The sequence below is a fragment of the Microtus oregoni genome, unplaced genomic scaffold, assembly GCF_018167655.1.
Source record: "Microtus oregoni isolate MIOR12 unplaced genomic scaffold, Mior012 000036F_ref0000092, whole genome shotgun sequence".
In the NCBI taxonomy this organism is placed as follows: Eukaryota; Metazoa; Chordata; class Mammalia; order Rodentia; family Cricetidae; genus Microtus; species Microtus oregoni.
The window spans coordinates 2,497,397-2,556,747 of NW_024543095.1; the positions used below are offsets into that span (position 1 = coordinate 2,497,397).

Here is a 59,351-nt window from a genome sequence, read left to right on the forward strand (position 1 = left end):
GCGCAGAGGGCTGTTGTCTGGGACGGTGATCTGTAAGTTTTTCCCCCTTAAATAAATAACCATATAATTCAAAACTGGTATGGTATTGTTTGTGACTTATGCCTTCATTCCTCCTCCTCTTCTTCTCCTCCTCCTCCTCCTCCTTCTTCTTTTTTGACAGGGTCTCTCTGTGTAGCTGTCCTGGAATTCTCTATGTGGACCAGGCAGGCCTCAAATTCACAGAGATCCATCCATCTCTGCTGGAATTAAAGATATGTGCCTTCATACCTGGTTTTGCCTGTCTTTGTGTGGCCATCCTTGTTATGTGTATCTCTCTCTATCTTCCAGGTTTTTCTTAGAAGCATGCTAGTCACTGGATTTAGAGTCTACTTCAGGATAATGTCATCTTGAGATCCTTAACCAGGTTACATAGGCAAAGTCTTATTTCCAAATAAGGCAACATCTACAGTGAACAGAATTGGAACTCAGACACAGCCTTTTTGGTGACACCCAATTCACCACGATATCCACGGGAAGATGGTGGATAGGGAATTGAATATACAAGTTTTAAGTTCAGGGGAAGGACGAATGTTGGAGCACACATTTGTGGCCATCAGAACACGGATGGTGGCTAAGCTTTATAGAGAAAGAAGAGCCCCAAGGAACCATGTCAGAGAGTGGGGGAAAATGAGGAAGATGAAAGACAAAGACACAAAATTAGAAAGCAGGGGGCATGTGAGGTTATGGAGGATGGTAATGATGATACACATTTACATTGTATGGGGGTTCTGGTATCCTCTCTAGTATCAGAGGAGTATGTGTGAAAGCTCCTTTGCCTGGAAAGAAAGTAACAACGGTTAGTTTCTAAAAAATACTTTTGTTTTGAAAGGAAAATTAGAAACTATCTATCTAATATCTATCTATCTATCTATCTATCTATCTATCTATCTATCTATCTATCTAACCTAAATGCCCCTCGATCAAAGAATGGATAAGGAAAATGTGGTACATTTACACAATGGAGTACTACACAGCAGAAACAAATACGACAGATTGAATTTTGCAGGAAAATAGATGGAGCTAGAAAACATTATTTTGAGTGAGGTAACCCAGAAAGACAATTATCACATGTACTCACTCATAGGTGGTTTTTAAACATAAAGCAAAGAAAGTCAGCCTACAAATCACAATCCCAGAGAACTTAGACAACAATGAGGACACTAAGAGACTTACATAGATCTAATCTACATGGGAAGTAGAAAGTAGAAAAAGACAAGATCTCCTGAGTAAACTGGGAGCATGGGGACCTTGGGGGAGGACTGAAGGGAGAGGGGAGAGGCAGGGAGAGGAGCAGAGAAAAATGTAGAGCTCAATAAATATCATGGGTAGAGGGGGATGACGCTGGACACCTAAGCGGAGATCATTTGTTTGATGAGAACAGCCTTTAACAATCTTTCTTGGTTTTGATCATATTATTGAGAGAGTTAATGTTTGTAAGCTTCACTTGCCCAACGACAGATATCTTCCTGGAATGCTGGGGCTGTTGTGTTTTCGCTTCAGTAAACAAAATTGGTCGCCCCAACTGCTCAGGATGTGCTTGATCACAAGGCCGGCAGGAGTTGCACCTGCAGGAAGTGCTCAGGAGGTGTTCTTTCCCCTGATTGGACGTAATAACCATGTGGATTTTGCCTTTATGAGCACCGGATTAACCTAATTCATCACCATTCTCTGGGAATTCTGGTTATGGACCTGGCCAGTGTCCATCTTTCTGGCCAATATTTATTAAACTTTGCTTTAATTAGATAATTGTGGATTTGGCCTTTCTCCTCACAATTTTCAGGTATAACAGTCTACTTTATTTTTTTAATCTATTTACTTGTATTTTTAACATGTATGGGTACTTTGCTTACATGTGTCTCTGTGTACCACATGTATGCAGTGAACTTAGGGGCCAGAAGAGGGCATCCAATCCTCTGGAACTGGAGCTACTGACAGTTGTTATCTGCCGTGTGGGTGCTGCCAATGAACCTGGGTTCTCTGGAAGAGCAAACAGGTGTTCTTTGAAGGAGACTGAACAGTAGGGTCTTCCTCTGGGACCCCAGATTAGGCCCAAACCACATCCAAACACCTGTTTGACCTTGCAGGTGTAAGTTTTGAGAGGAGGAAAAGGGGAGGTCTGTGTTAGAGTGGGCTAGGATGTAGTGGGATATCTTGACTGGACATGTTCATTAGGTGAACCAAAGGGGGCTTTTGATTGCTGGACTTTGGAACTCATCCTCAGCCAGGCATAGGAAAGTATCCGAATAAAGGAAAGGACCTTCATGGTTTTGTTTTAGGAATGTAATCTAATGGTTTTTTAGCAAGACAGAGGGAACCGGGGAGAAAGGCAAGGCCTGTCAGAGTCACATGCTCTAGTGGGCCAAGTATCCCTTTGCTCTTAACTGCTGCAGCATCTCTCCAGCCTCCAAGGTTTTTTTTTTTTTTTTTTACAATTCTTTTTGTTTTGTTTTTCAAGACAAGGTTTCTCTTCTCTGTAGCTTGGGAGCCTGTCCTGGAACTAGCTCTTGTAGACCAGGTTGGCCTAGGAACTCACAGAGATCTGCCTGCCTCTGCCTCCCAAGTGCTGGGATTAAAGGCGTGCGCCAACACCACCCAGCTGCCTCCAAGTTTTTTATTTGACCCTTGAGGGATCCATAAAGCCATAGATCCCATACATGTGGGAGGAGCTAAGTACTGGGACTCATCCACCAGCTACAGTCTTGCTGAAGGCAGGGGTGGTGTCCAATTCTGCTCCAGGGTCTCTGTCCTTCTAAGGTATGAGATTGTCACACACACGCTTGGAAGAGTGTATACAAGAAACTTTTTGTCCACTTTTTAAAGGGTTTCCCTTTATCACTAGTGTGTGAGTGATGGGGATGGAGAGTAAGCCGAGCGGGCCATGGGGAGCCATCCAGGGAGCCACGTTCTCTATGGTTTCTGCTTCAGTTGTCGCCCTGACCTCCCTCAGTGATGGAGGAAATAAATACTTCTCTTGCCATGCTACTTTTGGTTATGGTGTTTTATCACGGCAACAGAAAGTCTGAGACAGATGCTATATGCCATTTATCACATTGCCTGTAGGAAAGAAGCCAATTAAATCTGAGTTATATTATTAGCTATTTATCCCATTAAGTATCACTAACAAAGTTATTTTGAAGTTTACATGATTGACTTTTAAGTTCCAATGAAGAAATAAATCCATATTTATAGCTTAGGAAAGCCCTTAATATTTAATGAATGGAGGACTAATCCTTCCAAATATTAAACATGCCATAAATCCTCTATCATTAAGTTCATGGAACCAGTGCATCAAGAAGCAGGCCAGTGGAAAAAATAGGAAATCCAGACTGCTTCTACATTAAAAAAATATACATGTAAACTCACTATTGTTATTGGACCAGTGCACATGGAGCTTGAATATATGGCACATGTAATATCCTTCATCACTCAAGACAAGCTATACTTCAAAATTAAACTGAGACAATTGGTGTGGTAGTTTGGGTGAGAATGGCCCCAATAGGCTCACGTTATTTGAATGCTTGTTCCACAGTTAGTGGGACAGTTTGGAAAGAATTACGAGAGCCCTGTTGGAGGAGGCATCTCACTGGTGGTAGACTTTGAATCAGTTTCAAAAGTCCATGCCATTCCCAGTTAATACTCTCTGTTTCATGGTTGCTGTCTCAAGATGTAAGCTCTCAGCTGGCTGGTGTTAGTGCAAGTCTTTAATCCTAGCACTCAGGAAAGCAGAGGCAGGTGGATCTCTGTGAGTTCGAGGTCAGCCTAGTCTACAGAGAGTTCCAGGACAGCCAGGGCTACACAGAGAAACTCTGTCTCAAAATAATAATAATAATAATAATAATAATAATAATGATAATGATAATAATGATAATAAAAAGATGTAAGCTCTCAGCTACTGCTCCAGCACCATGCCCAACTTCCCAGTCAAATACCATTGTCCCTGCTCTGGTGGCCATGGATGCCCTCTCTGAAACTGTAACCAGGCCTCCAATTAAATGCTTTCTTTTAGAAGTCGCCTTGGTCCTGGTGCTTAGCCACAGCAATAGAAAAGCAACTCAGACAATTATAGGTAATTGCCTGGAAAAATATAAACGAGTTCATGCCTTGCTGCTTTCACAAGAATAAACAAAGTTCCTAAGAACTGCAAGAAGCAGAGGTGCCATACCAGCATGAGTGTGGGAGGAGCTTTCTGTGCTTCAAGCCCCAGATGGCAATGGAGAGACTGACACATTCAACCTCGGAAAAACTGAAGCAGACTTCTTGCAAGCTAAAGCCAAGAGAAAATATTTACAACATGCATCAGAAATAGAACACTAATGGCTTTGTAAAGAACTCAAGGCCAAAGGAGTCAGCGGAGATTTCAAAGCCTGGTGGAAAAAGAAGTAAACGCTGGGCATGGTGGCAGAAGTCTGCAATCCAAGCATGCTTGGAGGCAGGAAGGAAGGGGCCATTATGAATTTGAGGCTAGTCGATTGTCATGGGGAGGTCCAGGACAACTGAAAGAAGGCGTAAGGGGGCAAGTAGAGAGGGGAGGGAGATGGAGGAGAGAGAAAGATGCTCCTCTATCTCACATCATAGAGATACAGGCTGGGGAGTGCCTCGGGGGCAGAACACTTGCCTAGCATGTGTGAAGCCCTGGGTACCATCCCACTTCTTCAAAATCAATAACTAATATAATATAAAAGAAAATTACACAGAAATTGAATGAAGCTAGAAAAAACTCTCTGGGGGGGGGGCTGGATGGAGCCACATCAATTCAAACTTCAATTGTGAAAAGCAAAGAGTGCAAAACCTATGGAAGAAAAGTTTACAACATAGAGCAAAATAATATTTGTATTTAACCTTTGACCAAGATCTAAATTTCTACATATTTATCAAAAGAAACACTCAGATAATGTGCATAATCATTGCTTCGTTATTGGCAATGGCAAAATATTCTTATTTGATGCTCCAAATAAGAAATTGGTCAGGTCAGTTATCATACATGTGCACGCACAGCTGTCAGTGAAGACGAGATTTGTACATTGCAGTTGAGTAATATTCATAAAATATTAAGCAAAGCACATGAGATGTAAATTGTGTGCCACCCTTTGCCCAAACATAAGAGGGTGGTTTTTTTGGTTTGTTTGTTTTTCATTTTCTTTTTTTTCCAAAAAGAAACATACAAATTATGTTTAAATATGGATGTGAATAGGATCGAGGAAGCCACCTTGAATATGATCTCATTCTGAGGATTAAAATGAAAAATTAATACTATAGAAAGTATTAAGGGAATACAAGCATGACACACACCTCTAATTCCAGCACTCAGGACGCAGAGACAGGTGGATCTCTGTGAGTTTGAGGACAGCCTGGTCTACAGAGTGAGATCCAGGACAGTCAGGGTTGTTACACAAAGAAGCCCTATTTTGATAAATGAGAGAGAGAGAGAGAGAGAGAGAGACAGAGACAGAGAGATAGAGACAGAGACAGAGAGAGAAAGTATTAAGGGGCTGGAGAGAAGGCTCAGGGTAAAGAGCACTTGCTGCTCTTGCATAAGATTGAGTGAGACTCCCAGCAGCTACAGTTTATGATCACCTGTAACTCCAGTTCCAGGAGATCCAATGCCCTCTTCTGGCCCATGGCACTGCACACACATGGTACACATACAGACAAGCAAACACACACACATAGAAATAAAAATAAAATAAAATGCATTAAAATACATCTAAGCCAAGCATGGTGGTAGATGTCTATAATCCCAGAGTTCAGGAGGCTGAGGTAGGAGGGTTATAGGTTCAAGGCCAGTCTGGGGTATATAATGAGTTCTAGTCCAGCTTTGGCTACATAAAAACCCTGTCTTTAAAAGAAAAAATATCTAAACATTTAAAAACAACAGAAAATTAATGAGTCCATAATGACATTAAACAAATACAGATGGGGTGGGGAGCGAATAGGAAGTTCCTCGGAGAAGAAAGCCAATTAATGAATATAGATAAAAGGAAGAAGGCTAGAAATAGAAAATCGCCATTTGAGAGTCACCACGGGAATAATTGAGTCAGGCAGAAATCAGCAGCAGATGGGAACACAGTGGGTACGGACAGCTGGGTGACAGGATGCAAAGAAACATAGCAGCCGTCACCACCACTGAAGAAGCCACCTGATGAGCCCGCTCAAATGTCCTCAGGATGTCCAGAAGGCATCTGGAAGAAAATTCACTAGCTCCTGAGAAGGGCATGGTGCCCCCCCCCCCCCCCCCCCGCAAAAGAGCTAGGTACTCCTACCCACACCTGGGGGATGTCACAATTCCCATTTTTAAAAAAGTTTTGCTAGTCCATTCTGGAGGAAAGCAGGGGAAGGAGGAGGGAGAAAGATCCCCGTTAATAAGAGCAGAAAGGATTCTATTTTTAAAAAAGGGCTGCAGTGGGAAAAACAAAAGCCAAGAGGAAGGTGGACTGGAGCATTCTAGAAGCTGGGCCAGAGACTCTGGTAAGGAAAGGAAGTCACAGCAGGCTGGGTTCTAGCCTATGTGAGTCTTAGGAGCTAGGACCTCCCATCTCTTCCCCCGTGTCACCACGGTGTGGATCTGATGCCCAGCTTGTCTGCTTCCTCCATACCTTTGAGAGGCCACCACACCCTGGTCCACAGTCCTATGGGCCGCTAGCAGCAGGGTTTCCAGCAGAATCTTGGTGGCGCTCCTGCCTTTCATCCAGGAAGAGCCACTGAGCCCCTCGGGCTAAGGAGGCAATGACACTCACTGGGAGAAAGAACAACCCAGGAGTCTACCAGTTCTCCAGTTCATGACCCCTGAGCATGGAGAGGTGTTGGTGATCCTTCGGATGGAGTGTGGTTGGTGATCCCTGGGCACGAGCGTGTTTGGGGGTCCCTATTAGACACTCACTCTGATTAGTGAGCCATGAGCGTATCTTTTCCTGGTGGCCTTGACTGTGTTTATAAGGATGGGTGCTGTCTCTTGTCAGTTGGGTCAAGGGTTTTCAGAGAATACTTTTCGTTCTTTTTCTTTTGTTTTCTTTCTTTCTTTCTTTCTTTCTTTCTTTCTTTCTTTCTTTTTTTCAAGGCAGAGTTTCTCTGTGTAATAGCCTTCACTGTCCTAGAACTCTTTATAGACCAGGCTGGCCTTGAACTCAAAGAGAGTCCCTCTATTTCTGCCTCCTGAGTGCTGGGACTACAGGTGTTAGCCACCACTGCCCAGACAGAGAATATTTTTATTTCTGAGAACCTTCCCCACCATGTTTTATGGTAGTCTGCCATTCCTTAGTATCAGATCTCCCATGCTCTGGACAGACACGTGGAACAGACACTCGGTGGTACAGATTTATAACATAGTACCTCACAAAGACTGCAGCAGAGAAAATGACATGACCAGTGATTAAAAGAGAAGACTAAGGGCTGGAGAGATGGCTCAGGGCTTAACAGTGCTCACTGCTCTTGCAGAAGACCTGAGTTCAGTTCCCAGTACCTACAACTGGGAAGCTCACAGCTGCCTGTAACTCAGCTTCATGGAAAGTAATACCCTCTTCTGGCCTCCATGGTCACCTGCACGCGCACACACACACACACACACACACACACACACACACACACACAGAGAGAGAGAGAGAGAGAGAGAGAGAGAGAGAGAGAGAGAGAGGCATACCTAAAAAATAATTTTAAAAATAAAGCTCGGAAGAAACAAACACCAGCCGGTAGAGTCAGGATGAGACAGGAGATGTGGGACAAGAACAAACTACATACACCATGGAATTTCCCTTCCTATCTCACATGAGGATCAAGGGGAAGGGCTCAGATGTGCCCACTACTGGCAAAGGGAGGTAGGAAGCAAAAATTTTGGTTAAGGAAGAAGTAGGGAGTCAGGCAGTGGTGGCGCACACCTTTAATTCCAGCACTCAGGAGGCAGAGGCAGGTGAATCTCTGGCCTATAGAGCAAGTTCTGGAACAGCTCGAGCTACACAGAGAAGCCACTTCTGCCAAAAACAAAAACAAAAAACACCCCCCCCCCAAATGAATAAAATCGCATTCTGGTTTTTAAAGCCATATTTGACATTTGAATCTGTAAGGGACTAGATGAGAACTAACAGCGATTAGTTAGCCGAGGCTGTCTATTCATAGATAGCAAAAGGCCCTTTTGAAAGCGTTCTAGACTCTCTGACCTGTTCTAGCTCTTTTAGACTGTTCTAGTTCTTCTAGACTATTCTAGAGTCTAGAAGTGCTTACTGCTTACAAATCTGAGAAACAGGGTTGAAATAAGATTAAAAAAACATTTTGAGTTAAGAAAAAAAATAGGACTTCATTGGAAACATGTGAGCTGACATGAAATGCCTTGGGGATTTGTGAACAGGAGCCGTAAGATCAAAGATTCCCAGCAAGTGACAAGCAATTCTCATCTGCTTGAAGAGGGGCATGGAGCAAAGAAAGTCTGGCCTACCCCAATGGCAGGATTGAGCACAAAAGCTTCCTGTTTCTCTTGCATCTTCTGCATCCACTCTACTACTGGCCGGAATGTTGATCTCCAGTCTTCAATGGGGTCATTTCTGAGGTCCAGAGAAACACGGAAGAGGAAGGACTGCCTGTGAGGATCTGAAGGAAAGGCCTCAGCTGGCAGTTCAGCTCAGTGAGGGAGTGGGGTCAGAGGTCAGCTACTTCACAGAGAAATATTTGGAGCATCTGGGGTGGGGTGTCCCTGAACCCCAAGGATTGGGTTAATAATACCTCCAGCAATGAAGCCAACATTCAAGTTTAAAGTTCCAGCCAGAAGTCAAGGGTCAACACTATCACCTTATATTCCATCTTAGACTCCTTTGAAACCCTTCCCATCCTTTGAATACATCTAGAATCTCCCCGAGGAGTGAACCCCTGCTACCTGATGGAGGAATGCTGGTCCCTAGTGAGATATAAAGTCACGCTATTAACTGTAGCATCTGTTGGTGACTAATCAGGAACAAAGCAATGTGTTAAGGAGACAAGAGAGCTAGTACAGTCTATGTGCTTAGCTACAGACTGTGGAATCTCGAAAGCGTGAGGGTCTTCTGAAGTGGGGGATGATTTGTGATTTGCTCAATGTGGCATGGCCTCAAAGACTGAGCCCACCCTGCACACAGCATCCCTGGTTGTACCTTATCACATCTGACAAGAGTCCATCCCTTTTCAAACTGTTTCTTTTATTGTGTGTATGTGTGTGTGTGGTGTGGGGTGTGTGTTGGGGTGTGGGGATGTGGGTGTGTGTGTGTTCAAGTATATGTAGGCACTTGTGTGCGGCTCTACACACACCTGTGTGTGGAGGTCAGAGTTCAACCTTAGCTACCTTCTCCAACTATTCTCCATCTTATTTTTTTGTTTTTTGTTTTTGTTTTGTTTTGCTTTTTTGAGACAGGGTTACTTTGTGTTGCTTTGGAGCCTGCTCTGGAACTCGCTCTGTAGACCAGGCTGGCCTCGAACTCATAGAGATCCACCTGCTTCTACCTTCCAAGTGCTGGGATTAAAGGTATGTGCCACCACCGCCTGGCTCCATCTTATCTTTTTTTTGAGACAGGGTCACTCACTAGACTAGACCTACAAGCCAGCACAGCCAGGAATCCTCCTGCCTCTGCTTCCCTGGCACAGGGATGGCAGGCACACAATAACCCCTTCTGGAACGATTTTACAGATTTTTCTCCTGTGTGAATCCTGAGGCAGACAAGATTCCCCTATTTTATACCCTTTGTGTAAAGTACCTTCTATTGCTGCCCTCAAGTTCATTTCTAACACTTCCTAGAGACCCTAGAGAGAGGAGACCTAAGGAGGGAATAGAGAAAGTACCAACATTGTGCAATAAAAATTAGGATTCCCAGACTTCATTGAACATCAACACCCCGGGATGAGGGGCAAAGAGAATTACGTTTTGCTGTAAACATCCAGTTCTGGACACCACACTTACCCAGAGGTTCAGCCTCAGCAGGTATGCACAGAGCCCTAAACTGTATTTTTTAGTTTCAGAGACAGCTCTGAAGATGAGCCAAGACAGGGAGCCACCGCTTTAAGGAACAACTGGAAGATCTCCATGCCTATATTGTTTGAAATTCTTAATTTCACTTAGTCACAGGGCCTGAAATTAGCACCCGCTGCTGCAGATATATTTTGGGTGAAGAGTCCTCCATGAAAGGGATCCGGGTTAAGAGTATCACAAACTCATTTACACCTTAGTACGAGTCACACTACAAGCCTGGAATCTGGGACTGGGAAGAGAAAGAACCAGGCTCTCCCACTGCAGTCCCCCATGGACAGGAAGCCCTCAGGGCCATCAGGTGATCCAATCCAATGGCCTATTCAGCAGAATTGCCCAAACTTGGCTGTGCATTGGAATCAATCACCACAGATATGTCATGGCCTTACCCTAAATCAATAAAGAATGACATCTGCACTATATTGGTTAGCCACATGGAGTATCAGATCAGACCTAGTGGCCATTTGGATAGGACAGCCTGGGCTACATAGCAAAATCTTGTCCGCCCTCTCCCCAGCCCAAAGAAGGTGGTTCTGCAGCACAGGGCTTCAAGCGGGGAGGGGCAGATATGAGCAGTCAGAGAGGAGCAGAAACATGCCTGGATTGATGAAAGAAAGAGCTTGAAACAAAGGAGATGGAAAGAGGAGTGCGTGACCATGGGGCACCCACTGCTACACTGAAAAGATGCTTGGGGGTCACCCTAGATGGAAGCATAGACTTTTGGGGTATACATGTTCCTGACCCTGTTTTTTCCTTCTAGCTCTTGTCTTTTTTACCTCTTCAATTCCTGCTCTAAATCTGTGGTTTATATAGCTTTTGCTTTTTTGGTTTGTTTTTTCTTTTGTTTTTTGGTGTTTTTTTTGGGGGGGGGGTATTTGTTTGTCTGATTGTTTCGACACAGAGTTTCTATGTGTAGCCCTGGCTGTCCTGGAACTCCCTCTGTAGTCCAGGTTGGCCTCAAACTCAGAGATGCACCTGCTTCTGCCTCCTGAGTGCTGGGATTAAAGGAATGGGCCACCATTTTGTAAGTGCCTTCCACCCTTTCTGAAACAGGAGAGACCATTTAAAGTGGAGCAGCCAACAACTTCAAAAGCTTAGGGATCACTGCATATTTACTTTTACATTCTGAGACTTGGCAAGCAAGACCATAGATCCATCTTCTTGCTGATGATACTCTGGACTATTGACAGAGATTTCTGTCCCCCTCTCTCGCCCCCATCCCACAGCCATTCAGCCCTGAAGAAACACACAGAAGTTTACATTAATTATAAACTGGCTGGCCTAGTAGCCCAGGCTTCTTATTAACTAATTCTTACATCCTACATCTTAACCCACACTACTTGTCTGTGTTAGCCACGTGGCTTGGTACCTTTATCAGCGAGGCTTGTCCCTTTGACACGTCCCTTCCCCAGGCTCCCCCAAGCCTTGCCAGTCCCAACAGAAACCTTACCTGGCCATGCTCACCGGATTGAAGCCAACCAGGACTGGCAAGAAGACTGCTGTGTTATCCGTGCAATAGTCCATCTGGCCTGCCACAAAGGGTGCCTGGTGGTTGCAAGAGAGGCAGGCACAATGAAGGGAACGGCTCTGAGTGTTCCCCAAGGTCCACAAGGAACCTGCCCCAGCAGGCTTGCTAGAAATACTAAAGCCTCAGCCAAGACTCGCTGAATCCACATTTGATATGGGGAAGCATACGCCTTACAAGTACCCCAAAAGTTGCAGAACTATCCTTTCTCTGGGCTATGATTTCCTTGTATAGTCCAGGCTGGCCTTGAACACACAATCATCCTTCTGCCCCTCCCTCCCGAGTGCTGGGATTACAAGCAAGAATCGCCCAGCTAGGGCTACATTTTTCTTATGTTCCTCCACAGAAATCTTCCAGATGGTGAAGTTCGGAAATGACTGATCACAGTTGTAATGGCAACGGCCTCCTTTAGGTCAACGTCCTGTTGAGATCACCGTCCAACAGCTGGGATCTAACTCTCTGCACCCTGAACTCTTAGAATCAAAACTGTTGTGGGGTTGACAGGAAATCAAACCCGGTGTTTCTCATACAAAACATCCTGAGAATCTTGTTAAAATGCAGACTGACCCTTCTGTAGCCTAAGATCTAACAAGTCTCCCCTTGATGCTGATGGTGGGATGAAACCAGAAGCCAGATTCTTCTGTGAAGACTCAGACAGTAAATACGTCAGGCTCTGTGGGCCCTATGATCTCTGTCCAACTACTTAAGCCTAGCACAAAAGAGGCCATGAATTCTAAGTAAACACGAAGACTGTGTGCCAGTAAAACGATCCACAATTTCAGGCGGCTGGCTGTGCTGACTGCCAGCAATGCTTGCTGACCCCTGGACTAGTCTGTCCATCTTGGCTCAATACACAGTTATTCTGAGATAGAATTCCCTCCCTCTCTTTTCATATTCATAAAAATAGATCAAATCAGTGAAAATTGAAATCAAATTCCTTGCGTAGGTTTTCTATTTCCTGGTACCCACCTCAACATTCTCCTTTTCTTTCTAGTCCCACCCCTTCCTCATAAAGTTGTCCCAACAGCCTGCATTCATACTTACAGAGAGTCCAACAGAAATGCCTATGACAGTGACTCTTTTCTTCCCAGCAGCCACCTTGGAATGGAGGAGGTGTGAGTTAGGATGACGGGGAGCAGGGGGTCTCCTGGAGGAGGTATGAGTTAGGATGACGGGGAGCAGGGGGTCTCCTGGAGGAGGTGTGAGTTAGGATGACGAGGAGCAGGGGGTCTCCTGGAGGAGGTATGAGTTAGGGTGACAGGGAGCAGGGAGTCTCCTGGAGGAGGTGTGAGTTAGAGCTACAGGTTGTGGGGAGGACACCAGGGTACAAATCTATTGTGTGAGAAAAATCAGGACCAGAGGAGGGGCCAGGCCTTGGTTGAGGTTGGGGTTTTCTAACCCTATGAAAAGGGGCCTCTCTAGTTGAGTAGTATTGGAAAACACAGACCTTCTTCAGCTCATCAATCCCGTATAGGGCACTGTCTTCTGTCCGTTCCTGAGAGGCCACGGTAGACCTAAAGACGCAGACACAATCAAGGTCAGTCGCACTGGCCGAGAAGCAGAACCCTACAGCTCGTTAGAAAGGGGCACACGGAAAGAACAGAACAGAGAAAAGATACTATTGAAAGGGCACCTACTGTTTAATTGAGACCAAGATAGATACACCAAGGAGTTAAAAACAAAACAAACAACAACAACAAAAAAAAAAAAACAAAGGAAAAACAAACTTCAAATACCTACAAGGCCAGGTAGGTAATAAAAGTCTGTAAAGGAACCAGATATAAGGCAATGTGGAATGGTGGAGACTGAGGTAGGTTCAATATAATCTTTGACAGTTACATTCAAATGCAGTTTCTAAAATAAATAAATAAATAAATTGGGGCCACATGCGTAGGTCACTTAACCTGTCACCACCTGCAATGAGGTATGTGTAAAGAGGCTTTTGTCCCAAGCCTTTTATCAGGTGGTTAAAAGAGACCTGGCCAGGAGGAGAGAGGGTAGGAAGAAAAAATGAGAGAGAGGATGCGCTGTGGAGTCTCAGTTTCTAGAGGACTGGGGATGCAGAATGGTCTTTTTAGACCAATACTTCTCCCTAACTTATTTGCAATCTGCCACTTAAAGATGCAGCTTGATTAGTGCTGCGTGCGATGTGGGAATGCTAGGCAGAGGAGGGCGGCGATCTAGTGAGGTCAGAGAAACCGGACTTGCTCCCGGGCTCAGCTTTTGGAAAGGTGGTGGGGAGAGAATATATCTGCGGAGAGAACGTACCTCTAATTAGCTTTATGGTTCTGGGTGACGTCCCCAGAAGGAAAGGAGAAAACAGGGAATTAGCATTCTCACAGACATGAGGAATGCCATGCGGCCAGAGGTTCCTCCTCCACTCAGTACTACCAGGCCTCCATCTGGCTCCTGAGGAAGGAAAGAGGCCCAGGTCAGGAAGAATCATACTTTCCTTTCTCCTTTGTCAATGACAGAGGAAGACAGAACTCCTCAATCTTCTCTTCATCAGAAAACTGAGCAGGTCATAGGCTGTGCGAGGTAGCAAAAAAGAACAATGATTTGGAGAAAGAACTCCTCTTGGCTCGCCTCTCAGACTAAGCTATTCATTAAAATTCTTACTTATTCCAGCAGGGACTTGAGAGCAGTCTGTCAATTAAATAAAAATAAACAACCAAAGCAGACGCATCCAGCTGTTATTAGCTGGGTACATTCAAGCTAGCTACTGTGAGCATCCTTTCTTTGTTTTCTGGTCTGAGAAGAGAAAAGTGGGGGAAAAAAAAAGACAATAATGCCAGCGTCACAGGTTTCTGTGCAGGCACTGAGTGAGTGTGAAAGCGCATTGCCAGGGATGGAGAGGTGGCTCAGCGATTAAGACACTGGCTGCCCTTCCAGAGGGGCTAGATTTGATCGCCAGCACCCACATGGCAGCCTCCAGACACCAGCAGCTCAAGTTCCTGATGATCCAACACTTTCTTTGGCCTTCCATGGGCACCAGGTACTCATGTAGTACACAGACATACATACAGGCAAAACAACCATCCTCGTTTAAAAAATAATAACAATAGTAATAATTTTTAAAAGAAAATGTATGCTGGTGCTGGATGGTGGTGGCGCACGCCTTTAATCCCAGCCCTTGGGAGGCAGAGGCAGGCAGAGCTCTGTGAGTTCAAGGCCAGCCTGTGAAACTCTGTGAGTTTCAGGACAGTCTGGGCTACACAGAGAAGCCCTGTCTTGAAAAACCAAAAACAAAGCAAAATTAGAACATGTATTGCTTATGATAAAGTATTCATCTAGCAATTATCATAACTACTATTGATGACCAAGATAATAATAAACATCCAAAGGGAAGACCAAGATAATAAAGAGTTGAGATTTATAAAAAATCAGAAACGGAGACCCAAGAAAGAAGACATTAGAGGGAACAGCAGTGTCTGGATGGGAAGCAGGCGGAGAGTTAGTACCGTCAAGACCTCCTGGACTTTTCCAGCCACTTGCAACATGGTGGTCAGAACTGACTCACTGTACAGTCGCTGGAGAGTGGACAGGGATCAGTAGGAAGAAATGGGAGCTAGGAGGGGAGCATGCGATGGCTCTGTGAGTAAGGGGATTGCTGCCAAGACTGATGATCTGATTTCGTTCCTGTGACCCACATGATGAAAGAACAGACTGATTCCCAAAAGTTGTCCTCTGGCCTCCATACATTTCCCCATGGAATAAATCCTCCCACCTCACAAAATAAATACATAAATAAACAAAAAAATGGGGGATGAGACAAAAAGGAAAGAAACAGAGAACAGCGGATTGGAATGGAGGAGGGGGCTCAGGATTTCCAAAATTAGAAACCGTAGTCTGGGAGGGTAGAAGTTGAGATGTGGTTGGCTTAGCATCTCTTTGGCAGTGTCTGAGGTTTGACTGTAGGTCACCTGGTAGGTGGGCACGATTTGCCCCTCCTCCTGGAAGATCTCAGCATCACACTGCCCCAGCAGCTAAACAATTTTCTCTGCATCTGCTTTGTCCAAGTTCCGGGTCAGGGGATTGGACTTCTCTGTGATTGGCACAGCTGTTTCACACCCTGACAACTAGAGAGAAGGGGGCACAAAGTCAGGAACAGGAAGCCTTATGCTTGCTGGGCTGGAGGCGGGAATGGAAGTAGGCACAGTATCGGGCTTGGATTCACATACTTCACACACGCACACACACACACACACATACATGCGCGTGCCATTCACATACCAAGAACAGTCTTCATGTGATGTTCTGAGCCTATTAGGGACGATAGGAAAAGGATGCCTATCATGGGGTGTGTGCCTTTGATTCCAGTATTTGCACAGTGGCAGCAGGGGGATCAGGAGTTTAAGGCTATCCTCAGATACGTAGCAGTTGGAGGCCGGCTTGGGCTATTCCCTATCTTAAAAGCCAAAAAAGAAGAGGAGAAAGAGGAAAGGAGCAGAAGGCCACGCTTGAGGCGAGTCCAAATCAGGACTGTTCTAGGCATCAGTGCAGAAGGCTGAAATTGAGAAAGGGCCTCACCTCCCATTCGCCAGGCTCAGGGGTCTCAATCACATGCTGATACCGTTTCGTGCCTGGCATGGCCCTGTACTGCAGACACTCTGTTCTGCCTGCCTCTGCAGTCACACAAACCTTTCTGGTGACAATAGCTTTGCTTCCAGCTGGCAGGGTCTTATCTGAGCCGTGGAGATGATTAACCTGCAGGCTCTGTGTCTCTGAGCACCACCTCTGCACTCCTTTCTTCAACACCCGCTCCTGTCACTAGTTCCCAGCCCTCCGCGGGAGCTCCGGAGGGTCCTCTTTGCACACCCTCTGTCTTGCCAGCCTCTGCTTTGCTCTTGAAGAAGAGGACCAGAAGGGCATTGTGCTTGCCCTTCAGACACAGGACCCTCTGGAAGGCTGGGAGCCTGGATGGGCAGAACAACACCCAGGTCAGAGCAAAAAGAATTCTGGGGCACAAATGCCTCTGAAGGCCAGAGATCGGGGTCAGTAGGAGTCAGAGGACCAGGGCCATGGCTTGATCACATGTCAGCATGCAGCCTTTCTCTGCCCCACTGGCCCATTTTATCCTCTCCTTGTAGAAAGAAAAGCAACAGAAGCTGCTGGGCCCCAGGTGTACATGCACTGAACTGGATATCACAGAGGAAAACTCACGGAAATAGAAATACTGTAAGAAGAATGAAAACCAAAGAACCTGCCCTAAATACAGCCAGTCTCTTTCCCCCAAATGGTAGGCATCCCCGGATACGTGGACACTTAGGGTCATTGCTGACAGCCTTGTGTTTAGATGGGCTCAGAGGAGTGGTCAGTTGTTTAGTATTACACAGATTTCACACTCAGCTAAACTATGAAATAATTTAAGGACTTACATGCTTCCTGAATGAATTTTGCAACAACTAGCAAGTTGGCGCAAAGGAACAGCACTTCATACACTAGCAGAGGCTTTTAAAGGCCTTTGTCCAGCACTGTCACATTTGATAGTCTAAGCTCTGTTTCAGGATTCTATGCTTTACAGGTGGGAAACCTGAGGCGCAGGTTAATGGATTTCTCTAAAAACGAATGAATTACTTCTCTCTCTCTCTCTCTCTCTCTCTCTCTCTCTCTCTCTCACACACACACACACACACACACACACACGAGAGAGAGAAACAGAGACAGAGACACAGAAAGACAGAGAGAGATAGAGACAGAGACAGAGAGGTCTGTTTTTTAATTGTTCCTATATGCCCAGCATTTTTTTTAAGTCATCTCCAGCTCTTCTAAAGGAAGGCACATTGAAGATGCTCAGTAAATATTTGCTGAAAAAAATGAAAGAATGACTGAGAAAGCGAATGGAATCCAATCAGATCATGAATGGGAAAGAGACTTAAAGGCTGACGCAGTCTCCAAGAGATTGTTAAAACAATTATCATCTCCACCACTCTGTCTCCTCTCCTCTCAGCCCCCTTCTGCTTTCGGAGATGGAATGCCTCCTCTCAACTTGGCTAATTTCATGCCAGGAAGGAGGGGCTTTTTCAGGTGCCCTAGACCCTCGCATCTGCACCTGTCCGGGTACCCCAGTCAGTTCATCTACTAGAGCAGGGAGGATGAAGGAATAGGGGCCCAGTAGGCCGCCATTGGGAGGGTCATGAGAGGAGCCCCGAGAGAACAAGGCTGGCGGGTAGGTAATGGGGGGGGGGGGGCAGGATGACGGCGACGCGGGTCCCAGCCGGGCTGCAGCGGAGCGCGCGGGGCCAGCTCTGCAGAAAGCGGCGGCTGGCTGGCTCGGACGGTCACATCCCGCTGCAGGGGACCAGCCTCGGCCGCCGCACTGTCCTCTGCACCGGGGACGCAGGCCAGTTGCCAGGCTTCGCCGGCAACGCCCCCTGCTCCGAGACAGACTACGCGCGGCCCTCGGGAACGCTGGGGGCCCCCGCAGACCCGAGGCCGGCGGCCACTCCGCCTCTGCCCTCTCTGCCCGCAGCTCGGCCGGCGCTGCCCGCCTAGGCGGGCCCGCGTCGGGATGGGGTAGGGCCAGCGCCAGTCCGGCGATGGGCCGCCCCCTGGGCACCGAACAACCCCCCGAGGCCTGACCGACCACGAGGACCCGGCAGGTGGGGTGTGAGCTGATCCGACTGCGCGGGTGGGGGCTGGGGTGGGCACCAGGGTTATGCGGAGGAGGGAAAGGCGCGGGGAAAATGGGCTATGGGCCGTGGGAAGCCTGGGAGAGCTGCTGCATCCCGATTGCGTTCTGGGCAGCTCCTGACCCCCACTACTCCTGCCTTTTCCAGGATCCCCGCCTGGATGTTAAGCGGATGCCTCCTGGCCCCTCGGCAAACTCGGTGGAAACCATGGCTTCTTTGATGCCTCTTTCCCCATATCTGAGTCCCACTGTCCTCCTGCTGGTCAGCTGTGACCTGGGCTTTGTGCGAGCAGGTGAGTGAAGAGGACGCCCGCAGTGGGGGTCCGTCAGAGCTAGTGTGGAAGTGAAACCTCTTAACCTGTCAACATTCTGGCACCCCCAGACCGACCTCCCTCTCCTGTGAATGTGACGGTCACTCATCTCAGAGCCAACTCGGCCACTGTGTCCTGGGACGTCCCAGAAGGCAACATCGTCATTGGCTACTCCATTTCCCAGCAAGTACCAATCACCCTGTTTCCCCAACCTGTGCCCTTGGTTCTCTGAACACCCCTGCACATTACTCCTTTGGAGTGCTTGGATGTTACAGAATCCCGCGTTAAGCCTCATGGTCAGGGACCGGGCCTAGGTTGTTCTCCTTTCTCTACATCTTCTTGCAGCGACAGAATGGCCCTGGGCAGCATGTAATCAGGGAGTGAACACCACCACTAGGGCCTGTGCTCTTTGGGGCCTGGCTGAAGACAGTGACTACACCGTGCAGGTCAGGAGCATTGGCCTCCGGGGAGAGAGTCCTCCTGGGCCCCGTGTGCACTTCCGTACTCTCAAGGGTTCTGACAGGCTGCCCTCCAACAGCTCCAGCCCAGGTGAGAGCCTGTGTTAGAAGAGTCTCCAGCTTTTGAACCGAGTTTTAACCTCTCATTGACTTGCTTAACGCTAACAGCATTCTAGCTCAGATGAATAGAAAGATGATATAATTTGTTCTACTGCCAGGGACAGAAAGCAAAACAGGTGGGCAGGGGACCAGCTACAGAGACACTGCTAATGAATCCTTGGGGGGGGGGGGGAGGGCTTCCTGCTTCCTTTCACCCAAGCTCACATCACACCTGCCACGGCCTGCATGAGCAATTTCTGTGATCACCCTGGTATCTAAACATTGCCCACCATGGGCTTCTTCCTGAGAAGGGCGATGATGGGTCCCGCTGACTCTAACCCCCAGCATCCCCCTTCTGTACATAACAGAGCTGTCCAGTGGGTCCTCTGTAACCCAGAGGATGGTTCTCTCCTTAGGAGACATCACAGTGAAGGGTCTGGATGGAGAGCGGCCATTGCAGAGCGGGGAAGTGGTCATCATCGTGGTGGTGTTGCTCATGTGGGCTGGTGAGTACCGGATGGGGAGCCAGGGACTTGGGTCCATGATAGTGGGAAGTGGTGAAGGTTACCCGTCGGGAGAAAAAGGAGAGAAAGGAGTGTGTGTGGGGGGGAATGGCTGGTGGAGGGAGGTAATCAGGACAAGTTTGGGGAGAAAGAGAGAAGGCTATTGCATGGCCAGGGATGACGGTTGTATGGGCCCCAGGAATTCCAGGATTTTCTAGAAGTCGTGCGGCTGTTACAGCCTCAAGGCTGTGAATGAGAGGTCAAGATCAAGGCTCAGATGGTATTGTTGTGTTTCAGCTGTGATCGGGCTATTCTGCGGTCAGTATGACATCATCAAGGACAACGACTCCAACAACAACCCCAAGGAGAAGGGGAAGGGTCCTGAACAGAGTCCTCAGGGAAGGCCAGTGGGGACAAGACAGGTGACATGGGGACAGTGAGTGTGAGAAGGGTGATCTGGGTGCCCAGGAGTATTCAGTGAAAAGCAGAATAGGCAGCGAAGGGGGGTGGGGCGGGAATGGGATGTCCAGAAGGTGGGAGCAGCACCTTTACCTGTCTGAAATTTGAGATTTGGGTAATCTTCTCTCATAGAAAAAGTCTCCTTCTATCAACACCATCGACGTTTGAGTGAACTGAGTGACTGAAGAACCAGAACCAGAAGAGAGATGCACTGATAATGGGGGGTGGGGTCAGGGAAGCTAAGTTGGTGATCTCTCTGAGACTCCCACAAGGCTGTGCACTCCCAGAATCCCAGGCTGGTGCCCATCCTCTTTCCACTATGAGCAGGGCCAGAAGGTAGGTCTGTTAGAATCTGTACCCCTGGACCTGGGAGTGGATATCAAATGAACATCTCCTATCCCCCAGGTCCAGGGGAGTCATTTATTCGACCCTATCCCACTAGGTCCCAAATGGGGCCCCATCTCACCTGCATCAGGACCATTGGCATCCACTAGCTGCCCCTACAGCTTGCCTCTGGGCCTCAGAGAGGGCTGTTTCTGTCTGTATTGCCCTCTTCCACGGAGGAAGAGGAAGCAAACATCTGGGCCTCGAGGCAGATGCCACACTGCACTACTCCAATGTCTTCCATGGAGCCTCAGGTGCTCCCCCGTCACCTGGCAGCCCCTCCCGCTGCTGGTGATCTCACCCCTGGGACATTTTTCCAATAAAGGTTCTTGGACAAACCGGAACTGACTGTATGGTATGCTGAAGGCATCTCTACACCTTCTCAGCTCTCCAAGGGCCCCTCACGCCACCACCAACTTAAAGGAACAGACCCATTATAGGATGTTTGTGTCCGTGTTTTCGTCTAAGACGGGTGGAGAAAAGACAAGGAAAGGGTACAGAAGCTAGAAGCCTCCTTTCTTTGGCTTTGTTGAAATGTGGGGGAGGGGTGCAATGAGAAGACACAGAAGTTTTTGCACCAATGGAAACCAGGCCATGTCACCATAAAAGGGCCAGTAGATTTTCTTTCTTTTATCTTTGTAAAGGATAACAGGCAAATGCTCTACCACTGGGTTACATAACCGACCCCCTCCCCATTCTTTCAACTCCACCATTCCCTCTGGGAAAATGGTCAGAAGGACTGAGCAGGGTCATGGGGGGGCTAGCCAAAGAGCAGCTATCACGGATGTGTCCCTTGGTGCCATGTATCCTCACCCTGTGCACACCAGTGCCTCCTCTCTGTTTTCTCTTTCATCTATGTCTCTGTTCGTTTAACGTTAATAATTGTAATCCATAAAGGCATTTATATTTATACTCTGTAACATATCCAGAGCATTCTAGAAATAAAACAAAGGGGTTTGGGTGCCCCTATAGAAAAAAATTATAATCTGGGTTCTGGGACCTATTTGTGTTATCTGTGAAAAATGGGAACTGCCCTCTACTTGTTCTTAGTTTTTCAAGAGGGAGGTAGTGGTGGGGAGAGAAATATTCGTTGCCATTGGCAACCACTGTGCATGCAAGGTTTTGGGACTCAGCTTCGGTCTGGAGATCATACGCTATGCTTTTGGGGGGGCAGGTATAGGACTTGCCAACCTGGGACCGTTTAGAGAGAGAAGGCCTTCTTTTCTGAATTTCAGTCAATCTGTCTGATACACTGCAAAAAATCAGAACAAAAATTCTTGAGAGCATTCCAATCAAACAAAATAAAGACAATAGTATCTTTTCTTAGTCAAGCCCCAACCCCAGGTGTCACACAGCTCTAAGCTAGGAGGCCAGCCCAGCTCTGTCCGCTGCACTGACCCATAAAGACATCTGGATTTCGGCAAGCAGCCTTGAACTCACTGTTTACCCAATGACCAAACCGGGTGCCTTGCCTTTCCCTAGCCAGTGCTACCAAACCCCGATCATTTCCTGAGACCGTGTTACAGGTTAGAGAAGCTGAACAAAGGGACAACGAGTTGAGAAGACTTGAATCGTCTCACGGGAATTAAAAGGTTATCAGCTCTGGGTTGAATCCCGGTTCCACCGTTTATTAGCTGTTTCAACTTTGGCGTGTGACCCCCTCCTGTTGTGTAAAATGGGACTGTACCTCTGCCCACTTCAAACAGGTATATCCTTGAGCATTCACTGGTCCCTATCAGTATTGAGTGGCCTCGCGCAAGTCACAGAACTTTTGGCGGGGAAAGCGGAGGCTGCAGTTCTGCGAACTGGCTTTCGCTCTCATAGCACCTGCCTTGCGCTTCTCCAGAGTTAAAGCAACTAAAGCGCACTTGACCGGTTACAGCAATGAGAAAAGCTGGGGTTAAAGAGATATAGGATCTAGGGGCGGGGCTGGGGAGGGTGGGGACAGACGAAGACTTGCGGGTGGGGCTTTGCGTTGAGTTTGCATGCAAGTACAGGATTGGTCGAGGATAGACTTCGACGACCTACTCTTATGTGCCCGCCCTAGGATTCACTGCGCTTGCGCACGGCCCGTTTGCCCGGTCACGAACCCACTACGTGACCTTGTGACGTGTGTCGCACTCACGTTGCCTGTGCGTCAGTGGCTCGCCATAGCTGCTTGGCGGGTTGTCCAGGTAACCGCGGGAGTTGTCTCGGTCAGCGAGCATCCGAGACCTGTGTGCGTCATGCAGTTGAAGCACCTGAGGACCCTGCTGAGCCCTCAGGTGAGGAATCGCTTGACTCCCATTCCCCGGCTACCGGGCGTTCCAAAAGAAAAAAAAGTGGGGTAGCAGAAGTTTATAATGTTGAGCGCCTGCTGTGTGCAGAAGATTGTGAAAGATCTTTCAGTAGGCGACGTGAATTGTTAAAGACCGCAAACTTTGATGGCACCGCATACAGCATTTGAGTGCCAGGCCCCAAGCTCTGGCTCTAGGGGTCGAGTTACGTCACAGGCTATGAGGGAGAGGCGCATATCTAGACAACGAGCATAAATCTACACCGGATGAAATAAGCGCAAGGCTGACGCTTCATTTGAATTGTGAAAGTGTGTCTCAGATTCAGAAGCGGCTGGGCTCTAGGAGAGGAGCCCAAAAACATGAAGGATAGGTTTGGGAGTGAAAGGATCTGAGTTCAGGTTTAGCACCGATTTGACCAAATGGTATCTCTGGCTTTAACCCCTCATCATACGTGGCCTTTCTGTCATTAACTTCGTCATTTGGGAAAGAAAAGCCGTAGTGAGAGCAACTCCAAGAACCTTAGGAGAGAGTTAAGTGAAGTTCAACACACACACACACACACACACACACATACAACCCCCCCCCCCCCACACACATACACATACTATAAACAGGGTTTGGTGGCGCCAGAGGCCGGAATCCCAGCAATTGGGAAGTGAAGACAAGAGGGTCAGGAGTGCATTCTTGGCTATATAGACAATTCAAGGCCAGCCTGGGCTGCATGAGACTATCTTGAAAAAAGAAAAGAAAAATTGGGCCAGTGAGATGGTTCAGTGGATAAAGGCACTTACCACTAAGCCTGACTCTCTGAGTGAGCCCTGAGACCCACACACGGGAAGGAATGAGTCAATTCATGCAAGTTGTTCTCTGACCGCCACACAGGCACCGTCCCACCACTCACAATCAATAAATGTAAGGAGAAATTCTTTTAACTTTCTTTTTTTTTATTTATGCTTTGTGTCTTTCACATCATTCATCCCGATCTCACCCATTTCCCGTTCCCTTGAATCCAGCCTCTGCCCCTGCAATCCCCCCCCCAAATAAAATTTAAGATAAAAAAGGAAAAACAGAAAAAAGGACGAAAGGGGAAATCTCGTCTTAGAAGCTGCAGTGTGGCACAGAGAGTCACACGGTATACTCCTTTGTCCATACATCTTTACATGTGTGGGTTCATCGCAGAGAATCATTGGTCTCGGCTACACTACCAACACTGGGGCCTCACCGGGACTCTTCCTGGACCTCCTGTTGCTGCCTTGTGTCGTGGAGGTGTAAAGGACTAATGGAAAGGGCATTATGAATTGGACAGCTGTATGAAGAATGATAGACCACAGGGAAGGACATGGAAATGGAGAGGACAGGCTAACAACACAAATAAGGCTGGCTGTGGGGGAGACGGCTCTTCATAAGCACGAGCTCTCCGGCATCCACTTGAAAGCTAGGCACACCTGTAATTGCAGTGCTGGGGAGGCAGAGGCAAGGAAGTCCCTAGAGCTCGCTGGCCAGATTCATGAGCCCAGGTTCAGTGAGAGGAGAGACCCTGTCTCAAAAGAACAAGGTGAAGAGCAATTGAGGAAGACCCTTGATGTTGACCTCTGGCCTCTGCATGCACACCCAAACAGGCACATTGGCCCCCAACATATAAAAAGAATATGCTACTTGCAGAGGATGTTGCTGAGTACTAGAGCATGTGCTTGGCATGCGTGAGCCTCTGCATGCGTCCCGAGTACTACAAAAAGAAATCTGTTACCTGATCATGGTGCTGCCTGCCTGTAATCACAGAATTTGGGAGGCTTGCTGTGTGCTCAAAGCCAGCCTGACTACAGAGCCAAGACCTCCTTTTAAAACATAAGAATAATGTGTGACTTTTAGAGTTTCCTGGAGAAGTAGGGTGTAGTCCTACCTCAACAAGATATGCCGTGCTTTGTTGCCGCCCATGGGAGGCCCGCCCGTGTCTGAATAGAAATAGAAGAGGAGTGGATTGTGTGTGTGTGTGGGGGGGGGTGAATGGAAGGATAGTGAGGAGGGAAAAGTGCAATCAGGATGCAAAATAAATAACTGTAATTAATTAAAAAAAAGAATAGCCAGGTATGGTGTCTGCAAAACGAGATAGAGGACTACATAGAGAGACCCTGTCTCAATAATAATAATAATAATAATAATAATAATAATAATAATAATGGCAACAGTAAATAAAAGTATATGGCAGAGCTCTTTCTCTCGGGCCTGTGGCATCGGCAAGATGAGCAAGTGTCGTGGTCACCATACTGCCAGGAAGCTCCGCAGCCACCACCGGGACCAGAAGTGGCATGAAAAACAATACATGAAAGCCCACTTGGGCACAGCCCTGAAGGCCAATCCTTTTGGAGGTGCCTCTCATGCCAAGAGAATCGTGCTGGAAAAAGTAGGAGTTGAAACCAAGCAGCCAAATTCTGCTATCTAGAAGTGTGTCAGGGTGCAGCTCATCAAGAACACCAAGAAGATCACAGCTTTCGTCCCCAATGATGGTTGCTTGAACTTCATTGAGGAAAACGATGACGTTCTGGTTGCTGGATTTGGTAGAAAGGGTCATGCTGTAGGTGATATTCTTTGGAGTCTACTTTAAGGTTGTTAAAGTAGCCAACATGTCCCTTTTGGCCCTGTACAAAGGCAAGAAGGAAATACCAAGATCCTAAATTTTGACAGTGGAAGCACAGTAATAAATTTTCCTATTCTGGAAAAAAAAGTATATGGCAGAATTAAGTCATTAATACATATGCCACAACAGCATAAAGACAGAGTTATAGCTTGTGGAATCAAACATACATGGATTCAAATATTGCATCTGTCATCTAAAAACTGTATGTGTGACTGAGCAGCTTTCTTAATTTTCAGTGCCTCAATTTCCCCATATGTAAAATGGGAATCATAATAGCTTCTGCCTCAGAGATACAAGGTAGGTACCAACTGGGTTTCAAGCAGTTATGAAAATGCCTGTTCTACTTTCCATTCCACTCAACCCCCAGGCAGTCCAGTCAGGCACGTATTGCAGAGAAACGCGTCCCCATCGATTGTGGGTCTTGGGGATGTTTGCACTGTGTAAGGAGAGCAGAAGTCGGTTAGAAGAAAGGAAAGCTGAAGGGATCGAGCCCTCACTCGGTGGTAGAACAATAAAAAGTTGTACTCCTTGCTCAGTAAACTGGTACTGTTATCTGTCACTTCAAAATACCCTATTGGAAAAATTGGAAATAGAACCCTTTGGTCTCTAAAAAAAGATGATGTCATGGTGCAGCTGGACCAGATGCCCAGGATGGACAGCCTTGAAGGAGGATGAGCAGCCAAAGCTGATGAGGCGCCTGCACCCCCTTCTAGCCGATGGTAGTGAATGGTTGGCTCATGACCATGGTGGTGGTGCCGCTATTTTCTGGTTGTAGTTTGAGGATTTGGGGGCAGTGATTCCCCTGCTGGCTCTGGACGTATTTGGGTTAGGTGTAGAAAGTAAAGGTGTTGTAAGTCAGACCTCTAGTAGCCCAAGTTGTGAATCCAACATTTGGCGTAGGAGCCAAATTTCATTTCAGGAGCCTGAGAGGACAGCTGGCAAGGGACACGCAGAGTAATTCACTGTGTGGTGATCACGTATTTTCTTTTTTGGTTTTTCTTTTTTAAGTCAGGGTCTCATATAGCTCAGTCTGACTTCAAACTCGCTGTGTAATTGTGGTGGACTTTGAATGTCTGACCGTCCTGCCTTCCCCTCCCAGGTGTTGAGATTGCAGGCATGTGCCGTCTTTCCTGCCATTCCCATATTCCTTTTATTTCTTTGCTTACTCTTGTGCAGTGTGAAGGCTCACACCTGGGGACTGATGAATGCCAGACAAGCGCCCCATTATCTGGGTTGTAACCGTTTTTGCAGTGGTCACTTTCACCACGAACCTTTAGTGGACACTTAACAGGGGAAAGTGACATTGTTTATCCCAAGTCTCAATTCTAATTCTGTTGCTCCTTGTTTCCAAACTTACACTGTCTCTGTATTCCTGCCCAATAAATCCAAATCATTAGTGGCCTCCAGAGGCCCTTCCTGAGCTAGCCCAGTCTACGCTTCCTGCCCTGACTCCTCTCTTGTTGCCAGTCTCAACTTCCTTAAATTGCTGGTCCTTGGCCAGAGCTTGACTTTATTCATGCTACTCATTACATCTGAAGTAATTTACCATTCGATGGCATTCCTTCTTCAAAGTTTAATCTTGACCATTTAAGCATAAAATTGTCTTGGGCTTCTCTAAATTATTACTACACTCAGAACATATTTTTCTTATGGGACATTTCCAATTTCTCAGTGTCCAATTAGAACCTAGGGTAGGATCTGTGCTTTGCTCTTTGTCTCTCTGTCGTCTTCCAGCCAAGTGTCTTTGACAGTAAAGTACTGGAAAACATTAATTGAATGAGTAGGTATAAAGGCTAAAATTTATCAGATTAATTGATTTTTTTTTTCAGTCGCAGACCTGAAAGATGAAGGAACAAGGAGGCCATTGCTTTTGGAACGGTTGATGCGTTACATTTGTATCATGAGTCTCAGAAAAACACATTAGGGGACAAGGAGATGTGGCCTGGTAGTACAGTGTTTGCTTGTCTCGAGTGAAGCCCTGAGTCCTGTCCCCGGCATGGTATAAACTAGACAGGGTGGTGTACGCCTGGAATCCTAGCACTCAGGAGGTAGAGACAGGAGGATCAGAAGTTCAAGTCATCCCTACCGTACAGTGAATCTGAGGTCCGTCTGGGCCACGTGAGGCCCTGGAGACTATTATTCTTACAGTTCAGGTATCCGAGCAATTTGTCTCATTTTGTTTAGTTTTGAGAGAAAACCTGTGACGTAGATGTAGAACAAAGGCACACGAAGACTGATGGACCTGGAGACGCTCTGTACTCTGGAGACCAGCGCTGTGTTTACAGTACCCCTTTGCCTCTGCAGGATGGAGCTGCGAAGGTGACTTGTATGGCCTGGTCCCAGAACAACGCTAAATATGCTGTCTGCACAGTGGACCGAGTGGTATTGCTGTACGATGAGCATGGGGAGCGGAGAGACAAGTTCTCCACCAAGCCAGCTGACATGAAGGTAGAGAGGACTCGCATGTGCTCCAACACGTTATCCGAGAAAGCTGTGTGATCTGCCTTCTAGCCGTAGACATGGGCAATAGTCTACTCTATTTCTCGCTATAAACTTTCTGGTCTTTTGGGAAATGTGTGTGTTTTCTTTTCTCCTTCATTTCTACTCATTATCTTTGTTTTTACTCCTAGTGTGGCTGGAAGAGCTACATGGTAAAGGGCATGACTTTCTCCCCTGATTCCACTAAAATTGCCATCTGACAGACTGACAACATCATCTATGCCTACAAGATTGGAGAAGATTGGTGAGGACAGGATGGGGGTTAGGCGGGTTGTGGCCACTAAAGAAGAGTTGGGCATGGGAAATACCTCGCTGGGATAATGATGACATCAGGCATGGAAGGCAGGGACTCTCTAGAGCCTGATTCTATTGTGTCCACCTCTGCCTGCCCCACCTGTCCTGCAGTCCCATCCCTGGAGGGATGAGTGTAAGCCAGCAGAAGGTCCCGAGAGCCAGTGATATGCTGTGTCATTGGCATAGCTCCAGGGCTCCTTGGGGACCCACTCACTTCTCCATCAGACCTCCCACAGAGGGCCATGTTGGGCAGTTCATTGGGAAGTGATTTTTAAGGTTACTTCCTTGCCTTTTGTCTGACAGGGGTGACAAGAAGGTCATCTGTAACAAGTTCATCCAGACGGTAAAGTTCAGAGGTGAGCCGCACCTGCTTCCCTCCTTGTAAATGTAACAGGAGTTGCCTTTTTCAATGTCTGACCCCGACTTGACCTGCTAAAGGATGGTGTTGTCACCTGCTTGAGAGCCTTGTTGTGTCCGCTGCCTGCCTTTTCCCCCTGGAGAGGACTAGAATGACAGTGTGTGGTGGGTGGCGGTTGTTCTGAGTGTGCCAGTCCACACAGGCGGGTCACCCTTTCACCCCTTCTCATACAGAGTGCAGTCACCTGTCTACAGTGGCCTGCAGAGTACATTATTGTCTTTGGACTGGCTGAAGGCAAGGTAACGGAGGAGAGGGAGACACAGGTTAGGTATTGGGGGGGATAGTGTCCTGGGGTGCCGGGCAATATGGTTCATCTTTCCCCTGGAGCTCAAGTGCGTACTTGAGAAAAATGCATGAGGACAAATTTTGTCTTTTGGCATTTTTACTTCTGTTTCTCTGTGCCTGGCTGACACTGTAAGTAGCCTAGCCAGACTTGTTTGGTTTTCAGGTTCGCTTAGCAAACACTAAAACTAACAAGTCGTCTACCATCTATGGGACGGACTCGTATGTGGTGGCGCTGACAACCAAGTGAGTAACAGAAGTAGACTGGGACTGTCAGGACAAAGCTGCATTTGATGGAAAGGGGACTGTCACGGGGCGGAAGTCCCTCCCTCTGTGCCCACCTCTCTGCCTCTGCCCTTCAGTTGCTCTGGGAAAGGCATCCTCTCAGGTCACGCAGACAGCACCATCGTCAGGTATTTGTTCGATGATGAAGGCTCCGGAGGGTCACAGGTACGAAGGGCGCACACTCACCCTGGGGTGGGGTGGACATTCCAGGAGCCCTCCCGGGGAAGCTGCAGGTTTAAGCACCATCACTGGAAAAGGGCGATCTTGGAGAGAAACGTTTGGTGCCATCACAGAGACTGGTGTTCAGGAGGCTAGAACTCACTATTTATAGGGAGGAGTGGGCGGAAGGGACCTTGAAAGAAGGGAAATAAAGACTATAAGGGGGACAAAAAGTGAAAATTATTTCCATTTATGTAAATACATACATATACACAAATGTATGTATATATGTATATATATATACATGTTTGTGTAATGTATATACATCCAAATGCATAGGAGAAAGAAGTTAACAGCCCATCAAGATACCTCAGCAGGTAAAGGTGCCCAGTGCCAAACCTGACAGGACCCTTGCCATGCAAGGACAGAAGTGACTTCCGCAAGTCATCCTCTGCCCTTCGACCATGTGTGCACATATGCAAATGTGCGCACAAAAACACACACAAATAAATAAGATGTTAAAGAATTAACTATTTTTTTGGAAAAAGAAAAGATAGACATACAGGGAAACTTTGCTGTTTTTCTCTGTATAATTTAGTACTGTGGAATCGTTTACATTGTGAGTTACCCACATAATTCAATTTAGCCCTTCTTGAAGCCATGTACTCTCTTGGACCTAGACAGTGTTGGTTACTGTGTGTCGTCTCTCTTTGGGTGGCTTTACTAGTACGTACCAGAGGTCTCAACACACCACTGTGAGTACACGGCCCGTGTACACATGGCATGCGTGTGCTCATGATACAGAGACAGGCTGTGAAGCCTTCAGAATTCGGGCGTGTTGATGTGGGAAATGCTGGCAGGAAGGCTCACTTTCTCTCCGGGGTGGGATGATCAGGAGTGTGTGGAACAGCTGCTAGCCTAGCATTCGCAACGAACAATTGAAATATTCTGTCTGTCCCAGGGGAAGGTGGTTAACCACCCATGCCCACCGTATGCCTTGGCTTGGGCAACCAACAGCATCGTGGCAGCAGGCTGTGATCGGAGGATTGTGGCCTATGGAAAGGAAGGCCACGTGCTACAGACTTTTGACTACAGCCGTAATCCTCAGGAGCATGAATTCACCACAGCTTCAGCAAGTCCTGGAGGCCAGTCTGTCGTGCTAGGAAGCTACGACAGGTAGGTCCCCCGGCCAGTTGCATCTTTTTTTTTTTTTTTTTTTTTTTTTTGATTTTCGAGACAGGGTTTCTCCGTAGCTTTTGGTTCCTGTCCTAGAACTAGCTCTTGTAGACCAGGCTGGCTTCAAACTCACAGAGATCCGCCTGCCTCTGCCTCCTGAGTGCTGGGATTAAAGGCGTGCACCACCATCGCCCGGCCCAGTTGCATCTTCTACCTTTCTCTGTGAGCTCTGCCCTAGCCAAGTTCTGAACTGCAGCGGGAACCTGGACAGAAGCAATGTCTGTTGAAAGGGATTCTCAGATTGTCGTCTGCTTCAGGATGCGCTGTGCCGACTCAGCCTGGACTCCACAGCAGAGGCCATCGCGTTCCCCATGTCCCCCTGCCTTGTCCCCACTATGCCATTGTGTTCTAGTTTGAGAGGAAGACTAAGTAGCCGTCTTCATCGCCAGTGCCTGCACTGGCATGGTCTTTAATGTAGCCGCCATTTGGTGAATGAATAAAGAAACAGCCAAGCAGCTAGGGTCAGGTCTCTTTGTCTGTCTGTCTTTATGTCCTTCCAATCTCACATGTCTCCTTAGGTTCCGTCCTTCTTTGACTCCTACACTCTGTTTCTTCCTCTTCCCTCTCCTGGCCGTCTGTTTGTCTCACTTGTCCTGCTGTCCTGGTGTCTCTACTTCTGGCTTTTGTGTTCTTGTTGGTTTTTGAGACAGGGTCTCATTCTGTGGCCCCAGCTAGCCTGTAACTCACTGGGTAGACCAGGCTGGCCTCCAACTTACAGTGATCCTCCTGCCTCTGCCTCTCTCCTGTTGGCATTACAGGCGTGTACCACCACACCTGGCATCCATCTTCTACCTGCTCCTTTCACCCCTACTCCCTCAACTCCCCGCACCTTTTCCCCTCCCGTTGGGCTGCCTCGCTGGTCTGCCCTTTTGCGTTTGCTTCCCTTTCTGGTAGAGTGAGATGCTTCCCTATCAGTTCTGGTCTATTTTCACTCTTTACCTTTCTAGACTCCGGGTGTTCAACTGGAGTCCTCGAAGAAGCATCTGGGAAGAGGCCAAGCCCAAGGAGATTGCCAACTTATACACCATCACAGCCTTGGCGTGGAAGCGGGACGTCTCCCGGCTCTGTGCGGTGTGTTGTTAGGAGCCCCTTCCTGTACTGGCGATTGTCTCCAAACTACAGTAAAATAGAAACTACTCCCTATGCCAAGGGAGTCGCTCTACTCTGACACAAGAGAACTCCAGCTGCCTTGTGACTTCAACCTAAAAAAATCTACTGTTAAAGGCAGGAAAGGGAAACTCACACTTTCCAGGAGGCCTTGAGGGACACGCTTGTCCAGGACAGCCTGATTTCCCCTCATTGTCCAACCCACATGTGATCCCTGTAAGTCCTGGGATTGCCACTTTTTTTTTTCTGATATGTTCAGAACCTGCCCACCCTTTTGCTGGCCACTTCTGTCTAGATTGTGACACTGAGGTCTGAGGTCTTGGGGTATATCCAGATACCGTCCTTGGCCAGCGCGCCGTGCATCGCCTTCCATGCTGTCCCTCTCTCTCTCAGGGCACCCTCTGTGGTGGGGTGGAACAGTTTGACTGCTGCCTCCGAAGGAGTATTTACAAGAACAAGTTTGAGCTGACGTATGTGGGACCCAGCCAGGTGAGCAGCTGATGACCTAGCATGCTGAGACCTCTCGTGGCTCATCTGTCCTTGTAACATTTCCCCCACCTGCTGGCCACAGCCACAGTGTCAAATTTAACCTTCCTCCCTGTGGCAGAGCTATCGTAGGGAACTGAATGTGTCAGGGCAACTTCTGGCAACCCTCCTGCTACGTAGTTGTTCTAACCCATCGCAAGCAAAGGTTTCACACCTGGCTCAAGAGATACAGGGATTGGTGCCTGTATCTCCCCAGTGTGAAGCTGTTCTCAGCACCGCCCACTAGAGTTGTGGACGTGTATGATCACTGGCGAACTGTAGTGCGCAGGACTCTGTTGTCCCAGAGGCACGCGTCTCACTCTCCCACTTCCCTTCCCTTGCTCTTATTACCAGTTTGTTCCTGGATCTTTCCAGTCTCTCCAGAAATGTTTATCCTTTCTCTGCTGTGTTAGATCTGTTAAGGGCTGAGAGTACAAAGGTAATTTATCTGTAAGACATCACACCAGGGCCAGAGATACGGCTCTTACTATTCTTACAGAGAACACAAGTTCAGTTCCCAGCACCATGTTAGTGTCTCACAATCACTGGGTCTTCAGCCTTGGGGATCAACACCCTCTTCCGACATCCGGCACCTGCACTCACCTTTGTGCACACCCACACATGTAATTCAAATTCTTTGTAAAAAAGACATTGTGCTCTGGTATGTGGCCAGTGAGCTTGAGGCCAGCCTGGTCTATATAGCAAATTCCAGGCCAACCAGGGCTACATGTCTCAAAAAAGAAAACAAGTAGAAGAGGAAGAAAAAGAAAGAAAATCTTAGCATTTAGGAGGATGGGCAGTTGGAGGTCATCTTAGGCACATGATGATATAATAACGATAATAATAGGCTCATAATTATATAACAGTAACGATGATATAGTATTCTGTCTTCATTGGTAAAGAGCTTTGTACTAAGAAGTGTGGGAACAAAGTGAGTGATTAGTGTTACCGAGTAGAGCTCTCAGAATCGAATGGCCATGGACAGCCCAGGCCATGGGGAAGTATTTCCTAGGTAGCAAACCCCTGTGTGGGTGCAAGTGTTGTCCTTAGCAACAGCATCCCAGGCCGAGGGAGAAACAAGGTATCCTGGAGTTGCGTGAGGGACCAGAGCACCTTCACTCTTCTCCTGCTCTGGGAAAGCCTGATGGGTTGGACTGGTCCCTTCCCAGGTGATAGTGAAGAACCTGTCTTCAGGGACCAGGGTGGTGCTCAAGTCCCTCTATTGCTATGAGGTAGAAGAGGTGAAGATCCTGGGGAAGGAACGGTACTTGGTGGCTCACACATCGGACACACTGCTGCTCGGAGACTTGAACACCAATCACCTCAGTGAGATAGGAACCGAGAGAGGAATGGTGGGTAATGGGATGTCTTGGCTTGCTAATTCTGAAGGTGCGGGCCCTAAGAAGTAAGATTCCCCATAGGATACCATTCTGATATTATTTCCTGGAATATAAACTTCCACAGTCAGACTGGTTTCTCTTGGAAATATGAGGATCAGGGCAAGAGTCTGATACAGAGCACCTTTTGTGTAACTTCAAAACCTCCTTGAATACCATCTCTCTTCCTTGCCACTGACATCCTCCAGCCTTGTCTTGGGTGATTGTCTACATTGTCTATGATGTTTTCTCCTCACTTTGCAGATAGCCTGGCAGGGATCTGGTGGCAATGAGAAATATTTCTTTGAAAATGAGAATGTGAGTAGCCGCGATTCCCTGCTAAATTTAGGGATTTTCCTGTTTAGACATTATCTAATCCTAGACTCTTTAGAACTGGAAAGACTGTATTTTTTATATTTATGTTATTAATAACCCTTATTATTAGTAACTAGTAACAATAGAAATGTAATTTGCATTTCACAATCTCCACTTTATGATTTCTGTCACCAAATGTTCCAAGCATGGAAGGAAGAACTAAGACTAGCTTAGGATCGTGCAGAAGGTGTAGAGACGAGCATGCCACATAGTATGTCTGTAAGGATGGGACTGGCGTCAGCTACCCTGTCCGTACTTACTGCTCTGTGAGCTTACCAAAGTTACTTCGTCTTTCTTAGTGTCTTAACCCACACAGTGAACGAAGACAGCACCTATGTCAGAGGGAAGCACTCATCCTTCCCTGCCACATAATCGTTAATAAAGTCCAGCTGCTGAGAGTCATGACCTATTGTTAATACTTGCTTATCCACGCCTAGTGCTGTTAAGTCAGAACTTTTTGTTGCATTTATATTAATTTTTTACCTCATCTCTTACTCATGAGCATTTAGAGTGGTTTTTTGTTTCTTTGTTTGTTTGTTTGGGGGGGGTTCATTGTTTGATTTGGTTTTATTTTATTTTATTTGAGACAGGGTTTCTCTGTGTAACCCAGGCTGACCTGGAACTCACTCTGTAGCCCAGGCTGGCCTCGAAATCAGAGAGATCCACCTGCCTCTGCCTCCCATGTACTGGGACGAAAGGTGTGTGCTGCCACAGCCTGCTGAGTATTAATTTTTTAAAGGTTTATTTTAGTTGAATGGCTATTTTGCCTGCATGTATGGCTGTGCGCCATGTGCGTTCCTTATGCCTTTGGAGGCCAAATGAGGGCAGTGGGATCCCTGGAACTTGGTGGGTGTGAGCTGCCATGTGGGTGCTGGGGATTGAACCTGGGTCCTCTGGAAGAACAGTCAGTACTTTTAACCACTGAGCCATTTCTTCAACCCCTAGTTGTTTGGGGGGTTTGTTGTTTGGTGTGGTTTTAATCACATTACTGCTACTTGCTGAGGTCCATGCTTAGAGCAGAATTGCTGAATCATAGGAGCAGCTGTGCCTTCAGCCTGACTAAGTGTCTCCCATTGCTCTCCAAAGAGGACGATCAATGTCCGTTCCTCTCCCAGTCAGAGTTCCTATTCTTCCACATCCTCTCCAGGACTTGAAATGCATGGTGTGTGTGCAATGCCGTTTCACTTACTTATTGTTCACTTGGATTTGTCTTCTGTGACTTCCAGTTTCTCATCCCTTATGCATTGTGAAAGTCAAGTGGCCTCTTTGTTAGAGATGTGAAATTCTGTATATAACCTCTGATGGTTACTTACATTGTAGTTTTTTTCTCAGTATGTGTGGCTTGAGTTTTCTCTCTTTTAGGTATCTTTAGTATTGAGACATTTAAAATTTTATTGTAGTTATTTATGTAATGGAACCGGTTGGGGGAAGCATTATGCCATGGCACTCAAGTAGAAGTCAAAAGACAACCTGAGAAGCGGGCAGTGGTGACACACACCTTTAATCCCAGAACTCAGGAGGCAGAGGCAGGTGGATCTCTATGAATTCAAGACCAGCCTGGTCTACAGAGCAAGTTCCAAAGGTACACAGGGAGACTCTGTCTTGAAAAAAAAAAAAGACACTCTGAGGCGGTAGATCCCTCCTTTCCACTGTGTGGGTCTAGAGGATCAGACTCAGGCCCTGTAGCACACACCTTTAAGTATTAATTGAAGGGCCAATGGGATGACTCAGCCTCTAAAGATACTGGTCCAAGCCTGATGACTCAGCTTTAGTCCCTCAGGAGAAGACCAACTCCTGCAAGTTGTCTTCTGACTTCCACGTGTGCTCCTTACAAAATAGAAACAAAGAACTAAAAATGTAATTAACAAATTCTTAGTTTAAAAAATTGAGTCTAGGGATGTAGTTGAATGGCAGAGTGCAGGGGAGCCCTGTGTTCAATCACCAGTGCTGCCAAAATAATAGTAATAGTAATTGCTGGTTTTTGAGGTCTCATTTAAAAACTTTTCCCCATATTCCCTCCTATATTTTAACATTCTTAAGTTTTGCTTTCCATCTGGAATTTATTTTTGTATGTGATGTGGGTAGGGTTTTAACTTTATTTTTTCCATCTGTGTAACCATTTACTGAAAGCCTACTAATTTGTTATACCATCCCTGTCATAAGACAAGCTTTCGTATACATATGGGCCTCTTCTTAAGATAGTTTCCTATTTCATGAATATTACATTTCACATCTGAGCTCAGAAACGCAGGTATCTGCACTGGGAATGATATGTAGGCCAGGAGGCCTAATTCTCGTGGCGGTGATAACTCAGACCTCAGACCCGTCCATTCGCTCACGCCATGAATTTTACATATTTTTCAATATGTGTAAAATGATAGTCGGTTCTCTGAGTCACCGGTCCCTTTTAATGTAATTTATATGTAATTTCAGGGTCCCTATGTGGTCCTGGAGGCTCTAGCAGACTTGGCTTGGTTTGGCTTTGGTTGCTGTGTTGTTTTTCAGTGTTTGAAGGCAGGGTCTCATGTTGCCCTGACTGGCTTTGAATTTCTGGTCCTCTTGTCTCAGACCCCTGGGTACTGGGATTATAGTCAGTATGATATGAGTCACCATGTCTACTGTCATAATTTCTGTCTCCAGGTTATCAGTCTGTCTGCCGGCTGGTCCCATTGGTTATGCTCCTGCATCAGCCTTTTTGCCTTGTGCTTGAGCTCTGGGTGTGAGCCACTGAGCTTCACTGAGTGAGCTCTCCTCAGGGCTTCCTTCTTCGTCGCCTCACTTGTGCATCCACTGCTCTGGTGACTCCGCGCAGCCAGGGTGACATCACCAGGTCATTTCATTCCTCAGCTCTCTCTGGTACTCAGTAACACGGTCACCCTCTTTCACTGTCTTTTCAAGACAGGGTCAAACGAGGCAGCTGGAACTGGCCTACATAGAAGGGCCTGGCCTCAAACCCCCACTCTTTCTGAGGGCTGGGTTATAGCAGTGTACCACCATTTCTCCATGAGATCTTCTATCTAGTTGCCTATAAAGCCAAGTAAAACATTTATAATTCTAGACAAGTTTATTGACAGTATTTCTCTGTGTAGCCTTAGCTGTTCCTGACTGTGCTTGAACTCTCTCAGTAAACCGGGCTGGCCTCAAACTCACAGAGATCCACCTGCCTCTGCCTCCTGCATGTTGGGATTAAAGGTGTGTGCCACCACACTTGGCAAGACCCAGTTTTTTAAGCATCTTAGAAAAATCGTGCAATATTGGTCATTTGTGGTCCCCATTGATACCTCTGGACTGATAAAATGTTCCTAAATCCCAACATGATTATAAAGCCAGCATTCTAGAGACCAAATGCAGCCCTCTACATGGTGGGGTTCGCTCTTCTTACCCTGTCTTCTTTGCAGTGGATCTGATTGGCAGCTACAACATTGGTACTATCAGTCACGAGAGCCGTGTGGATTGGCTGGAACTTAATGAGACTGGGCACAAGCTTCTCTTCAGGGATCGGAAACTTCGTGTGAGAGGGGTTACTAGGGTTTTAGGCCTGGGCTGGTCCACAAGCTGTTACCTGGGACTGTGGGGGCAATGCAGGACATAAGTTCTTGGTTCCATATGCCATTAGCATAGCAAAGTGGACGAAGGATAGTCTATACGCTGTCAGAACCTGACCTAGGGACCCTGACAGAGACTGTTTACAGGCTGCATCCTCGTGAAGCTGCTTCCCCTCCTCAGGTCCAGCTGCCCTTTGCCCCATCCCACTGCCGCAGTGTGCTTCAGCCACACTTAGCTGAAGGCATGGACACTGACTCGAGCAGTCTCTTGTCAGGGTGGCATCTCCAAAGAGGTTCGCTTTTCTTGTGATGCTTCATTCCAGTGAGAGCCTCACTGCAGACTGTCAGCTCACTTAGTTTGTTTGTAGCCCTACCTGCTAATCTGGCCCAGGGTTACTCTCCTGTCTGACCTTCACCTGACTATAGCTTGAATTAGATCGTGGTTGTTTGGTCATCTCATACTTGACCAGTCAGGATATACCAACTTAGCACAAACTCCAAGGGCTGGCAACTCAACACATAACTGACTGGTGGATCATTTCACTGTGGGGGAAAGGGACAGAACCAAATGTCATCAGTGCACGCCTCCTAATTGTGCTGTCTCCCTCTCCAGTTGTATCTATATGATATTGAAAGCTGCTCCAAGACAATGATCTTCAACTTCTGCTCCTACGTGCAGTGGGTTCCCGGGAGCGATGTGCTGGTAGCCCAGAACCGAAACAGCTTGTGTGTGTGGTACAACATTGAGGCACCCGAGAGAGTCACCATGTCCTCTATCAGGGTACGTTGGTGCCAGGAGGCCCAGGTGTGTCGCTCTAACTCATTAGCGCTCCAAGGAGAAGTATGTGGAGACCGTGTGGTGTTCTCAACCCACCACCCACAATCACTATGATAAAACTGGCAAGCCAAACTTTTACCCCCTCCCCATACTGGCATGGCCTCCAGAATTATCCTTGCTTGCGTTTCCTGACCTTGTGTTGCATTCCTAGAGATGAGGCCACATTCCAGTGGCCCTGGGACTATTTAAAGTCACCATATGGCATTCTTTGCAGTCTAGAAGACAGACCCCAGTAGGAGGGATGGTTCCATGCCATCATCCTTGTCCTTATTCTTGGCCATTCAAAATCCCTCCTTTTTCAAATTACACATAAAACACTCTTTACTGTCCCATCGCAACACCACACACCACACACACACACACACATCCTCCACATACATACCACACACACACCACACACCACACACACAGCACATACCACACACACACACACATCCTCCACATACATACCACACACACACACATACATACCACACACACACCACACACCACACACACACACACACACACATCCTCCACATACATACCACACACACACACCACACACACACCACATACCACACACACACCACACACCACACACACACACACACACACACATCCTCCACATACATACCACACACACACCACACACCACACACACAGCACATACCACACACAGACACCACACACCACATACCACACATACACACCATACAACAATACACCACACACCACACATACCACACACACATCACACACACACACATACACACACACCACACACATACCACACACTCATATGCAAGCCCTTGAAGGCTCTCAAGTTAGCCACCATGTAACTTTCTCTCTCCCCACAAATAATATAGGACCTTGCAAGGCTTTGGCTTTGGTTACCTCTCTTTTTTCTTTGTTGAACAATATTTTCATTCTAACCTTTAAATTTTTAAATTACATTTATTTATTTTGTGTATGTGTGTATGCATCTATGGAGGCCAGAGGACAACTTGTGGGAGTCTGCTCTTCCCACCATGCGGGTCCCAGGAGTGAATGCAGGCCAACAGGCGCCTCTACCTGTCGACCTTCTCAATGGTTCTTAGTGCTAATCTTCGTTGCTGCTGCTGTGCTGGAATCAAACCCAGGCACACTGCACAAGTATTTACCACTGCGCTTCCAGGAGTAGTAAAGGGTTCCTTTAGTTTTGATAGGTTTTTGTTTTGTTTTTCTTTTTTTTTTCTTTTTTTTTTTTTTTTGGTTTTTCGAGACAGGGTTTCTCTGTGGTTTTGGAGCCTGTCCTAGAACTAGCTCTTGTAGACCAGGCTGGTCTCGAACTCACAGAGATCCGCCTGCCTCTGCCTCCCGAGTGCTGGGATTAAAGGCGTGCGCCACCACCGCCCGGCTTTTCTTTCTTTTTTTTGTGTGGGGTTTTTTGTTGTTGTTTTGGTTTGGTTTGGTTTTGTTTTTTGAGGGATATTTTTAAAAAAATTTATTTATTTAATTTTTTAAGAGAGAAAACAATCTTTTTTTCATTTTACATGCCAATCCCAGTTCCCACTCCCTCTCCTCCCTCCCATTCCTCTGCTTTTACCTCCTAAGTACTTGAGTGCTGGGATTAAAGATCTGGGCCGCCATGCCTTGCTATAAGATTTTTTTTAACTCCCAAAATGGGCATCATTCATATTCAATGTCTCATTCTTTCTCTCCTCTCCTTCCTCCCTGAATGACCTGGAACTGGAACTTGTAACCCAGGCTGGCCTCCATGAGTGCTGGTATCACAAACACGGGCCACCACACATGATTTATGACACTATTACCTTATATGGACAGAACTTAGATTTCCCCACTACCATATTTCTTCCTACTTTTGCTTCTTGCAGTTTTGGTCTCCCCTCAGGAATTAATTTTCTGCCTGGAGAATATCACTTAGAAATCCCTTTGGTGAGGGTCTCTTTAGTGGAAGATTATACTCTCTCAGGTTTTGATGATCTGAAAGTAGCTTTGTTTAGCTTTTGTTCTAAAAACGCTTTGGGACTAAGTACCCAACTTCAAACTGACAGCTAACTTTTCTTAGCTTTTTGTAACATGTTATCCCAATAGATAACATGTGTTGTGCACATGTGTGCAATGCCTGCTGAGGCCAGAAGAGGGCATCAGACTCCTCAGAGCTGGAGGTACTGGCCACTTGCTGTGAGTGCCCGTGTGTACTGGGAACCAAGCTTGGGCCCTCTGCCATAGCAGTGTTCTTAATCTCTGAACTATCTACTCTTGTCCCTTTGGTTGCTCCTAAAACCTACTTTTTTTTTTTTTTGGATGTTTTGACACTTGACTACAATTTTTGTACATAGTATTTTTCCTCATGAAGGTGTCTTGCCATATCACACAGACTGGCCTCAGATTTCGGGGCCCAGGCTGTCCTCCTGCCCTGCCTCTTGAGAGATAGGGACTGTAGTCACGGGCCACCCATCGGGTTAGAGGGTTTGGGGGTTGTTTTTGCAGTGGATGGCTAGCGACTGAACCTGTACATTAGAAGTAAATTCTCTGGTACTGAGCTGTACTCCAGCTTTTTACATGAATTTAAATGATATCCCATGCAGCATATGTTGGGTTTCATGTAGTTCTGAACACACACATCGTGCTCAGTCTTGGGAACTTCTCGGCCACTCTCTCTCGGAACGCTGTTACCATTCTCCCAGGAATTCTGACTCAGCATATGCTACGTTTCTTGTTCCATCTTGTTTGCCTTTTCAGCTTCTTCTGTGTCTCCTTCTTCTGCTCCATGAACATTCCAGATAGTATCTTCAGATCTCTCCTTCAGCTCCTTGGCTCACTCTTTTCCTTGTCTGCTGCTTATGCCACAATTGGGGTTTTGCTTCAGAGTTAAATTTGGGCCAGGAACTTCTCCATGTTCAATGTCTCAGGCTTCACTTTCATAAAATTTTATTTGATTCTTTTTCCAGTATGCCCAGCCACTCCAGTCTTTCCTTAGTTAATTTTCCATGTCATTTTTATATCTTCAAATATGTAATATTTAATTTTATTACAATGCATTATCTATAACTGCCATTTTTAATATCTAAAATGCTTAAAGACCTAAAATTATTGTTTACAATTGCAATTTATTCTTTCATACTGGTTGTGTTGTATGTGTGTGTGCTTGCACACATACACCCACATGTTACTTTGAAGGCAGTCTCTACTTGTTTTCCTGCTGAGATGGTTGTTTGCTTCTGTAGCAATCAGAATCCATGGTAAGGCTGTGCTCCGCTTGCTTTGGTGCCCTTTGCTACAGAACAGGCTAGGCTGGGTTTACTCAGAGACTGACTCAGCCCATCCACTTGCTGAAGGCCCGAGGCTCATTGTCGGATACATGCATTTGCCTTCAGAGCAGCACCCCCTTTCCTGCTGCTCAGATTTTAGCTTTTGGCCTTTGCCCTTCTGTCTTTTCTCTTTTTTATTGTTTATTTATTATCATTATTATTATTATTATTATTATTATTTGTTTTTTGAGACAGGTTTCTCTGTAGCTTTGGAGCCTGTCCTGAAACTAGCTCTAGTAGCCCAGGCTGGCCTTGAACTCACAGAGTTCACAGCCTCTGCCTCCCAAGTGCTGGGATTAAAGGCGTTGGCCACCACCACCCAGCTAAAAAATGTCATTTTACTGATTTGTTTTGTTTTGGTTGTTTTTTTTTATTTTTTAAAGGGGGATGGGTAGCATAGAGGTGGGGAACAGTCTTAGTGATTTTGTCACGTGAACTAAGCAGTGCCGGAAAAGAAATGTATGTTCTGGGTTCAGGTTCAAGTTGTAATTTAACTGGAGGACCCCCAAGACTATCTCAGTCTGGGGCCTGGGGAAATGGTTCCATGGATAAGGGTGCTTGCTGCTAAGCCTGATGACCTGAGTTCAGTCTTCAGAGCCCACATGGATGGACACACACATGCTAAATAAATAAACGTGAAAAAGTAATTATATAGATATATATTACAGGGTTTCTCTGTGCAGCCCTGGCTGTCCTGGAACTCACTCTGTAGACCAGGCTGTCCTCAGACTCACAGAGATCCACCTGCCTCTGCCTCCTGAGTGCTGGGGTTAAAGGTGTGTACTACCACTGCCTGACAAAATAATATACTTTAAAAAGAATATCAGTCTAAGAGTTGAGAAGATAACTCATTTGGTAAAGTGCTTGCTGTTCAAGTAGAGGGGCCTGAGTTTGAGCCCCAGAACATACAGCAAGAAAGTGAAGCGTGTTAGTGCACACTTAAATCCCAGAGCTGGAGAGGCAGAGACAGGCAGACCCCTGGGGCTCAGCCCAGCTTACTTGGTAAATTCCAGGGCCAAGCTGAGATCCTGGTTGAAGAAAGAAAGGGTGGAAGCAGCTGAGGAGTGACACCCGAGCGTGTCTCCTGGCCTGCTCATGTGGACAAGTGCAGTCACACATGCACCCACAGTCTGTGCGTGCACACACACCCCTAAGTCTGTTTCCTACTGAAGAACTAGATGCCACTCTTTGTATACTGTGCAGGGTGACGTTGTAGGTCTGGAGCGAGGTGGAGGGAAGACAGAGGTGATGGTGACCGAAGGGGTGACGACTGTGGTCTACACCCTGGACGAGGGCCTGATTGAGTTTGGAACAGTCATCGATGATGGCAACTACACCCGGTGAGAGCTGCTAACAGCCAGTGTGGTGCTGAGCCAGTGTGGGCCTAGCAGATGCCTGCAGTGACCCATTAAACTGTCACAGCTCAATGGGGCCCTGGAATCATGGGAGGAGCCTAGACAAAGGGCGGTGTTTCTGGCCTTTCTTCCCCCCTCCTGCTGCCCCAGCAGCACCAGGGTTCCCCTCTGCTCCTCCAGATCCTGCTTCACTCCTGAGCTTTCTTCCCTTCCTCTCCAGGGCAACAGCCTTCTTGGAGACCCTGGAGATGACCCCAGAAACAGAGGCAACGTGGAAAACCTTGAGCAAACTGGCCCTGGAGGCAAGGCAGCTCCGCACTGCTGAGAGGTAAGAGCTGTGGAACTGAATGCTGGCCACTAGGAGGCCTGTGGGCTGCTTCTGTCCTGTGTGTGAGCACTGCTTCCCACACACCCCAACAACATGAGCCCTTCCTGGTGCACTTACTCCAAACACCTTCCTACTCTAGATCAATATATCTTTTTAAAAATAGTTTTAAATTCTGTGAATAAGAATGTCGATGTGTGGGTTTGTGCATGTGAGTGCCAGTGCCTGCCAAGGTCAGAAGAGAGTTTTGAACCTCCTGGAGCTGGAGTTCCAGGCGGTTGTGAGCCGCCTTGGTAAAGGTGCTGGAACCAGACTCCAGTCTCTACAAGAGCAGTACACACTCCTGACTGCAGAGCTGTCCCTCTAGCTCTGAATATGTCCTAATGTTTTAGCTTCTCCTTTGCAAGGTTCTCCTTTAAGTGGTTGTTTCTTGTTTGTATTATTACTGTTTATATATTTAAAGTTTTTACATTTTTAAAATTTAGTTACTTTGAACTGGGTGTGTTTTAGTCACTTTTCGATTACTGTGGCAAAACACCATGACCAAGGCAGCCTATAAAAGCCGCACAAAATGACCTTACAGTTCCATGATAGGAGCAGTGCGAGCACAGTGGCCTGGACAGCTGAGAACTCACATCGTGGAACCAGCAAACAGACAGCACTGGAGATGGCAGAAAACTTTTGAAACAGCAAAGCCTCACCTGCAGTGACAAACCTCCTCCAACAAGGCCATACTTCCCAATCCTTCCCAAACAGTTCCACCTCCTGGGGACCAAGTCTTCAGACATCTGAGCCAGTGGGAGGCAGTCCCACCCACACTGCCACAATGTGTCTATGTGAGGGTCCATGTGTGGGTATGTCCACATGAATGATGGTCCCTGCAGAGGCCAGAGGTGTAGGATCCCCTGGAGCGAGAGCTTCAGGCGGTTATGAGCCTTCATATGTAGATACTGGGAATTGAACTCATGTCCTCTGCAAGAGCAGTACACACTCTTAACCACTAAGCCATCTCTGCAGCCTGCCCAAGTCTTTTTAACATACCTCTGTGTCTTTCCTGGGTGTGGCACAGAGGTAATGAACACATTTGCGACCTCAAATTCCTTGAGTTCAAACGTTGGTTCAACTTTTCATCTTGTATAAACTTAGGTCATTCACCCTTTCCAACCCTGGGATTTGGTTTTCTTCATATAAAATGGGGGCACTGATGACAGTATTTACCACGTAGTATTATAAAGGAGAGTGGCGATGGTATTGGTGGTGAAGAACAAGAAAATCTGCAAAAGGCTTAGATGTAAGAGCTTAGTAATGTCAGCTGTTTCTGGGAAGCAGCTTGAGCTTTTTCATATATACCCCTCCTCCCTTTACCCCATGTAAGCTGTCCGCAAGTTCTCAGGACTCTATCTCGTCTGCCTGTGTGTCTGTCTGTCTATCTATCTATCTACTTATCTACCTCTCTGTCTGTCTACTTTTTACCTTTTAAGGTATATTTTATTTTTACGTATATGACTGTTTTGCTTACATAGGTACCCATGTATGGAGGTCCGAAGAGGGTATCAGAAACTGGAGTTACAGGTGGTTGTGAGCCACCTTGTAGGTGCTGGGAACCAAACTCAGGTCCTCTACAAGAGCAACAAATGCTCTTAACTGCTAAACCATCCTTCCAGCCCCAATTTTGTTTTTGTCTTGTTTTTTTCAGATTTTGTTTTTAAGCAAAGTCTTGTGTAGCCCAGGCTGGCCTCAAATTTCATATATAGCCAAGGGTGACCTTGGAGTTCTGATCCTCCTGCCTCTTCCTCTCAGTGCTGAGATTGCAGGCTTGCACTGCCTCGCCAATTTATTCAGTGGTGGAGATCAACCCAGAGCTTAGCGAACACTAGAGTGCTCTACCAGCTAGGCTACATCCCAGCCCAGGCCTTAGTCTTCACACGTATTCCCAGTCTGATATCTGTCTGGCCATACGACCACCAGTCCAGACCGCCAGCGTCTCCCACCTCAGTCGTACAAAAGCCTCTTCCCTAACTTTACTGATGTTAGCCATGTCCTTTAAAATCTGCCCATCACACAGTGGAGACACACAGTGTAGACCGGGTTGACCTCAAACTCAGTGATCTGCTCAGATTCCCCAGTGCTTAGGTTAAAAACCTGTGCCACGACATTTGACCTTTTTTTTTTTTTGTTTTAACTAAGGGGCTAGAGAGATGGCTCATCAGTTAAGAGCACTGCTTGCTCTCCCAGAGGTCCAGGATTCAATTCCCAGGACCCACCTAGAAACTTACAGTCTTCTGTAACTCCAGTCCATGGGATCCAATGCCCTCTTCTAGCCTTGGGGAACACCAGGTATGCATGTGGTGTACAGACCACATGGAACATAGACATATATGCAGACAAAATACCCATACACATAAAATAAATATTTTTTAAAACCGTCAATATAGGACCGGCAAAATGTCTCAGTGGTTAAAAGGTCTTGCTGCAGAAGTCTACTACTGATGAGCGTTCAGTCCCCAGGACCCACAGTAGATGGACAGAATCAACTCCACAGGCACAGCATAACACAGGCATGCCTGCATCCACACACACGTAATACATACACACAAACAAATAACTAAAATAATTTTTAAGACCATTTTAATTCTAGAGGGCTGGGGCTTGCCTAGCACGCATGACGCCCAGCTTTGATCCCCAGCACCACATATGCCAGACATTATAGCACATGCCTATAATTTTAGCATTTGGGAGGTGGAGGCAGGAGGATCAGAAACTCCTTGGAGCAAGTGGGCGAAGCCTGAAGATTTCAGGGGTCCTCGTGAACTCCAACCCTTGAGCTCCGGGCATTTGCACATCCAGTCCCACCCACCCCACAAGTGATCTTACGGCTGCAAAGAGAGTTCAATTATTACCCCTTTATTGATCTTAAATAAATTACGGGCCCATTCTCACTCCCCTCCTAGATAGTTCTTTGATTGCTAAGGGTGCAGGCAGTGGCTGAAGAGGAAGGGGCAGCTAGGTAAAGATTTTCAGGAACTCTTTAGACCAGCTATGTCTGGGTCTCTCCTTAGGGGAACTGTGCCGGAGCCTCCCTTGGGGCTGTGATGGGGTCTCGCATGGTGACCTTGCTGGTTCCTCTCTAAGTGTCGGCTCCTCTCAGAATGACTGCTTCTGCTGTCAGAGGGGCTGTAGTGAGTTCTCTGAGAATGGCTGTGGTGGAGTCCGGAAGAAGGCCTGTGGAGCCTGGACCTAGAGGGACTGCGGTAGCCTCTTCCAGAAGAGCTTTGACTTGTCCTGCCAGAGCGTCTGGAAGGGGGTCTCTCAGAGAGAGTACCATGGCTCCATTCTGAAGGACTGTCCCATGTCCTCTGGATGGGACTGAGATGGCTCCTTTCGGAGGGGCTGCGGCATCTCTGATATGGGGGACTGTGTTGGTTCCTCCCATAAAGACCAAGCTGACCCTTGGGGGAGGGATTACGTCCCCTTCTCTCTCGAGGGCTACTAGGGGTACTACTACGAGGGCTCCTCCCTGAGGGACTGCAACCTCTCCCCTTAGAGAGCCTGGGCGGGCTCCTGTCAGAGATACTCTGAGGGGTTCTTCTAGAGGGGCTGCCATCCTTCCTCTGGGGGGGACTGCAACATCTCCTCTCCGAGAGGCTGCTAAGGGTTCTGTCAGAGGGACTCCTAGGCTTTCTCTGAGGACTGTGGCTTCTCCGATGAGATCTCTCAGACAGGCTGTGATAGGTCCTGTGTTGTTCTTGCTCGTGTTTGAAGTGACTCTGCATGGTTCTCTTCAGAAGGGAGTCAGGCACGAGTGTCTCTTGGACCTGAAATTTGGCTCCTACTTTAGAACAGTTCTTAGACTCTGGACTGAAGAATTCATAGTTTTTCTTTGTTCTGCTGTTGACATTTAGAACTCTACTCAAAGGCTGTAGGATTGAAGTAGCTTGGATAACGACATTCCTCTCAGAATCAATGTTCTTCGCCAATTCCAAAGGTCTGGGTTGGAGAGAGCTCACTTGTTTTGATTGTTGAGCTTGGTCACATGTTTCCTGCAATCTGTCTTCTTTCTTAGGGGTGGAACCCATGAACTTTTGCTTGATTACAGGTGTGCTGGCCCCTCTGCCATCTCCTGTTAAACAATCATCCTCGTCTTTTTCTTCGGGGTACAAGTTTTTGCTTGACCACAAATTGTCTGGAATAGCCCTGTCCTCAGGCTTCTGTCTGGTGATAGCCATAGCTCTATGTGCTCTTTGGAATGCCTCCTTTAGGCCCTGAAAAAGCAGCTGGATGAACCTGGGCTGGGAGGATTTCTTCGGTTGTCTCTTTGAAGAAACAGTGCTGGTTTTAGTACGTCTTGATGGATCTGTCACTGTTCCAGAAGGACACTCTTCTGTGGGTCTACTGTTTTTGTAGAGCTTTATGTTTTGCTTTTTAAGTTCCTTGGTGATTTCCTTCATTGGATATTTTAAGTCTGAGGTCTTACTGAGTCTTGACTTAGCCCATTTTTCATGCTGGTTACTCTTAGAGTCACTCTCTGACGCGGAGAGAACCTCACAGAATTCATAATGCCCAGAGTCTTTGGCTTCTGTCTTCCCTGCCACACCATGGCTGCCCCATTTCTTTTGCCTCCTGTGAACTGGTACAGAAGCCGGAGACTGGGAAGATCTGGACTGGAAATCTCTTGTAGAAGTTGGACTCTTGGAAGCTGGAGTATAGATTTTATCTTTCCTGTGCAATGATGAGGAAGGGTTCTTCGATGTGTCTGCTCTGTTTCTCCCACAATCCTTTGAGACTTGAGGTCTTTTTCTAATGTGCAACCTAAAACCAAGATGCGTCCGGATCTCACCACGGCCTTCAGGGGTTTTTATAAGGTGGATCTGTGGGTAGACGAGAATGTAAGCAGACTGGGACTTATGACCACATCCACATTCTGAAAATAGGCCGCACTGCAAGCAGATGGGGTATTTCAGGACAAGACCCGACTCTGAGGGTGGAGGGACATTGTAGGGTATCTGACTCCGTAAGAGTTTTGCTGCTATCTCTAGATTTAGATCTTTAAGCTCTTCTGAGAGCTCGGTATTGGTCTGGGAAAAATAACTTGCCTCGAAGGAGTAGTGAGTCTCAGAAGTTCCTGTTTGTGAATCGCTCTGGGAGATTTTACTCGGCTCCCTGGAAACAGGATCTTCCCTACTGTAAAGTATCCCGAGGGAAGACTCTGGCTTCCCTAAGGCAGGAAACTGGGCCCCTGTACATGAGACAGGCACGTGCTGAGTGACTTCCTGGAATATATCACTGAGTTTTGAGTTTGTTTTCTTTAGTCCCAATCTAGTCCCAGAGTACTGCTGTATTATGGAGGATGTGGATCCACGTGTCCACATCTTTAAGGGTATTCTTTTCTCGTGACCATGGCCTAAGATATGTCTCTGAATATAGTTTTTGACCACTGACGTCTGTGAAATCGTCCTTGGGCCCCTCTCTAGTAGGCTCTGGGAAAATTCCATCAGTTCAGCTGGAACCCCAAATAAATTCTGAATCGATTGGCAGATACCCATAGTGGCTCCTTCTGTTAAAAACGGTTGAGAACAAAGCTTTCTTCCCATAGTGGTTCCCAGAATATTCCCCAGCATCAGCATATTGGAGAGGTACTTCCTGGGTAGTCGCTGCCTACAGACATGGCTTTCCCAGATGTTCAGTTGTCTGCCCAGGAAAGAATGAATAGAGTTTCTTCGAGCTCCTAATCCTGCCTGAAACTCCAAGGGTAGTAATCTCAGTGGATACGGAGAATAGCTCTGCAGTGAATTCCCAAATTCTTCCATTTGCTTCTTTTCGGTTGATTCCTTAGTTATGACATCCATATCCCAGATCTCAGGATATAGGGATCCCACAGAGTTCCCTGTTTTATCAGAAGGAAGGACCAAGGGAAGAGCTGGTGACCGTATCCTAATAGTGTCTGTATAGGACTCTGGAGACTGCAAAATGCCAACATTAAAGTTCTTCATAGTCCGGGCTCTTGACACTTCCGGCATTCCAGAACCCTGAAGGGGCCCTAATTCACTTGTTTTGACAGAGCTTGAAATGAATGGGATCGGAGGGCTGCTTAGGAACCTAGAGAAGTAATTCTCTGCTTGTAAGTTTTCTGATGTTATCATTTCTGAATCTCTGTTCTGAAATGCCCGTCCTTGATTCAGATCCATTTCCAGTACTTTAGGAGATTCTCTTTTGAGTCCTACAGATTTTCCAGCCTGAAGCCTTTGCTTGTGAGTTAATACTGGAGGTTCCTCAAGTGGAGATGTTTGCTGTAAGATTAATTCTGGAAAATTTTCTTGAATATTTGCCCTTCGAGTTCGTTCTATAGGTTTTCTCTTGTCTTGAAGATGTGGTCTTGGGAGCAAATTCAAAGGATCCTTTACTTGAGTTCTTGATCTTGTGGCAACTCCTATTGGTTCTACAGCCTGAGGACTTGGTCCCGGCGCCAGCTCTTCGGATCTCGCAATCAGAAGCAGGGGCTTGGGAAGCAATATTGTCTTTATCACTTGAAAGCCTGGTAATTCTATCATTTCTAAAATCTGATGTGTTGGCTCTACAATTAATTTCTCAGTTTGCACATTTTGTAGCCAAAGTCTTGGAGCAAACTCTGAAACTATCATATCATGCAGTTTGGGAGTCAAATCAACATATTTTGACCCTTGAGAGGTCGGCTCCGGTATCATCACTGACTCTATAACTTGAAGTGGTGGTCCAGGAATCACTGTCAGAGATTTAGAGACTTGAGGAACTTGAAGCTGTGTCTTTGCAGGTTCTGTCATTTGATCGAGTGGCTTTGGGCTGACCGTTACAAAGTTTATAATCTGATCCAGTGATTCTATTGGAGTGACGTTCGCTTTTTCTATGCTTGTCTTCTGGGGCGTTGGTAGACCACTTCCTACCTCTTCTGTCTGACATTCCTCAAACGGGAGCTCTACAGAGGCTGTATTTCCCACAACTTGATTGGTTGGCTTGGCGGCCAACTCTAGGAATTCTTCCCTTTGCAGCCATGGCTTAGAGGTCAAACCTACAGATTCGGGAATCTGAGGTCCTGGTGTTATCCCCGGAGCGGAATCTGGAACATGATAGAATGGCCTTGGTGACGAGGCTACAGATTGTTCCCTTGGGGATCTTTTCTCGGAGCTCCCCATCACAGGTTCTAAGTCTTGAGGATATGGCCGTGGAGATTTTTCAACACATTCAGTCTCTCTGTTTACTGGCGTTGAAGACACTCTAAGAAATTCTTTCCCTTGTTGTCTTATCTTACAAGTTAGCCCCGTCATTTCTGTGGCATGATTCTTGAGGTCGAGGGTCATTCTCTTAGATCCTGTGGCTGGTTGGGTCTGTGACTGCACGAAATCTTTCACTTGAGGCCACGAACAAGAAAGCAACTCCAGGGTTTCTAGGCTCTGGTAGTTTTTCTGTGGGGTCAGTTCTGAGGCATTTGAACCTTTTTGATCACTTAGTGTTGGAGTCAGATCAGCAAATCCTGGCACTTGAAGCTCTGGCTGCTGCGGCATCCCCAATGATTCTGTGACTGTATCCGTTGGCTTGGAGGTCAACCTCATAGATTTCTCTGTTGTTTCTGTGCTTTTGTGTCCCAACCCTTTCATCCTTTCTGAAGATCCCGCATCTTCTTGATAAACGGGCAGCGGAATATAATTTACCAATTTAGGGGCTTGGTACCTGATCTTCGTGTTCATCTCTGCATAGTCCACCAGGTGGTGTGCTGGTCTGCCAGTCACCTTAGAGGGTTCTGTGATTTGATCATTTGTTTGGGGAATTTGGTTCCCAAATGTCACATTTTGAAGGAATGGACTTGGTGATAAGCCCACAGAGTTTCCACTTCGTGGCAGGAACAGCAATGGTTGTTTGCTCATCTCTGGAAACATTTTATCTTCAGGCAGTGGTGTTGGTAAAACTTCCGCAGAGTCCACACCAGTTGACTGAGGCTTCGGAGTCAACATGGGTTGTGCAGTTTGCTGCCGTGACCCAAATTGCTTCTTCAAAAATGGGATCTCTTGAAACTTTGCCCCTACCGATAAGTTAGATGGCTTCACACCTTGAAAAGGGGGTCCAGGGCTCAATAGAACAGGTCTTGTATACTGAGATTCTGATCCAGGGGTCCATGCAAAGGACTCTATGTTTTGCAACTGTGGCCCTGAACCAAGCTTCGCTAAATTTATGCGTTGTAATTCTAATCCTGGATTCAATTCAGAAAAATTCATACATTGTTCCTGTGGCCCAGGGTTGTATTCTGCAGGTGCTATACCTGTAATATTTGACCCTGGAGTTAATTCAAGCCTTAAATCTTGCAAGTGCTGTCCTGGGTTAACCGTTATAGGCATCTCTCTTTGAATTCTTGTCCCTGGGTTCAACTCAGGAAACTGCATACCTTGAAGTTTAGGAGCTTCTAAATGTGGCCCAGGGTTGTAGCCCATAGAATTTGCAGACTGTGATTCTTGTCTTCGAGTACATGCAGAAGAATTCACATTTTGCAAATGTGTTTGGACACTGCACCAAACAGGATTTACAAACATCATTTGTGGTGCTGGAAATGTTGTACCAGAATGCATTCCTTGAAGAAGTGGCCCAAGATTATTCCTATTAGAATGTTCACACTGAGGGTTTTGGCTTGGAATGCATGCAGAAGAATTCACATTTTGAAAATGTGCTTTAGAATTGCACTCAGTGGAATTCATACACGGAGGACTTGGCTCTGGGGTGCATACAGAAGAATTCACACACGGAGGACTTGGTCCTGGGGTGCATACGGAAGAATTCACACACGGAGGACTTGGTCCTGGGGTGCATACGGAAGAATTCACACACGGAGGACTTGGTCCTGGGGTGCATACGGAAGAATTCACACACAAGTTTAACTCCACAGATTCCCCATTTGGGGACTTTGACTCCACTATCAAAGATTCCATACTTTGGAGCTTTTTCCCATGAGCCAACTCAGATGGCTTTTTATTTTGTGGCTGTGATCCTGAATTAAAGTCCATTGCTTTTATGCCTTGGGATTTTATCTGTGTTACCAGCTCAGGAGATTTTATACTTGTAACGTGATGTTCCATAGAGTTCACATCTTGAAGTTTCATACCCAAGATCTGCTCAGCATATTTCAAATCTTGTAAAGGGGACACTGAGTCCAGGTCTACTGATTTTGTGCCTAAAAATATCTTCCTTGGGGTGAAATCAGGTTTCTTACCTTGTAACTTTGAACTAGGTTTGCTTTCTACCAGTTTCACACCATGAACCCTCTTCTCTGTAAGGACTTCAGATGGCATACCTTGTAATTGTGGTCCAGGAGTAAAGCCCATAGATATGACATCTTGGACCTTTATACCCATGATTGTCCTTGAAGATTTCAGATCTTGTAACTGTGGGCCTGATTCACAGTCTTCCATTTCCATTTCTTGGGACTTTGTCCTCAGACCTGGATTGGATTTTATACCTTGCCACTGTGACCCATGTTTACAGTCTAGCTGGACACTTTGATTGGCAAATGGCTTACCTTGACTTGACGTGATACATTTCATATTTTGGGACTCTGTTTCAGGTGTCAAGTCAGAACATTCTGCACTTTGCCACTGGGGCCCAGAGTTGATCTCAGATTTTATATCCCAAGGCTTTGTCTGAAGTGCTAACTCAGAAGATTTTGCACTTTTTAACTCCATACTGTTTTGTGGTTGTGCCCTTTGGCTTAATACCCCATAGTTCGCTTCTGAGGCCTGTGACTCTTGTTTAAACACTAAAGATGTCACAGATTGAGGTTGTGTTCCTGGGGGTGACCCTAAGGTCACTTCTTGTGGCTGCATTCCAGGGTTCAATCCAGGAGAGCCTGTGACTTCTAAGGGAAACCTGGGTTCAAATGTGAATTTTATATTGTTAATCTTTGACCTTACGTTTGGGTCACATCCTTTCATACTTCTAAACTGGCGCTCCGATTTAAAATCAATAGTTTTGAACCCACGAGACTGTTGTTCCGGCGTTGACCCTGTAGGTTGTTTACTTTGTAACTTCAGCCCTGTAATCAACTCATTAGAAGTCTTCACATTCTTTAGTTGTGCCAAAGGGTTTAACTCTTTAGCCGTGACATCTTCAGATTGTAACCTAAGATGCAGCATAGATTTCTTAGCTTGATAGCCAGATGCTGGGATCCACTGAACAGATTTTGTATTTTCAAGCTGTAATCCATGGTGTAATGCCACACTTTTTACACACTCATCCTGTGGCTCTGATCCGTGGTGTAATGCCACACTTTTTACACACTTAGCCTGTGGCTCTGATCCGTGGTGTAATGCCACACTTTTTACACGCTCAGCCTGTGGCTCTGATCTGTGGTGTAATGCCACACTTTTTACACACTCAGCCTGTGGCTCTGATCTGTGATGTAATGCCACACTTTTTACACACTCAGCCTGTGGCTCTGATCCGTCGTGAAATGCCACACTTTTTACACACTCAGACTGTGGCTCTGATCCGTCGTGTAATGCCACACTTTTTACACACTCAGACTGTGGCTCTGAGTTTTCCCCTTCTTGTAACTCTGGTTTTGGGGATGCCCCGGGGGTTTTTATGTGCTGTACTTTTGGCTCAAGGTTAAAATCTGCAGATTTATTCCCTTGAAGTTTTGGCCTTACAGTCGTTTCAGGTCGCTTCACACCTCCCAGCTGTATGGATGGTTTCTGTTCTGTAGATTTGACACCTTGAGATTGTGACCCACGATTTAACCCTAAACACTTCACGCTGTGGAACTCAGGTCCTGGTATCCACTGAACGGATCTAACACTTACAACTGATGGATCTTGGCTTTGATCCACAGTTTTGATCCCCTGAGGCTGTGGTTCTGAATTGGATGTGACGTTTTCTCCTTTCTGTATCTCTGGTTCTGGGGACAATTGAGGTGTCTTCGTATAGTTTACTTGTGATTCAAGGTTAAAACCCACAGATTTTTCTTCTTGAAGTTTTGGCCTTACAGTCGTCTCTGATGGCTTCACACCTCCCAACTGTATAGACGTTTTCTGTTCTGCAGATTTGACACCTTGAGATTGTGACCCATAATTTAACCCTAAACACTTCATGCTGTGGAACTCAGGTCCTGGTATCCACTCAACGGATCTTACCCTTCCAACTGGTGGATCTTTGTTTTGATCTACAGTTTTGATTCCTTGAGGTTGTGGCTCTGATGTTAAGTTCAAAGTTTTTGTTTTCTGAAGCCCTAGTGCTAACGGAGAGGTTTTTACTTGCTGTGACTGTGGCTCAAGATGCAACCCTACAGATTTTTTTTCTTGAACTATTTTAGACCTGACAGTCAATTCAGAGGGCCTCACACCCCTCCATTCTGTAGACGGCTTCAATTCTGTAGGTTTGGCACTTTGAGATTGCAACCTCAAGTCTGACCCTACCCATTTCTCACTTTGAAACTCAGATATTGGTATCCATCGGACGGATTTTGTACTTCCAGTGTGTGGCTCTGTGAGCACCATGGTTTTCACATCTTGAAATGGTGGCTCTAACATTGGGTCTGAGACTTTCACCTGGTGCTCCTGTGGCCCTGGAGTCACCTGGCATGGTTTCATACTTGGCACCTGGGCTTCATCTTGGGCCTCTTCAGGTTTTACACTGTGAACAACTGGTTTAGGAGTCGATTCAAATGATGGTGTATCTTTAAATTGTACTTTAAATTTGATCTCTTTGGGTTTTTTATCTGCAGGTTTGGCTTCTTGACCTGACTTCATGGACAACACATTTTCTGACGCAAAATGCTTGCTCAGCTGGTCTAAAACCCCACCTTTCCACTCGGGTGATCTTACAGTTATCTGGTCATCCTGTCCAGGCTTGAGAGTTAAATCCGTAGGCGCCATCCCTCGACACGGTTGTGTTGAGACTAAATTCACAAGTTTTACTCCTGGGATTCCTTGTGTTTTGGCTATATTTACAGGTTTTAGACTTTGTGGCTTCAAACATGAGATAATCACATGTTTCCTACCCCGCATTTGTGACTGTGCAGTCAGTTCCTTACCTGGTATGACCTGTGTACATCTGAAACCTTGGTGCTTGGGCTCAGGGGTCAGATCAGAGAATTTCACAGCTTGAGAGCATGGTCCTACATTTACTTCCACAGGCTTCACATGTTGCAGTTTTGCTTCTGGAAGATTTGGCCCCGGGATATAATCTGATGATCTGATTTCTGGTACTGGGGAACGTGATCGTGCCTCATCAGATTTCACACCATAACGTGGGGGGCCTGAGATGACATTTCCTCGTTTTCCCCCTTGGTAGAACTTTGGAAATCTGACACTTTGCAGTTGTGGCCCTGGAATCAACCCAGATTTGATACTTAGCTGCTGTGGGCCCAGATTTAAATGCACAGATTTCACTTTTGGGGGCTGTGTCTCCTCAATCAGTTCCTTCGGGGATGGACTTTGTGGCCCTGACTCTGGCTTTGTCTTTTCAGGACCTACCTCTCCTAGAGACGACTGTCGTATTACATTTATAGAGTCTTCATTTTGCAACTGTGATTCTGTATCCATTTGCCTAAGTTTGACTTTGAGCTGGGGCCCTGGGATCACATGTTTAATGTGTGGTTTGGGTCCTGTAGTTAGTGTGATAGTCTCTACAGCTAGTACAGGTGGTTTACCAATTACTTCCCCAGATTGCAAATGTTGAGCCAAGGACTCCGATTTCTCACCTTGCACTCCTGGTTCTAGACCCAACTCCAGAGATCCCATTTCTGAATATGGTTCTATCATGGCCCCCTGAGTATCATCAACTTTAGGTAATGTTAATCTGATAGTCTCTCTGTCTTTGTATTCTGGTCTTAGAGTTATTTCTGAACACGATTCTAGAGTCCCATGGAGAAACTTCCCATCTGAGTAGGGATGTGGTTCTGGGGCCATCACCGCTGAGTTCATATTCTGCACTTCTGATTCTGGTAGCAAATCCAGAGCATCTTTAATTGCGTTTTGTGATTCTGGAGTCTCTTCCATCTCTTTTACAACCTGGTTCCTAGTTTCAAGAGTTTCTTGGAGTGGTGGTGAGTACATCTCCATAGAGTCTGAGGTTTGGCGCAGTGGTGTCAGCCTCATTCCTAATGATGATTGTGTCAGCTCAACAGATTCTTCCACCTGATGACAAATGTCAGAGCCCACTCTTTCTTCTGGGGCTTGATGCCGTAGGGCCAATTCTGCAGGTTCCAGGAAATGATAACTTGGGTCGGGGTTCACTTCTAAGGATTTTACCGCACAAAGGTGTGTGCTTGGGACGGATTCACTAAGACTCACACTTTCCACCAGTGCCTCGGGAATTAAACTCCTACCTTCTACCAACAGAGTCTTTCTATCTTCGAGCAATGGTACATGGGCTGTCTTCTCAAAGCTGGTGCTTTGTGAATATGGTTTTTGGGTCAAGTTCACAGATTTCTTATCTTCAAGTGATGGTCTTGGAGCCAACTCCACCATTTTTGTATCTCCTTGTAACTCCTGCGATAGGGCTGAATGAACAACCCTTTGCATACCTTGAGTCTGTGAACCAGGGGTCAAATGTACTGATTTATCACTTTGCACCTGTGGACCTGGGGCCAGCCCAGCAGACTGTATGTTTTGGAGTTGTGCTTCAACTGTCACTTGGCCAGATTTCACATCTTGAAGTTGAGATTCAGGGGCTGATGGCACAGATTCCTCACTTTGCAATTGTGGCCTGTGGGTTAATTCCTCAAACTGCATAGTCAGCTGATGCAATTCTAGGGTCAAATCTGTAGATACCGCTCTTGAGGTCGGTGGTCCATATTTTACTTTTTCTGGGACTAAAGCCATGGCTATGTCCACAGATTTCATATTTCGCAATCTTGGATCTGGGATTAGGTGCTCAGATTTTACGTTCTGTAATTCTGGGGATAAATTCGTTGAATCCATAACCTTAGGCTGTGGGATTGAGTTTTCCCCCAAATGTTTCATTTCCTGAAGTAGTGGTGTAACTGGCACCACTTCCACTTCTGTAACGTGATGTTTTTGGCTCCTTCCTATGGGTATTGTACCTTGATCTAGTGGTGCTGTGATTGTTCTCACAGGTTCCACTATTTGATTATGTACCTCTGTCATCTCTACAGAATTCTTCATTTGGGGCTGGGTGTCAGAGGTCCCACCACTTTCTGGGATTTTGTGACTTTGCCTTGGGCTCACTTCAGAATAGTCTAAGTCTTGGTGCCGTGGGGTAAACTTTGAAGGGTCCATGACCTGCTGAGACAGTCCTGGAGTCGATGACACACCCTCTGCGCCTTGATGTTGTGGAGTCATCCCCACAGAGTCTCCAGCTTGAACCTGGAACCCAGAAGGCAAGTCCAGAGGTTCTTTGACTTGAGCCACTGGCTGTGGAATCAAACCAGGAGGCTCTACAACTTGGAGTGGTGGGATCATTCCCACCCCAGGTGGCGCCTGTACTATCGGGGTCACCTTTAGAGCATGCAGGGATTGACCTGATGGTAGCAGAATCACTCCTGATGACGCTAGGACTGTAGACGGTAGCTGTGGAGGTATGCCTCGAGATTCTGCTGCTCCTCTTGGGACAGTAGAAGTCAGAACGTCTGGCTGGGCTGGCAGTGTGGTCAAATTTTCAGTTTGGATCAAAGCCCTAGGTTCTGTAATGTGTGGCTCTCCTGGTGGAATTTTCTGCATGAAATCCATGGTTTGTTGTGCCACTGGGGTTGCTTTTGTATAATCAATGGCTTTAGGAAGTGCACTTGAGCTAATTTCCAATATATTTTCATGTATTGGACTGGGAGCAATCCCAATATGTTCTGTGGCTTGATTCTGTGGCCCCAAGATCGTGTTCGGTGTTCCCATGACTTTATGCTGAGGCTGGGGGATCACTTCCACAGTTCCCAGAACTGATTGCTGTAGCCCTAGACTCTTATCTTCTGGTCGTATGGCTTGGTGGCCATGCAGTATATCCACCTTTGCCGATTCCATGACTTGGTATTGTGGCTTTGGGGCTATTTCTGCTGGTTTTATGACATGTGGGTATAATTCATTAATCATCCCCATGGAATCCATGATGCGAAGCAATTCCGCAGGAGTTACCTTCATATTATCTGTGACTGGACTCTGTCTTGAGGCCATACTCTTTGATTCCGTAGCTGAATACTGTTGGTTTTTTACTGTTTTTGGCTCAATTACTTGATCTGATGGCTGAGGAGTTAGATTCACTCTTTCTGCTTGATTTGGTGGCTGCGGGGGAAAAGCCACGCAGTCTATCACCTGCGCATGTGATTCTGGGATCATTCCCATCAAGCCCATAACCTGAAGCAATGCCACTGGAGTGACCTTTATGCTGTCCGTGGCTGAGCGTGGTACCTGGGCTGTCAGTTCCATGTCAGTTACTTGTGCCCTTTGTGGCTGTATCCTTTGTTCTGGAAGACCGGAGACCCTCTGATCTCTATTCAGCTCTAACACATGCCTTGGATCCTTTTCCCGAACTATGTTAATGGGAGCTGGAGTGCCCATTGATAAAACTACAGGGTTGTAGCTAAGAACCTGGTGGTCATTCGCAGACTGTAACTGCTTGTTTGAGGTCAGCGTTTGTGACACTTCCGTCCTGCTTAATTCAGAATTCACCCCAATGTTTACATGGACATGAAACGATGGAGCATCTGGAGATCGGTTGGTATTTTGCTCAGCCCTCTGAGGGAGGAGTGTAGGTAACTGAGTTTTGGGGAGCCCTTGTTCAGGGACTCCTTGTACATTCATCAATTCGTTACGTATTTCCCAGGATTTCTTCACAGGCAGAGGCACCGCTTGTGCCCGCAAAGTCGAAACCTTATGTGACATATGTCCTTCCAGTTCTCCTCTGACTAAAGGAGAGAGCTGGAGTGGAGCCCATACTAGGGGGCCTAGGCTCTCATTTAAAAGAGATTTCTTAAGATCTGTCTTCTGCAAAGTAGGCAGGGATGAGCCCCGGCTCCTGGGAGCGGGCGGTTCCTTTCGGGAGAGAGCAGGGAAGCTATGGCTCCGGAATTGCCGCGTTGCTCTTCCAGGAAAGACTGGAAGGGATGGGTTCGAGCTGTCACTATATGATACAGAAGACATGCTGGAGTCAGAAGAACGGTTTCCCGTCGTACCC

At 46.7% G+C, this 59,351-nt stretch overlaps 2 protein-coding genes, 1 long non-coding RNA gene and 2 pseudogenes across 3 annotated transcripts; 4 read left to right on the forward strand and 1 right to left on the reverse strand.

Annotated features, from left to right (window-relative positions):
• Positions 1-6,073: 6,073 nt before the first annotated feature.
• Positions 6,074-16,130, reverse strand: Gckr (glucokinase regulator). The gene is made up of 8 exons (XM_041630963.1): positions 16,071-16,130; positions 15,061-15,179; positions 12,988-13,054; positions 12,585-12,638; positions 11,466-11,560; positions 8,462-8,567; positions 6,633-6,751; positions 6,074-6,218 (listed from the first exon to the last, which is right to left on the reverse strand). The coding sequence occupies exons 1-8, from the start codon at positions 16,128-16,130 to the stop codon at positions 6,074-6,076; spliced, it is 765 nt and encodes a 254-aa protein (XP_041486897.1).
• Positions 16,131-17,759: 1,629 nt separating this feature from the next.
• Positions 17,760-21,354, forward strand: LOC121432804 (annotated as a pseudogene).
• A 1,213-nt stretch (positions 21,355-22,567) lies between these two features.
• LOC121432869 lies at positions 22,568-28,716 on the forward strand. Its single transcript, XR_005972243.1, has 5 exons — positions 22,568-22,649; positions 27,601-27,744; positions 27,927-28,039; positions 28,393-28,445; positions 28,681-28,716. It is a non-coding gene; the product is annotated as an uncharacterized LOC121432869 (long non-coding RNA).
• LOC121432868 lies at positions 24,901-25,333 on the forward strand (annotated as a pseudogene).
• Positions 24,901-38,022, forward strand: LOC121432822 (intraflagellar transport protein 172 homolog). Its single transcript, XM_041630964.1, has 13 exons — positions 24,901-25,062; positions 27,601-27,744; positions 27,999-28,039; positions 28,393-28,432; positions 28,681-28,746; positions 28,956-29,035; positions 29,152-29,239; positions 30,195-30,409; positions 31,417-31,540; positions 31,970-32,065; positions 33,742-33,795; positions 37,251-37,363; positions 38,011-38,022. The coding sequence occupies exons 1-12, from the start codon at positions 24,901-24,903 to the stop codon at positions 37,257-37,259; spliced, it is 1,119 nt and encodes a 372-aa protein (XP_041486898.1). The 3' UTR covers positions 37,260-37,363; positions 38,011-38,022.
• The last annotated feature ends 21,329 nt before the right edge of the window (positions 38,023-59,351 follow it).

Coding starts and splice junctions, on each gene's coding strand:
- Gckr (XM_041630963.1), bottom strand. CDS start 16,130: ATGCCAGGCACGAAACGGTATCAGCATGTGATTGAGACCCCTGAGCCT. Junction 15,180..16,070: donor CTGAGCCTGGCGAATGGGAG/GTGAGGCCCTTT, acceptor TGTGGGTCACAG/GAACGAAATCAGATCATCAG. Junction 6,219..6,632: donor GGTGTGGTGGCCTCTCAAAG/GTATGGAGGAAG, acceptor ATTTTCTTCCAG/ATGCCTTCTGGACATCCTGA.
- LOC121432822 (XM_041630964.1), top strand. CDS start 24,901: ATGAGCAAGTGTCGTGGTCACCATACTGCCAGGAAGCTCCGCAGCCAC. Junction 28,433..28,680: donor GTAACAAGTTCATCCAGACG/GTAAAGTTCAGA, acceptor CTTCTCATACAG/AGTGCAGTCACCTGTCTACA. Junction 32,066..33,741: donor CGTATGTGGGACCCAGCCAG/GTGAGCAGCTGA, acceptor CTCACTTTGCAG/ATAGCCTGGCAGGGATCTGG.